General features: G+C 42.7%; 1 protein-coding gene across 2 annotated transcripts; it reads left to right on the top strand.

Moving 5' to 3' along the window:
- Positions 1-23,974: 23,974 nt before the first annotated feature.
- On the top strand, positions 23,975-62,159 carry s100b (S100 calcium binding protein, beta (neural)). Of its 2 annotated transcripts, none has more exons than XM_063051799.1 (4): positions 23,975-24,121; positions 31,201-31,353; positions 45,401-45,570; positions 61,830-62,159. In XM_063051799.1, the coding sequence occupies exons 2-3, from the start codon at positions 31,216-31,218 to the stop codon at positions 45,545-45,547; spliced, it is 285 nt and encodes a 94-aa protein (XP_062907869.1). In that variant the 5' UTR covers positions 23,975-24,121; positions 31,201-31,215; the 3' UTR covers positions 45,548-45,570; positions 61,830-62,159. The 2 variants fall into 2 exon arrangements, with proteins under 2 accessions (XP_062907869.1, XP_062907870.1); XM_063051800.1 differs by having other exon boundaries at positions 24,014-24,121; positions 31,198-31,353.
- Positions 62,160-72,089: the final 9,930 nt, after the last annotated feature.

The raw sequence follows: 72,089 nt of genomic DNA, 5'->3' as shown, positions 1-72,089 counted from the left end.
TGAATGTTAAAAGGCCTGGACAGATTAGATATGGCAAAGTTATTTCCCATGGTAGGGGAGTCTGGGACACGAGGGCACGACTTCAGGACTGAAGGACATCCATTGAGAACAGAGATGCATAGAAATTACTTTAGTCGGAGGGTGGTAAATCTGTGGAATTCGTTGCCACGAGTGGCTGCAGAGGCCAAGTCATTGGGTGTACTTAAGGCAGAGATAGATAGGTTCTTGATTAGCCAGGGCATTCAAAGGGTATGGGGAGAAAGCAGGGGAGTGGGGATGTCCGGAAGAATTGGATCAGCCCAAGATTGAATGGCGGAGCAGACTCGATGGGCCAAATCGCCTACTTCTGCTCCTATATCTTATGGTCTTATGAATAAAGAGTCGATATTTTAGGGCGCGACCCTTCATCAGGACTACCCGATATTGGCCCGAAATGTTGACTCATTATTCGTCTTCATAGACGTTGCCTGACTCGCTGAGTCTGTCAATCTTCCTCAATGCCTTAATCAGCAATTAATGGATTCTTTCAATGGTGAAATTGAGTCGAACATCAGCTCGTGCCCCATCTCGAATTTTTAGGGTGTCGAGGCTGCCCGAGTACACACTCGCATCCTGGTATCTTCTCGGAGACAGCAAAGCGCTGGATCACTCAAACAATCTCCAAACCATAAATGGCAAGCTCGAACAGTCCCAGAAACATATTTGAGGTGAAAAACAGAATGTAAAAGAAGTAAAAAAGCTATTCTTGTGAGCTATCGGGAAGATGTCGACCAAGGGAGCACTGTATGATGGCGCTATCTTAACCGGAAGGTAAATGTTACCATATACATTCATTTTCTTGCAGGCATTAACAGGAAAATAAATACAATATAGAATTTATGAAAAACTATACATAACCAGGTAAAAAAATCAGCACAGGAGAAAGTCATTCAGCTCATTGAATGAATTCTACCATCAAATTGAAGCATAACTGATCCTTTTCTCAATGTTCTCTCCCCATTCTCTCCCCATGTCTCTTCACCTCTCTGCTTCTTGCATATTAAATTTTCTCCGACCTTGTTTCTTGACATTCCTCATCTTAGTCAGTGCCAAACTGTGCTTATTCACTTTCTTCAAAGATGGCTGGGGATCTTTTCCTGTGTCAAGGGTGCTATGTACTGTAAGTGCGAGGAATTTTCTTTACACATTTCTTGCCTGATGGTCTATAAGTGTTCCTGGTTTGAATACTTTGAATCGTGAAGCATTAACATAGTTTACCACATTGCCATGAGCAACATTGCTTTATTTTTTCTCGTATTAATGTTTTCATACACATATCAGAAGATCATTTGGCCCATTGAATCCATGCCTGCTTCCAGAGCAAACCCATCAATCCCACTTCTCCACATATTTCCCTGGAACTTATGGGCATTCTCTCTCAAATGCCCATCATCTGTTTATCCAAATTGTTGCCCCATTACCTGTCCACGTCTTTGTTTCTGCACTGATGTGGAAGCCCAGCAGAGTGACGGGCAGTGTTGAGGCAGAGAGATTTACAAATGTTTCTCCACTGCCCTCCTGTGGCAAGCATTGGGAACTACAGCCATACTGCTGGCGCAGACTCCAGACTTCCTCACCTCATTTCTAGTCATGATAGAGAAAGGGGAAATTTAACAGAGGCTAGATTTTTTTTTCCAGAGGGAAGAAGGGTATAACAATTAGAGCCGAGATGATGTGGATCATTATAGCCGTAGAACATTTCACCATCACAATCTGTCATCTCATGGCTGGACATGTGTGAGTGAGTGTGTGATTATCTATGTGTGCGTGAAAACTTGTGTATGTCTTTGTGTATTTTTGTGTGCGTATCTGAATGTGTGAGAATATACAGTAGGTGTGTTTTTGTGTGAGTGTGTGTATGAGATTGTATATGTTTGTTGTGTGTGTTTCAATACTAAATCTCATAGAACACGGAAGAGTACAGCACAGGAACAGGCCATTCAGCCCATCAAGTCTGAGCTGACTATGATACCAGTCAAATTGGTCTCATCTGTCTGCACATGGTCCACGTCCCCCCGTTACGTGCCTGACTAAATGCCTCTTTAATAGTTCAGTAGTTCCATTTAATATCAGAGATTGTGTAAAATATACAGCCTGAAATTCTTGCTCTTCGCAGACATCCTCAAAAACAGGGTACCCCAAAGAATGAGTGACAGTGAAAACATTAGAACCCCAAAGCCCCCCACTCCCCCCCCACGCACAAGCAGCAGCAGCAAAGCACCATCCCCCCCCCCACTTACTACAGCAGAAACATCAAGGCCCACCACTCGCCAAGCAAGCACCAGCAAAGACCGCAAGAGAGACCCTGTTCTGCAGTACAACAAAAACTATTTGTTCACCTGACAGTTCGACATGTCACAGGACCTCTCTCAATCCCTAATAAAGGGGCAGAAAAGTGTCACACAGCAAAAGGGGAGGCTAACAAAACAAAAAAAACTCATTGATTGCAACATTAAAATCTGCTTTTCTCCCCCAAGTTCTCTGGCTCGAGAATCGACCGCAAACTCCCCCACCATCGAAAGAAAGAGGGAGAGCGCGATCCAGATACATAGACCACCGACAGCCAATCCACTCTTCATGATATTCCATTTTCTCCCGTGACGCTTCAGTCAGTGACACAGGCATAGAATCGGCTCGTCCACAGGGCCACAAAGCCTCAGCACCCCGAAGGCGCTCATCGTCTAGGCCGCGACTTTGGGATATCGAGAAACACCTGGTCGGTGAGCCCCAGGAGAGGGAACTGTCACCCTAAAGAACAGCAGTTTGAGTGCAGCTGCAGGGCAAGGGCACTGACAGATCCCCATCCACCTTGAACAGGGAAAAAGAGACATTAAAGGTAGAAATTAAGTTGTTTATTAGAAATCAAAGGGTATCTGCTTCTACGAGCTTCCCTGGACATCTACCATTCTCTGTGTAAAATACTTGCCTCCTTTTAACTTTCCCTGGCTCACCTTAAATCTAGGCTTTCTAGTATTTGACAATTCCACCCTCAATAAAAGCCTTCATCAACTGTACCTATACCTCTTATAATTTGATAAACTTCCATTGGGTCATCTCTTAGCCTTGGACACTACGGGAAAACAATCCAAATTTGTCCAACTTCTCCTTATCACTAATACCCTCTAAGCCAGGCAACATCTGGTGAACCTCTTCTGCAACCTCTCCAAAGCCTCAAGATCCTTCCCATAATGTGGCAACTAGAAGTGCATGAACTATTCGAAATGCAGCCTAATTAACAATCAATATGTAACCCTCTCACTGGGCTCATATACAAATTTGGCTTGTTGCCGACTCTGCTAACAGCCACATGTGACTCAGCGGTGAGAAGGCCACCTTTCATAAACAATATACGTCTAGGGTCAGTATGATCTGTGGCACAACCAAATGGGAAATTTGGAAAGATCCAATTAACGAACATTAATTGTAGTGAATGCTGTGTAAATATTGCTCACACACAGTTGTCGGTTGCCAAAAAATGACAGATCATACACCAATGTAAAACCGTAAGAGAGTATATTTACCAATTTTTCAACTTTATCAAACAGTTAACAGGAAAAGAAAAGAAAAATAAAAAGGCCCATTACAGTTAAACTGGTCCAACATGCACATAAACGTTGGAGCTCATTTCTAAAGTAGTTGGGTGTATCGCTTTACTCACACACTGAATCCACATTCTGCATAAAAAACATCAGCCACAGTTCGAACTTCCCACGAAGACCATCTCGTATGAACTGGCTAACTCAGGAGTATTGGCAATTCCTCTTTAGAACCATTCATCTGCACAAAGCATTTCTTACAACGGGGTCTCACCTTTGAATAGCATCTTCCCTTGTTCACCGCTCTGCAGCTCCTGCCAAAAGGCCTCAAACCAGTCTACTGCCCTTCCGAAATGTCATTCCACCCAGCCCCCTAGGATATTCCATGGCATCCCACTGGGCTGAAAGCTACAATGTGTACCAAGACAATCCTGACTGGCTGACACAACATCCCTAAGTTGGGCAACATGGCTCATTTTCTTTAGCCAAAGCCAAAACATCCTTACTAGCAGGACACACTGCTTTCGCAGAAAACTGCTAAAATAAAAATACCTCACAGCATAGCAGTAGAAATCTTATCCAGGGCATTACATATAGAACTGCAGCATGACTTACCGACCTTTATACTCAGTGTTCCAGCTAATAAAGGTTATTGTGCCATACACCTTCTTTACTGCCCTGTCCACCTGTGTTGCCACTTTCAGGGAGCAATGGACCTACAGCCCAACCCTCCTCCTGGACCTCCTTGCCAGTGAGCCAAGACTTCACGCTCTCAGAGTGCCGGTGGGCAACAAGACTGCACATTAAAAAAAAATCACACACAGGAATCTTATTCCTGGTAACTGGAGGGTAGATCATTATCCTGGACTCCAAACTACTGCCAGTCACCTGACAGATTGTACTCCTCCCCCACCACTCACCTGCTTATTCTGGATTCTGCCCCCTTCCTTTCCAGCCCCGATGAAGGGTCTCAGCTCCAAACAGCAATTGTTTATTCTCCTGTATAGATGCTGCCGGACTCCAGGTTCAGATTCGGATTTATTTATCACGTGTACATCAAAACAAACAGTGAAATGTGTCGCTTGTGTTAATAACCAACACACACACACACACACACACAAGAATGTGCTGGGGGCAGCCCTGAAGTGTAGCCACACCAACATAGCGTGCCCACTATGGTCAGCAGAACAACCCTGAGCACAACAAACCAAGCCACAAAGCAACAACAGCAAAATAAAGCCTGTTCCTCCTCCTCACCCACCCACCCACCCACACAATCCTCTAAGCCCAGGACAGGCCACCTTTGGCTTCCAGCAACCTCATGGATTTTAAAACGCAAACTAGGTCCTGACGAAGGATCTCGGCCTGAAACGTCGACTGTACCTCTTCCTAGAGATGCTGCGTTCACCAGCAACTTTGATGTGTGTTACCTCATGGATTTATAGACTTTGGGCCTTTGACTTCCCCGGCGCACCTGCAGAGATTCACCGACTCGGAGCTCTGAGTTCCTCCAGCACTTTGGTGTGTGTTGCCTGAGAAGGGAGCGTATCATTTAGGCATGGACGGTCCAACCACCCCCTCTGTTGCAGCTGACACAATGTCACCTTCCAGTAGCAAATATCTCAGTAGAATTTCTCTGCCAGATTCTCCCACCATGTCTTTCAAAGCAGATCCTTTGCCCCAGACAGGTTATGTTGTATTATTTCTGTTTGCCCGTTCACGGTTCGACAACAGAAAGTCTCAAGAGATAAGCTATGGAATGAATTGTGATACTCAAAGCTCTGCTTGATTGGACTGTGACCCTTCGGTTAAAAAATCTGGGTGGCAGACGGAGCCCAGACAGAATGGATGAAAGTCCCTTCTTTCGACTGACAATAAAAGACGATTTATAGAAATGAATCAGACAGTGGAAACAATATTAAACATTGAAGTAAAAGGAAGCAGGGAAGAAGAGAGGCAGGATTTAAGCATCAATTGTGCTTTCACGACATCTACAAATCGTGAATGGTTCCAGTTTTCTCTCAGTCCTCATTAGTCATAGATCAGTCTGCATACCAGCTCTGCGCCAGATGAGCGAGCTGGCAGTGCAGGCAGTTGGCAAGGTTAGAGCCTCTCTTCGTCAGTCCGACACCTACTGCCTGGTAACCCAGCTGGACAGTACCTGCCCACACAGGAACCACAGAGAGTATTCCAGTACCCATCCAAGGAGACAGTGAAAGCACAGGCAGAGGGGCAGGTGGCAGACATTAATCTTCCCGGATGAAGTTATTGAAGTTTAACGTCAAGGTGGAGTTTGTCACATGCACAGGTGCAATGAAAAGCTTACCTGTAGCAGCATCACAGGAACATAGCATCACGTAAGCAGCATTCACCCTAGAACATGAATGAGACATAAATTGTAATCAAATTTCACTGGACACAATTAGAGCAACAAGATAAAGTCTATTTTAGTGCAATGTGGGCAAAGTGCTCATTGTATTGCTTAAGTGCAGTGATTAAAGATAAAGTGAAGTTAACACTTTGGGAAGTTATGCATAGACAGTAGAAAAAGGGTCTTGGGGACTGTTGTAGAACATACAGATGCAGGGTACATGTACAAACGTGTACATTCCTGAATGTGGCAAACAGCTAAACAGGATGGGGAAAATGGGGTATAAGATCATAGGACCATAAGACATAGAAAGAGAATTAGACCATTTGGCCCATCGGGTCAGCTCCGTCATTCCATCATAGCTGATTTATTATCCCTCTTAACCCTATTCTCCTGCCTTCTTCCTATAAACTTTGATGCCCTGACTAATCAAGAATCTATCAACGTCTGCTTTAAATACACTCCATGACTTGGCCTCCACAGCCATTCGTGAATTCCACTGATTCACTGTCCTCTGGCTAAAGAAACCCCTCCTCATCTCCGTTCTAAATGGAGGTCTCTCTAGTCTGAAGTGTGTCCTCTGGTACTAGAGTTACCCACCACAGGAAACATGTGCCCGACATCCACTCTATCCAAGTATTTGATAGATTTCAATGAAATAGAAACATAGAAAACCTACAGCACAATACAGGCTCTTCGGCCCACAAGGCTGTGCTGAACATGTCCTTACATTAGAACTACCTCGGCTTACCCATAACCCTCTATTTTTCTAAGCTCCACGTATCCATCCAGGAGTCTCTTGAAAGACCCTATCGTTTCCGCCTAAGCCACCGCCGCCGGCAGCCCATTCCACGCACTCACCACTCTCTGCATAAAAAACTTACCCCTGACATCTCCTCTGTATCTACTTCCAAGCACCTTAAAAATATGCCCTCTCATGTTAGCCATTTCAACCCCAGGAAAAAGGCTCTGACTATCCACACAATCAATGCCTCTCATTATCTTTTACACCTCTATCAGGTCACCTCTCATCCTCCGTCGGTCCAAGGAGAAAAGGTCAAGTTCACTCAAGCTATTCTCATAAGGCATGCTCCCCAATCCAGGCAACATCCTTGTAAATCTAATCTGCACCCTTTCTATGGTTTCCACAACCTTCCTGTAGTGAGGTGACCAGAAATGAGCACAGTACTCCAAGTGGGGTCTGATCAGGGTCCTATATAGTTGCAACAGTACTTCTCGGCTCTTAAACTTAATCCCACGATTGATGAAGGCCAACGCACCGTATGCCTTCTAAACCACAGAGTCAACCTGCGTAGCAGCTTTGAGTTTCCTATGGACTCGGATCCCAAGATCCCTCTGACCCTCCACACTGCCAAGAGTCTTGCCATTCTGCCATCATATTTGACCTACCAAAGTGAACCACCTCACACCTCATATCTTGGTTGAACTGCATCAGCCACCTCTCAGCCCAGTTTTGCATTCTATCATCCTATCCTATTGTAATCTCTGACAGCCCTCCACACTATCCACAACACCCCCAATCTTTGTGTTATCAGCAAATTTACTAACCTATCCCTCCACTTCCTCATCCAGGTCATTTATAAAAATCACAAAGAGTAGGGGTCCCAGAACAGATCCCTGAGGCACACCACTGGTCACCAGCCTCCATGCAGAATATGACCCATCTACAAACACTCTTTGTCTTCTGTGGGCAAGCCAGTTCTGGATCCACAAAGCAATGTCCCCTTGGATCCCATGCCTCCTTACTTTCTCAATAAACCTTGCATGGGGTACCTTATCAAATGCCTTGCTGAAATCCATATACACTACATCTATGGCTCTACCTTCATCAATGTGTTTAGTCACATCCTCAAAAATTTAATCAGGCTCATAAGGCACAACCTGCCTTTCACAAAGCCATGCTGACTGTTCCTAATCATATTATGCCTCTCCAAATGTTCATAAATACTACCTCTCAGGATCTTCTCCATCAACCTACCAACCACTGAAGTAAGACTCACTGGTCTATAATTTCCTGGGCTATCCATACTCCCTTTCTTGAATAAGGGAAGAACATCCGCAACCCTCCAATCCTCCGGAACCTCTCCCGTCCTCATTGATGATGCAAAGATCATCGCCAGAGGCTCAGCAATCTCCTCCCTCGCTTCCCACAGTAGCCTGGGGTACATCCCGTCCAGTCCAAAAGCTCCAGCACATTCTCTTCCTTAATATCTACATGTTCAAGCTTTTCAGTCTGCTGCAAGTCATCCCTACAGTCGCCAAGATCCTTTTCCATAGTGAATAATGAATCAAAGTATTCATTAAGTACCTCTGCCATCTCCTCCGGTTCCATACACACTTTTACACTGTCACACTTGATTAGTCCTATTCTCTCACGTCTTATCCTCTTGCTTTTCACATACTTGTAGATTGTGTTGGGGTTTTCCTTAATCCTGTCCACCAAGGCCTTCTCATGGCCCCTTCTGGCTCTCCTAATTTTATTTTTAAGTTCCTTCCTGCTAGCCTTATAATCTTCTAGATCTCTATCATTATCTAGTTTTTCTGAACCTTTCGTAAGCTCTTCTTTTCTTCTTGACTAGATTTACAACAGCCTTTGTACACCACAGTTCTTGTACTCTACCATCCCTTCCCTGTCTCATTGGAACGTATCTATGCAGAACCCCACGCAAATATCCCCTGAACATTTGCCACATTTATTCCTTACATTTCCCTGAGAACATTTGTTTCCAATTTATGCTTTCAAGTTCCTGCCTGATAGCTTCATATTTTCCTTTACTCCAATTAAATGATTCCCTAACTTGTCTGTTCCCATCCCTCTCCAATGTAATGGTAAAGGAGATAGAATTGTGATCACTATCTCCAAAATGCTCTCCCACTGAGAGACCTGACACCTGACCAGGTTCATTTCCCAATACCAGATCAAGTACAGCCTCTCCTCTTGTAGGCTTATCTACGTATTGTGTCCTGAACACACCTAACAAACTCCACCCCTTCTAAACCTCTCACTCTAGGGAAATGCCAATCAATATTTGGGAAATTAAAATCTCCCACCACAACAACCTTGTTATTATTACTCCTTTCCAGAATCTGTCTCCCTATCTGCTCCTTGATGTCCCTGTTACTATTGGGTGGTCTATAAAAAAACACCCAGTAGAGTTATTGACCCCTTCCTGTTCCTAACTTCCACTCTCAAAGACTTCGTAGACAACCCCTCCAAGACTTCCTCCTTTTCTGTAGCCGTGACACTATCTCTGATCAACAGTGCTAAGCCCCCACCTCTTTTGCCTCCCTCCCTGTCCTTTCTGAAACACCTGAAGCCTGGCACTTGAAGTAGCCTTTCCTGCCCCTGAGCTATCCGAGTCTCTGTAATGGCCACAACGTCATATGAGCTCCAAGTGCTGATCCACGCTGTAAGCTCATCCGCTTTATTCGTAATATTCCTAGCATTAAAATAGACACATCTCAAACTATTGGTCTGAGCACATCCTTTCTCTATCACCTGCCTATTCTCCCTCTCGCACTGTCTCCAAGCTTTCTCTATTTGTGAGCCAACCTCCCTTCCCTCTGTCACTTCAGTTCGGTTCCCACCCCCCAGCAATTCTAGTTTCAACTCTCCCCAATAGCCTCAGCAAATCTCCCTGCCAGGATATTGGTCCCCCTGTTCAAGTGCAACCCGTCCTTTTTGTACAGGTCACACCTGCCCCAGAAGTGGTCCCAATGATCCAGAAATCTGAATCCCTGCCCCCTGCTCCAACCCCTCAACCACGCATTTATCCTCCACCTCATTCTATTCCTATACTCACTGTCGTGTGGCACAGGCAGTAATCCCGAGATTACTACCTTTGGGGTCCTGCTTCTCAACTTCCTTCCTAACTCCCTGTAGTCTACTCATTCAATCCCCCCTCATTCTTCTAAACTCCAGTCCGTACGGGCCCAGATCCATCAGACACTCACAATACTCCAATTCTGGTCTGACTAATGCCTTATAAAGCTTCAGCATTAAATCCTTGCTCTTATATTCTTATCCCCAATTTTGAATTTTCTCCCCATTTAGAAAATGGGTTGCACTTTTATTCCTTCTGCCAAAGTGCATGAAGACACACTGCCCTACACTATAAGCTATCTGCCTCTTCTTTGCCCATACCCCCCAATCTGTCTAAGTCGTCTGCAGATCCCTGATTTCACAACACTACTTGCCTCTCCAGCTATCTTTGTATTGCCCACAAACTGGGCCACAAAGCCATCAATTCAGTCATGCAGAATATTACAAATTACAATGGGAGATAGAAAAAGCATGTAAAAGGGGCAACGTTATGATAGTAATACTTTATACTTTATTGTCGCCAAACAATTGATACTAGAACGTACAATTATCACAGCGAAATTTGATTCTGTGCTTCCCACGCCCTGGATTACAAATATTAAATATTAAAAATAGTAAAAATGAGTAAATATTAAAAATTTAAATTATAAACCATAAATAGAAAATAGAAAAAAGGAAAGTAAGGTAGTGCAAAAAAAACCGAGAGGCAGGTCCAGATATTTGGAGGGTATGGCCCAGATCCGGGTCAGGATCTGTTCAGCAGTTGGAAAGAAGTTGTTCCCAAATCTGGCTGTATGAGTCTTCAAGCTCCTGAGCCTTCTCCCGGAGGGAAGAGGGATGAAAAGTGTGCTGGCTGGGTGGGTTGTGTCCTTAATTATCCTGGCAGCACTGCTCCGACAGCGTGCGGTGTAAAGTGAGTCCAAGGATGGAAGATTGGTTTGTGTGATGTGCTGCGCCGTGTTCACGATCTTCTGCAGCTTCTTCCAGTCTTGGACCAGTCTTCCGGTCTTGGGGGGATTTCAGTATGCAGGTAAATTGGGAAAATCAGGTTGGTGCGGGATCAAGAACTATGACGAGACAGAGTATAGAGAGGAGGTGGAGTGGCTGGTGGATTAGTGTGAGAAGAACACCCTAAGCTTGAATGTGGAGAAGACAAAGGAAATCATTGTGGTCTTCAGGAAGGTGCAGACAAACCACCCCCCCCTGTGAATACATGGCTCCTTCATAGAGAGAGTTAAGTGCACCAAGTTCCTGGGAGGTCACGTCACCAATGATCTCACCTGGTCTCTTAATATCACCTCCCTGAACAAGAAGGCACAGCAGCGCCTCCATTTCCTAAGAAGTTTGAGGCAAGCGAGGCTCCCACTCCCCCAACCTCCCCGTCTTAACTGTGTTTTACAGGAGCACTCTTGAGGGTGTCCTGATAAGTTGCATCTCCATCTGGTATGGGAGCAGTCAAGGATCGGACCAGAACCCTACAAAGGACAGTGAGAACAGCTGATGGGATCATAGGGGTCTCCCTACCATCCATCAGGGACATTTATCTGGAGCACTGCATATGCAGGGCTCTTAGTATTATTGAAGATCCCACCCATTCATCCAGCATCCTGTTTGACTATGAAGCAAGAGAGTCTGATGCATAAAAATAAGAACGGTCAAGATGAGAAACAGTTTCCTCCCCCAGACCATTAGGCTTCTGAACTCCCAGCCATATCATTAACGAATTGTCACTGCTTAATCTGTTCTGTACCTTACAATATTTATTATTAATGGACCTTAGTTTGTTATTTATATGTGATTCATCTGTAGTGTAGATTTTATCCTTATCTTCATAAGTTATTGTGTGTTATGTGTACTGCTGTGCTTTACCATCTGACTCGAAGAAATGTTGCAATGTTTCTATATACTGTACATTATACAGATTATTTATATATATGTAGTTAAATAACAATAAACTTCATTTGACTTGACTTGACTTGATCCCAAGAGAGGGAACTTGTCTCTTGGCTTTTTAGATAGCTTTTTTTTAGAGCAGCTTGTGGCTGAGCCCGCTAAGGGAAAGACAGTTCTGGATTAGGTATTGTGTAACAAACCAAACGTGATTAGGGAAGTTAAGGTAAAATAACCCGTAGGAAGCAGTGATCGTAATATGATAGAATTCACCCTGCAATAGTGGATGCATTAGTGATAATTTTTCAAAACTCGTTAGATTCTGGACTAGTTCCTGAGGATTGGAGGGTGGGTGAGTGGGCAAACTCATGGCAGATGCAATTTAATGTGGATAAATGTGAAGTTATCCACTTTGGTGGCAAAAATAGGAAAACAGATTATTATCTGAATGGTGGCCGATTAGGAAAAGGGGAGGTGCAACGAGACCTGGGTGTCATTATACACCAGTCATTGAAAGTGGGCATGCAGGTACAGCAGGCGGTGAAAAAGGCGAATGGTATGCTGGCATTTATAGCGAGAGGATTCGAGTACAGGAGCAGGGAGGTACTACTGCAGTTGTACAAGGCCTTGGTGAGACCACACCTGGAGTATTGTGTGCAGTTTTGGTCCCCTAATCTGAGGAAAGACATCTTTGCCATAGAGGGAGTACAAAGAAGGTTCACCAGATTGATTCCTGGGATGGCAGGTCTTTCATATGAAGAAAGACTGGATGAACTGGGCTTGTACTCGTTGGAATTTAGAAGATTGAGGGGGGATCTGATTGAAACGTATAAGATCCTAAAGGGATTGGACAGGCTAGATGCAGGAAGATTGTTCCCGATGTTGGGGAGGTCTAGAACGAGGGGTCACAGTTTGAGGATAGAGGGGAAGCCTTTTAGGACCGAGGTTAGGAAAAACTTCTTCACACAGAGAGTGGTGAATCTGTGGAATTCTCTGCCACAGCAAACTGTTGAGGCCAGTTCATTAGCTATGTTTAAAAGGAAGTTAGATATGGCCCTTGTGGCTACAGGGGTCAGGGGGTATGGAGGGAAGGCTGGGTTCTGAGTTGGATGATCAGCCATGATCATAATAAATGGCGGTGCAGGCTCGAAGGGCCGAATGGCCTACTCCTGCACCTATTTTCTATGTTTCTATGTTTCTAATTGAGAGGGAGAAGATAAAGTCAGATGATATACAGGTATACGGAGGAATTTAAGGTAGGGGGTAATATGGGAGGCAGGGTTTGAGGGTCGGCACAACAATGTGGACCGAAGTGCCTGTACTGTGCTGTACTTTTCTATGTTCTATGTTTTATATCAGTAACACAGTTGAGTAAAGGGAATTACAGAGGCACAAGAGAAAAGCTGGCTGAAGTTGAGTGGAAGGGGACACTAGCAGGGATGATGGCAGAACAACAATGGCTGGAATTTCTAGATAGGGTGGATCAGAATCAGGTTTATTATTAGTGAATATGTTGTGAAATTTGTTGGTAGCAGAACAATGCAAGACTTAACAAATACTGTAAGTCACAAAAATTCTTATCTGGAAGGAGGGAGGAGAAGATGGCGACGTGATGCAGCTCGCTGCAGCCACTCTGGTGGTGATATCTGTTATCTGTCAAGTAGAGTGCCGTGCACAATCCTGATTTGATGGAGACAGACGTAAGAGCACGGAGGAACATCTGGTGAAACTTCTGAAATGCCTGCTTCACTGCTGCTGCTACTGTGTGATCCAGAATCTCCGGAGGGGAAGGCCCTGAGTCCTCGGCTTTGCTTTCCCCTCGGCAGCCGGGGCGGGGTCAAAGTGCTCGGCAGAGGATGGTGCTCGGTGTTGTAGGGCTGGTCGGAGGCTCAAAGTTTTTGGACGGACTCAGAGTCCGCTGCGGTCGGGTGCTTCCAGTGGTGCGGCATCAGCAAGTTTGCGGTGCTTGGAGGTTCATGGCAGGGAGAGTTTCTCCCTTCTACTGTCTGCGTGAGATGACGAGGCTATCTGAACTTTGAGACTTTTGTTTTACTATGCCCATGGTCTGCTCTTTATCAAAGTACAGTATTGCTTTGCACTGTTGTAACTATATGTTATAATTATGTGGTTTCTGTCAGTTTTAGTCTTGGTTTGTCTTGTGTTTCTGTGATATCATTCTGGAGGAACATTTTATCATTTTTAATGCATGCATTTCTAAATGACAATAAACGAGGACTGAGTGTCCTCACAATCTAATCTAAGTTAAATAAGTAAAGAGTGCAAAAGAAGAATAACAAAGTAGCTTTCATGGAGTATTCGGAAATCTGATGGTGGAGGGGAAGAAGCTGTTCTGAAAATGGTGAGTGTGTGTCTTCAAGCTCCTGTACCTCCTCCCTGATCATAGTAATGAGAAGAGGGCATGTCTCAGGTGATGAGGCTCCACCATGATGGATGTGGCCTTCTTGAGGCGCCCCCTTTTGAAGATGTCCTTGATGGTGAGAAGGGTTGTGCAAGTGATGGAGCCAGCTGAGTCTTCAGCCCTCTGCAGCCTCTTGTAAACCTGTGCATTGGAACCTCCATACCAGGTGGTGATGTAACCAGTCAGAATGTTCTCCACTGTACATCTGTGGAAAGTAGTTGGTAACTTAACAAATCTCCTCAAACTCCTGATGAAGTATAATTGCTGGTGTGCCTTCTTTGTGATTGCATAAATATGGTGGGCCCAGGTTAGATCTTTCGGGATGTTGACACCTAGGAACATGAAGCTGTTCACCCTTTCCACCTCTGACCCCTTGAAGAGGACTGGGGTGTGTGTTCCTCGTTTTTCCCATTATTAAGTCCACAATCAATTACCTGATGTTGCTGACATTGAATGGAAGGTTGTTGGTGTGGCACCACTCCATTGTGGTGCCTTTGGCAAAGTCATCAATGATCTTGATGAGGGACTACTTCCGTGCTACATCACTTTATGATGATTCTAGAAGATACAACGCAGGACAGTGCAGCCCTTTGGCCCACAATGTTGTGCCGACAAATGTGACCCGTCCCTCCTCCACATCCCATAACCTTCCATTTTCCTTACATCGATGTGCTTACCGAACAGTCTCTTAAATGTCCCTATTGTCTTATGAAGAAGAGTTGTATAAAAATAGAGGGGTATGTGTGTGTGTGTGTTGGGGCGGGGGGTAGTGTTTGATTGATCTTAGAGTAGGTTAAAAGGTCAGCATAAAATCATGGGTTGAAGGGCCTGTATTCACTGTTCTATGTTCCATTTCTTCTGTGGCCTCCTATCGGTACTAATCCTTCGATCACCAATACCTAATAAAAAACTGGTCGTTTACCTTATTGCTGTATTTGGGGGCTGGTATACAGAAAGCAGCTGTTTCAATAGTAATGACACTTCAAAATAATATTAAATTGACAATAAGCACTGGGACAATCTGAGGTTGTAAAATATGTTAGTTTATTTGTTAAAATTTTATTTTCGTCACCTTGCCTGACTATATTGTTTATGTACAATACCTTAAAGAAAATTAACGCATTGAACACTCATTGCGACACCAAATGCCAACTAGCTCCTCTATGTGGAAGGAAAACAGATGAGGAAGAAGTACAATAGACAGTGATTACTTGTTCTCAATGTTAGTATTTGTTCTGACAGCCCTTAGCTGTCAAGTTAGCGTTAATGTTTATTTTTATCTTGCATGGCTAAGCAGCAAAACTCAGCTTTATGTGGGTGTGAGTGAGTTATTGTTTTCAGTACATCCTCCTACGGTGCCAGGCTTCTGCTCCAGGGAGAATTCTCCTCGTGATACCAAGCTCTAGAAATGAGGGCATCCTGTTAACCAAGGGACAGCCAGCAAGAGTATCAGCCCCAAAGCTGGAGCTTCGATCCAGACAGGACAATGATGACATGCAAGAATGGCACATCTTAAAATCCTTGAAGTCTTTTTGACTTAGGTTGGCCTCCAGCACTTTGCAAAGGATGAGTTTGCACTGCCGGATTGGATCAGGACTGGGTAGTAATCCATTAGTTGGAGATGTAACATTCTGAGAAGAAATTGGATCAAAGAACGCAATATTGATGAACTGGTGTGAGGAAGGTCTGTTCGCTGAGCTTGGAGTTGGATGCATTGTTGGTACAACACAATGCACCGACTGTGCTGTATCTGATCAATTCAGAGTCTGACATAGGGGAACGTTAAAGGGGAATTGTCTCCTAGATTGAATGCTTTCCACTGAGACAGACACACTGGAAGAACGTGGGAAGTATTTTAATCAGCACAATGTCTTACAAATTACAACTTTGCCACCACTTAATCAGTATGTTCCATGTTTGTAAATAAAACATAGTAATTTTGAGGAAAACCACATTACCTTACAGGATGTACAGTTTTCCTGCTGTGTCTATCATTGTCCATCTCAGGCACATGTTTCCAAATAGCCAGCTTGGCAAGCAGCTTTAGTTCATGTGACTTCAATTTATGGTCATTTTCAAAAGTAGGGAAGGCTGAAGAGGGAAAATAATACCAAAGGCTTAGGCAAGTCCTGCTTCAATATTTGCTCTTTATTGAGTTCAAAGACTGTGGGATCAAATCCCAATCCAGGAGCTACACAAACTCTCTAAGGACATTCCTAGTAGGGTACCAAGAAGGTTTAGTATCTTCTGTGATGTTACCTTCCAGACAAATGGTAAATAGAGGTACTGACTCCTATTGTGTGTGCAGACTAATGGACAATACAACATGAAGAAAGGAATTTTCCACCATGTATAGTGATTGAATATTAATTCCACAAAAGATATAGCTAAAACACATTTTACCTAATATTGATTTCATTCTTTCTGTAGAATCTTGCTTTGTGTAAATTGGTTGCTGCATTTCCTTTATTGCCATAGTGACAACAATGATCTTCAACTTTCTCTTCGCACACAAAATTCACCTCCAGAACAAGCTAGGGGAAATGTCTTCACCACATCCAGTCTGCTTCTCCAGAATCGTGTGTATGCCCCTTCCTTTAAAACGCCTCACTATCGGTCAGCACTCATGCTCTTCATCATCTGACCTGTCTCGGACTATCTCCACACAGTCCTTTGAGTTACACTTCGCACCTTCCCCATCTCTCTCTCACCTCTCCCTGTCCCCCTCCACATTTTTGGTTATCAACCTGAAACATTGACTGTTTTCCCCTTCCAGAGATACTGCTTGACCAGTGAAGTTCTTCCTGCATTTCTATTTCCTTATTTTTGTTTCATATTCCAGCAGCTGTAACTTTATTCATTTTCCTTTCAAAGGAAAATGGGTAGGTATGAAAGAGATCATTTACACAGCTAAAGGAAATGGGACTGCTGTACTCAGAGGTGGAATGCTTCTTTTTATTGCATTACAGTTCCTTAAATAGTTTTTTTACTCCTTAATTATTTATGCACCTTTGTACATAATGTATGTTGCAGTATCTGTAAAAGGTTTGCACTTAATCAAAATCCTTTTTGCTTCTAATTAGTAGACATACTTACAAATAAGCTGCATTGTTGTGAAAAAGTACCTCACTCTTTGAAGCATTTTGAGATGTTCTGAAACAATCGTGATATATCTATCTAAAATTGTTAAACTCACATGGAATTGTCTTTGCACTGGGTACTCCATTTACTTCAATTAACCAAAATTTTGCCTGTCTCTATATAAAGAAGTATTTCTGTATTAGTCCTGCATGTAATTTCTGTTCATCATTATACTTAAAATTCAATCCCTTATCTAATCAAACTTCCTTATTTATTCATGCTGCAGTTCCATCTCACAGACACTCTAATACTGCTTCCGGGAGACACAGTAGATAATGGAAAGATTGTGGAAAGCCCATTTCTTCAGATTGATTGTGGAAAATTAACTCAGAATATATTAGAAATATAGCTTAAATTTTTGAATATTCTACCTTAGAAATTAACTCTCATTACATTGAACTCTTAAGTGTGGTGCAATTGAATTTGTTTTTTTTAAATAATATGCATCATCTAAGTCATCTGAAAAGTTCAACCTGAAACTTCCATCTCTCCCACAGATTGCCACCAATAAAATCGGTCACCCGTGGCTGATTACAACAGGATGTGTTACTCAGGGGCGTTCTCAGCCACTCTCAGATTTCCCCCGGGATCAATAAAGTATGACTATAATTAAAACCAAGCTTCAAACCTCACAATCCAAGCACTGGAGTTCATGAAATTTAGGCCTTTTGGCCCAACTAGTCCACACAGTAGCACATGTATTCCACTCATGCCTCTTCTATCAAAATCCATCAGTCCCTTCTCACTTGAGAGCTGGTCCAGGCTCACTTTAAACAGGCATATTCCGTCCTATCAACCACTCCCTCTGGCAGCTAGGCACCTTCTCACTGCACTTTGGGGAACACATTTTCTTTTTGATTCCCAGCTAGATTTCTTGGTGACCTCTAAGCTATGGTTGCCCCATGCATCATATGTTGATTTATTATTGACACATGTACCAAAGGGACAGTGAAAAAACTGTTTTGCAAGCCCTGCACACAGATCATCTCACAGCATTTGCACATCAAGTTTATGCAAGGGAAAAGCAATAACAGGACATGGAATGTAATATTTGTGTTATTGAGGAAGTGCAATGCAAACAAGGTGCAAGTCCATGACAAGGTAGATTGTGAAGTCAATAGTCTTATAACAGTCGGACAGAAGCCTGTCCTTGAGCCTGGGAACAGTATCTCTGTATCCACCTTGCCAAAAAGTGGAGTCATAGTCCCGACCGTTAATTCCCCATTTTCTCCTAATTCCTTTTGATTGTGCCACGGTTCCAACCATTAATTCCCAATTTTCTCCTAATTCCCTTCGATGACGGTACACCTGGTTTTCATCAAGACCTGCAGCATAAGAAGCCCGGCTTTGCACCCACTAGTTGCCAGATCATTGGTTTTGTCAGTGTGGTAATTAACGTTTCCCGGCTGCTTAGGATTGTGTGTCCTAAGTTTTGCTTCAGTACCGAGATTTATCTGTGAAACAGTCTCTCCGTGTCAAGATCAGTTTTCTAATTTCTACTCCAGTTCTGAGGTTTACCAGTGAAACCCAGACTCTCCATGTCAAGATAAATTCTGCCTGTCTCCTGCCTTCCTGCTCTCCCTCCTGTTTGCCATTCAACGCTCACGCCCACCTCTGCATCCTAACTAAATCTCCGTGCCTGTGTCCTGCGCTTGGGTTCACCTCATTTGTTGCAACAAGCGGTGCCCCTGTGGTGAAGTGGTTACCGTGATGCTATTGTAGCACCGGGCATTCCAGAGTTCAGAGTTCAATTCCAGCACTGTTCCGTAAGGAATTTCTGTCTGTCCTCCCTGAGGTTTTCCCTGGATGCTTCAGTTTCCTCCCACAGCCCAAAGACGTACTGGGTAGATTAATTGGTCATTGTAGGTCGTCCCATGGCTAGGTTTGGGTAAAAATGGGGTTGTGGGGTTGTGGAAGGGCCTACACCACACTGTATTGCTAAATAAATAAAAATCCTTGCTCAGTTTAAAGCCCTCTTCAGGTGAAGATCAGGGTGTCATTCATCACAAGTATAACTGCTCAACCATGGCACAGCCAGAGCAAGTCGTTCACAAGGCTTGGGTTCATTAAATTGGGCACACGCCTGGACACAATTTCAGCATATTATTTTTCACAATATAAAAGGAAAACCTTCAAGCCTTTCAAGTCTGTGCTGCCCTCAGAACAATCTCAATTCCCCACTTATTTCCCTGCACCCATTCACTTTCACATACTCAAACTTCTTTCCAATCTTCTTTAACATGCAAAATTTGGGGTAACTTACAGTAGTTACTTAACCACAAGAATCCTCTTGTCAAAAAGCAGCAGCCATGGAAGACCCACATGGTTGCAGGAAGAACCTGCAAACTCCACACAGACAGCAGGCAGGGACAGGGTTAAATGAGGCTGCTGGAACAATGAGGGAGCAGTGCTTACATGCTGTGCCATTGCTTCCCCCATCTAACTGGTATTCTAACTATTTCAGCAGTTTACTAACATGATTTTTTTCTTCAGGAGTGACAACTATGACAACACTGGATGTGATAAGTAGCAAAACAGCCAGGCTGCTCCATGTCACAATGGTGCAAAGTATCTTGCTCAAGATGGTTGATGCCTGGGTCCACTTAGTCTAATTATCATATCACTATTATCTGATACTTCGTCAAAACCTGTGAGAATGTCTTACGGTCATGCCAGTTCCCAAATCTCTTAGGTGGCCTCCAGTGTGAGCAACTAACCTGTTCCCTTTACTAACAATGCTGTTTGTCATCTTATTCCATGTAAGGAATCTGGAGCAGCAGCTGGATGACCTTCAACTCGTAAGGGAGAATGAGGCAGTCATAGATGAGAGCTACAGGGAGGTAGTCACACCTAGGCTGTCGGAAGCAGGTCGTTGGGTGACAGTCAGAGCGGGGAAACGAAGGTGAGCAGACAGGTAGTGCAGAGCACCCCTGTAGCCATTCCCCTGAATAATAAGTTTACCGTCCTGGATACTGTTGGCGGGGACGACCGACCAGGTGTGAGCCACAGTGGCAGGGCCTCCGGCACTGAGTCTGACCCTGTGGTGCAGAAGGGTGGGACGGAGAAGAGGAGAGCTGTCGTCATTGGAGACTCTATAGTTAGGGGAGCAGACAGGAGATTTTGTGGACGTGAGAAGGACACCCGCATGGTTTGTTGCCTCCCGGGTGCCAGGGTCCGGGATGTCTCTGACCGGGTGCACGATATCCTGGTACGAGAGGGAAAGCAACCAGAATTCGTGATACATGTTGGGACCAATGACATAGGCAGGAAGAGGGATGAGGTCCTGAAGTGTGAGTTTTGGGATCTAGGCAGAAGGCTGAAGAACAGGACCTCAAGGGTGGTGTTCTTAGGATTGCTGCCAGTGCTACGTGAAAGTGATGGTAAGAATTGGAGGAGATGGCAGTTGAATGCATGGCTGAGGAGTTGGTGCAGGGAGCAGGGTTTTAGATTTTTGGATCATTGGGATCTCTTCTGGGGAAGGTGGGACCTGTACAGATTGGATGGGTTGCACCTGAACTTGAGGGGGAGCAATATCCTTGTAGGTAAGTTTGCTAGCATGGTTCGGGAGGGTTTAAACTAATTTGCAAGGGGGATGGGACCCAGAGCGATAGAGCAGTGAAAGAAGTGCATGGAGTAAAGCCAGATCTAACATACAGAGAGGCTTTGAGGAAAGAGAAGCAAAATAAAGGGTGTAAAGGTAGAAGGGTGTGTACTTCAATACAAGAAGCATCAGGAACAAAGGTGATGAACTGAGAGCTTGGATACATACATGGAATTATGATGTAGTGGCCATTATAGAGACTTGGCTGGCACCAGAGCAGGAATGGATTCTCAATATTCCTGGATTTCAGTGCTTTAAAAGGGATAGGGATAGGGGAAAAAGGGGAGGAGGGGTGGCATTACTGGTCAGGGATACTATTACAGCTACAGAAAGAGTGGGTAATGTAGCAGGATCTTCTTTTGAGTCAATATAGGTGGAACTCAGGAACAGGAAGGGAGCAGTTACTCTACTGGGAGTATTCTATAGGCCCTCTGGTAGCAGCAGAGATACCAAGGAACAGATTGGGAGGCAGATTTTGGAAAGGTGCAAAAATAACAGGGTTGTTATCATGGGTGACTTTAACTTCCCTAATATTGATTGGCACCTGATTAGTTCCAAGGGTTTAGATGGGGCAGAGTTTGTTAAGTGTGTCCAGGATGGATTCCTGTCACAGTATGTTGACAGGCCGACCAGGGGGAATGCCATACTAGATCTAGTATTAGGTAACGAACTGGGTCAGGTCACAGATCTCTCAGTGGGTGAGCATCTGGGGAACAGTGACCACCGCTCCCTGGCCTTTAGCATATCATGGAAAAGGATAGAATCAGAGAGGACAGGAAAATTTTTAATTGGGGAAGGGCAAATTATGAGGCTATAAGGCTAGAACTTGCGGGTGTGAATTGGGATGATGTTTTTGCAGGGAAATGTACTAAGGACAAGTGGTCGATGTCTAGGGACTTCTGCAGGATGTTAGCGATAATTTTGTCCCGGTGAGGAAGATAAAGAATGGTAGGGTGAAGGAACGATGGGTGACAAGTGAGGTGGAAAATCTAGTCAGGTGGAAGAAGGCAGCATACATGAGGTTTAGGAAGCAAGGATCAGATGGGTCTATTGAGGAATATAGGGTAGCTTAAGAAGGGGCTGAGAAGAGCAAGAATGGGGCATAAGAAGGCCTTGGCGAGTAGGGTAAAGGAAAACCCAAGGCATTCTTCAATTATGTGAAGAACAAAAGGATGACAGGAGTGAAGGTAGGACCAATTAGAGATAAAGGTGGGAAGATGTGCCTGGAGGCTGTGGAAGTGAGCGAGGTCCTCAATGAATACTTCTCCGGTATTCACCAATGAGAGGGAACTTGATGACGGTGAGGACAATATGAGTGAGGTTGATGTTCTGGAGCATGTTGATATCAAGGGGAGGAGGTGTTGGAGTTGTTAAAGTACATTAGGACGGATAAGTCCCCGGGGCCTGACAGAATATTCCCCAGGCTGCTCCACGAGGCAAGGGAAGAGATTGCTGAGCCTCTGGCTAGGATGTTTATGTCCTCGTTGTCTACAGGAATGGTACCAGAGGATTGGAGGGAGGCAAATGTTGTCCCTTTGTTCAAAAAAGGTAGTAGGGATAGTCCGGGTAATTATAGACCAGTGAGCCTTACGTCTGTGGTGGGAAAGCTGTTGGAAAAGATTCTTAGAGATAGGATCTATGGGCATTTAGAGAATCATGGTCTGATCCGGGACAGTCAGCATGGCTTTGTGAAGGGCAGATCATGTCTGACAAGCCTGATAGAGTTCTTTCAGGAGGTGACCAGGCATACAGATGAGGGTAGTCCAGTGGATGTGATCTATATGGATCTTAGTAAGGCATTTGACAAGGTTCCACACGGTAGGCTTATTCAGAAAGTCAGAAGGCATGGGATCCAGGGAAGTTTGGCCAGGTGGATTCAGAATTGGCTTGCCTGCAGAAGACAGAGGGTCATGGTGGAGGGAGTACATTCAGATTGGAGGGTTGTGACTAGTGGTGTCCCACAAGGATCAGTTCTGGGACCTCTACTTTTCATGATTTTTATTAACGACCTGGATGTTGGGGTAGAGGGGTGGGTTGGCAAGTTTGCAGACGACACAAAGTTGGTGGTGTTGTAGTTAGTGTGGAGGTTTGTCGAAGATTGCAGAGAGACATTGATAGGATGCAGAGGTGGGCTGAGAAGTGGCAGATAGAGTTCAACCCGGAGAAGTGTGAGGTGGTACACTTTGAAAGGACGAACTCCAAGTACAAAGTAAATGGCAGGATACTTGGTAGTGTGGAGGAGCAGAGGGATCTGGGGGTACATGTCCATAGATTCCTGAAAGTTGCCTCACAGGCAGATAGGGTAGTTAAGAAAGCTTATGGTGTGTTAGCTTTCATAAGTCGAGGGATAGAGTTTAAGAGTCGCGAGGTAATGATGCAACTCTATAAAACTCTGGTTAGGCCACACTTGGAGTACTGTGTCCATTTCTGGTTGCCTCAATATAGGAAGGATGTGGAAGCATTGGAAAGGGTACAGAGGAGATTTACCAGGATGCTGCCTGGTTTAGAGAGTATGCATTATGATCAGAGATTAAGGGAGATAGGGCTTTACTCTTTGGAGAGAAGGAGGATGAGAGGAGACATGATAGTGGTGTACAAGATATTAAGAGGAATAGATAGAATGGATAGGCAGCGCCTCTTCCCCAGAACACCACTGCTCAATACAAGAGGACATGGCTTTAAGGTAAGGGGTGGGAAGTTCAAGGGGGATGTTAGAGGAAGGTTTTTTACTCAGAGAGTGGTTGGTGCCTGGAATGCACTGCCTGAGTCAGTGGTGGAGGCAGATACACTGGTGAAATTTAAGAGACTACTAGACAGGTATATGGAGGAATTTAAGGGGGTTATATGGGAGGCAGGGTTTGAGGGTTGGCACAACATTGTGGGCTGAAGGGCCTGTACTATTCTATCTTCTATGTTCTATTCCCAAACAGTGTTAAACATACTGCCCTTAGGTTATATTTGAAATCATGATGAAGTCTGATCTCATTCGTATTAATGTCTGCTACACTATCCCTTCTGACTCTGGCTGCTACTCTCTAACACCAGCTAACTCTGTACTGGAACCTTTAAAAGGAAATTGCTGCATCATTTAACTTCATTAACTTGCGACTGGTGTAACTGAGCTGAGGGATGTGTTGAGTCTCCACCACCGATTGGTCAGATTTGTCCGCATCGAAACTGCAGCAACGGTTTTCATCTCCCAGAGAGGATAAAAGCAACGCTGTTAAGCGGCAAAACTCACAGTCAACTCTTGCTGAAAGTTAACTGGAACCTCACCAAGGTAAGGTGATGGTGTGGAGTGAAACTGAGATGTACCAGTATAATATGTGTCAGATTAAGACTGAAGGCTGTTAAATATCATTGCAGACTGAGGAATAGTTTTAAGATTATATTCAACAATGGAAAATGTGAAATTAATAATTCAGAAGGTATTTTTAGATTTGATCTTATTTTATTATTTTTAAGTTACTCAGCCTGATAAAGTGGAGGAGTTAGATATACACTTAAAAAGAAATAAATCATTTAGAGTGCTTTGGGGAAAGAGCAACAGGATGGAGTAAATGAGTTATTCTTTTCACTCTCTATTGAATAACTTCATTCTGTGCTGTCTCTGTTTAAGATGCAATGAGAAAACTTCTGTGCCTGCAATGTGTTGGATTTCTTGCTGTCTCTTTAGATTCCATTATCTTGCCATTTCAATTCTCTTGCTGCGGACAAAATTCAAAAGCAGAAGTGTTTTCACAGTGGCAACACTGCTTCCCTTTCAGTAATAGTCTTGCTGAAGTTCAGATGGGAGCGGAGAAAGTTTCTGACACTGCATCAGTGATCCTCCCGAAGCTCGAGTTTTGAAAATCCATTCATTCAAACAAAAACAGATAGATAAAAATAAAAATCAGCAATGGAGAAAATAAACTATGAACTTAAAAGTCAGGATATGCACAGTTGATCAGTTATTTAACAGAAAGATAAGTATAGTACATTAGCAGAGTTATTTAGTTATATGCTAAACTTCTTAAGCTGTTTTTGTTTTCCTCTGAGTGGCTTGAGTGGGGTAGGATGGGTGGGCAGGGATTGAATGGCAGAATTCAACACAACCTCTAACAGGGTTTGGAGCTAATCCATTCTAGAAAGTAAAACAGCGTTTTGCATTGTGCAGGTTCCAGCACTCCGCTGAGTCTGTCAGTATGAACATATTAGTCTGTGAGAGGGAAACACTCCCTCCAAGTACTAAGTCCAGGAGTTGTGATGTGGGAAACTTAAAAACTATTTTAACTTCAGCCTTGAAAAAGTAATTGGACTTATTCTCCAGAAGAAAATGTTTGCAGACTTATAGGGAAAGAACAGGAGGGTGTTAATATGCAAATAGATCCTGCAGGAAGCCAGCACAGAAATAATGGGCTGAATTGCCTCCTTCTTTATAACTTGTTTTGTTATGCCAACGTTTGACTAGCAACATTATAGAGCATATTGAAGCACGAATTTGATGGATGTAAGATTTCTGCCTTTTGCCAAACTAATCTAAGTTCTACAGAAAATGGAAGGCCTTGTATCTGAAATTCAGATTTTTGTTTTCATTGGCTGACATGGGAGGGGATTTAATTTACATCGAATCATTCTTCTCTTCAAATAAAAGGGAAGATTAACTAATTTGATTGAAATGGTTTAGTGACACTAGTCATGTACTTTCTACTCATTTGTGTTGCTTCCCCAAGGTCTTGGGAGTTGTAGTTTGTGTACATCTTGACTGATGTAAATCCTGGCTTCTGGCCTCTTCCCCCTTCCTTTCCAGTCCTGAAGAAGGACCTCGGCCCAAAACACCCACTCTTCGTTCCTCTCAATAGATGCTGCCTGACCTGCTGAGTTCCTCCACCATTTTGTGTGGGTTATTCTGGATTTCTGCAGAATCTCTTACGTTTAGGAAGTAAAACCCATACTCTCCCCCGCCTACATGCACAGCATGAGAGACTTAATTGCTTTGCCTAAGGTGATGGTCCTGTGCAGGACCAAGGGAGTGTATTTCAGATGAGGCAAAACTTAAGCTTTCTTTACCCTGTCAGCTAGATGTAAATGTTCCTCTGACATGCATTAAAGGGCTCTGCCAACTCCCTCGACCAACACTATAAACTGATTGTTTTGTTTTAAAAGAGATCTTCTGTGAACATTTGACAAATGTATCTCCTAAATTATAAGATAACACTCATTGGTGCATTGCACGTTAGAATATCCTGAGGATACATATAAATAATAATCCAATTTTTCTATGAAGTTATATGACACTTTTGACATCGCCAATTCATTTACCTGTTGCTGTTTAACATCACAAAGCAAGTACACTTGGATTTGATATTCTCTTCCACTCAGTGAGCCTCTCTGGCAGCAGTCAGGACTCACCAGCTCAGAGCTGTTGCAGGAGCCAGAAGGAAAGGAGGAGACAGTTTGAATCAGATTGCTTTATTAAACAAAGTGTGACCCATCAGAAAGTGTCCGTGACATAACAACGTAATAAAACAAAGTTTTTCTTCAGCAATTTTCAGTTTTTAGCCGGTTTGTGTATGAACATTTATAGAGATATAGTGACTCAACGTGTCAGTCATTAAATTGCATTTAAACAGACTTTAGTGTGACAGAATTTGTGAAGGGATTACAGGTTGCTGTGGTGTTTGAGTTATTTAAAATTCACTAAATTTCCTTGTTTCCTTCCAGACAGCTAAGACAAAATCAGCAACACAACAAAAGAGTTCACTGCTGAAACTATTAAGTTATTCTGCCCAATACTAAGTAGACAATCAAACAATCCCTTGTACTGTAGCCATGACAACAGTAGAGAAGCCCATTTTCTTTCTCATTCTGCAAGTCCACATTAAATCCACTTGACATTTATTCCTACTTTCCAAACCTCTGGAAATTTACCAGCTATTACTATTTGTAAATATTTCTGAGGCCAAAGTTATACACTTGGCTGTTCATACAACGCAGAAGTCACAGTACAATTACAGGCAAAGGCACTTACTTAATCCAACTTGTTTGTTATGTCCTGGGGCAAGAAATACATAGCCCAATCACGTCTTCAGAGGTTACAGAGATTTTGCTATATTCTGCTCATAAATGTCTCTTCACACAAAGAGAAGTTTCTTCTGCTAATCGTAAACTAATTTCCTACTGGTCTGCGGTCCTCTATTTAATATTGCTCTGGTTAGCTGCTGCATTTTCTACATTATTAAAATGACTACATTCCCAATTACTTCACCAATTGTAAGACACTATATTGCAAAATATTGTAAAGGTTGTTATGTAAATGCATGTCTTTTTTGATACAATACATCCACTAGAAATTATTTTTACTGTCCTTAACCATCTTTATCATCTTAAAAGCTCCTACATGCTTAGTAACCTATTGGACACCTTCTCCCCAACCCAAATTCCTCTAAACCGTGCTCAAATCAAGAACAATGATAATGAAAAGAAGACTATGAAGAGCAGTCTTGTTTTTAAAGTCCCCTTTTGTGTCTTATCATTCAGAATCCATTGCAGGATTCAAATTCTGGCCAGGCCAGAAAGTTGGAAAGTAAGATCTGTATTTTCATGGGGGGTTTATATATTTATGGACATGCACTAAGCTTCAGAGGAATACAATAATTTCCTAGTTACTAATTGAACTACTTATCTAATAGGCAATAAATACCTCAGCAATGTACAGCACTGGGAGTCCTGTGGGCAGATAATATGAGGATGATTCATAGCTACTTTCTTGAACCACTGCAATCTGTTTAATGAAGACAGTCTTACAGATCCAGGATTTAGACTGGGTAGCAATGAGGGAATGGCATATACCGCATTTCCATAATATAAAACTTAAAGACAAGCCAAAACTGGCCATGTTCCCATGTGGTGATGTTTGTGTCCATCTAGCTGGTAGAGACCATGGGTATAGGAGATGCTGAAGGAAAGGGCGGCGGACCTTCAGAATTTTTTGACCCAGAGAGTTGTGGAGACCAAATCACTGTTAGAATTTATTGTGAAATAGATACTTGGGGGAATGTAAGCAAGGAGGAATTAACACAGAGGAGGAAACAAGGCTTGAGAAAGAGCAGCCATGATCATATTGAGCTGCAGGGCAAGCTTGATGGACTGAGTGACCAACTCCAGCTCCTATCACCTTGTGTTCTTGTGAAACGGGGTCTTCAACATAAATGGCAAACTGTGATTCAGATTGTCCTAAATAATTTGAACAATTTTTGAGGATTTTCATTCATTGGTTCCTTTATTTATTCACTATGCCATTGGATGTTCCCCAAATATTGCTTCACCTCCGATACTTGTGATGTAGACAAGCATTGATTTGATCAGTAGTGGTACTAGATTATTTACACCTCAGTCAATTTTCAATCATCTTTCCTGAGGTGCAACCCTTGACCAGTCCCCTCACTACTATCACTACAGGCAACAAACTACCTTTTTCTTTTTCGGTCTACCAGGGATATTTTGGGTGCTCACAACATGCTAAGAATAATAAATTCAAGTGATGTGGTCCTGATGCAATGTAGTTCCTCCCTAAACGAAAACAAAATTATCATGGGTTCAGTCCATCTTTCTGCATTTACACCCAGTCCTGGCTCAACCTGTCACGAGCAAATGCTGGAAACAAATGCAGGGAGAATTTTGCAGTAAATCTCTGCCTTCCATGTACCCTCACAGCAATGTGAACAGATGGAATGCTGTGAGGAGAACTTATTACAAGGACAACCAGATACAAGTTCAGCTACCTATAAAAGATGCTTTTTTACTCTGCACACATCAGTTTTATACCAGATTCTCTGGTCATCTCTATATCTGCATGCATAACATTCTTACCAGGTTTACAACTGGAGTTAACTGTAACAGGAGTTGTCACCAGGCTGGGTTTAAACCCAGTAGTAGTGAGGTGCCTGGTTATAGTGAATTTCCATATCGTGAAGCAGTGGTCTCCCAAGACAGACTTAGACTAGGTGGACCCAAGTGTAGAGGAGATCAGAGACAAGGGTGGGGTTGAAAAAAAGAATCTTTACTTGAGGACTGGTTTGTGGAGGACACAAGCTAGGCAAACTCAAGACTGAGCAAAGACAAACAAACCAGAGGGAACTTAAATAGACAAACAAGTCAGGGCACAGGTGCACTGATAACTAAAAACAAGACACACATGAAAAAAAAATCAGGGGAGGAGGAGTGTCAAAGTTTGGAGGACTCTGATGCCCCCAGGTGGTCAAACTGGGGCATGCAATTAACATTTCAATCTCCTTTAAGAGAGGGAATAAGAGTACCTCTATTGCAAGGGTGCCCACTTTTTATGCCATAAACCAAATCTGTGGACCCCAGGTTGGGAGTTCCTGCTCCATTGGTTTGGAGCTAACCTGCTGATCTAGTGTCAATGAGCTTCAGTAAAGAATAGTTGGAGGACTCTCAGTGACCATAACATAGACCACTTCAATCCAAGTAGCCTTACACTTGTGACTGTTTTCAACAGCTACCCCACAAAAAAAGTTAAAACATTGAATGACTTGGAGTTTTCCAAGGGAATCAAAACTTTCACTTACCACAGGCAGACTGGTAAAGTAATTTTTCCTGCCCAATGATTCAGTTTGATGATAGCTGGACTTTACATTCTGTATCCTTCCATAACATCTGACCTGCTCTTGGAGCCATTGTACGGACTCCTCTTCACGGCTATATTTCAACTAAATTCTTACAGCTCCTGTCCCCAGGCCCATCAACATCCATTGCACTCTTCCCTGTTGTCATGTCCTGTGATCCTTGCAAAGATAAAACACCAGACTATTTAAGTGGGATTGTCTGCCTGCCTCTGATGGAGCATGATAATGGCCGCAGGGATTGGGTGACATCTGGGGTTCACCAATGCGGAAGTATTTGCTGAAGAATTCCACCTTTCCCTCGGGGTTAATTGGTGCCTGTTCATAATCACCAGTCTGGTTTCAGATGTTGCTCCATTGCTCTAATGCTTCACGGTTCTTGTGCTCCCCTTACACCTGAATGAGTGCCAATTCAGTGTGTTTAAAGGTGATTGGCATGGGGATGTCAAAACAAGTGCCAACTTGCTATCAAACCAACAGAATCCTGATGCAGGGTCAAACCCCAAAACATTGACCATCCCCCTGCCTCCATCGATGCTGCCAGAGCCATGTTTCTCCAGCCATTTGGCTTCCGCTCCAGATCCCAGCACTTGCAGTCTCTCACATCTTGACAGCCAGCCCTACCATTAGGCTCCTGAACCAGTGTGGATAACTGTGCTCACTTCAACTCTGAACTAATTCCATCGCCTACAGACTCATTTTTAAGGACTTCACAACTCATGTTCTCAGTATTATTTTCTTTTTGTTGGCAGAATTTGCCTTTTTTTGAACATTGACTGTTTGTCAGTCTTTCTTATGTGTAGTTTTCATAATTCTATCGCATTTCTTTATTTTCCTGTTTATGCCTGTAAGAAAATGAAACTCAGAACAGTATATGTCGACACTGGCTTTGACTTTGACTTTGTTTCAATAGGCTGCTGTGGCCAAAAGCAGACAAAAGCAAAATCAGGGTATGATCCAACTTTCTGAGTGACATTCTCTTGGAGACTCATTGCCATTTCCTTCTGAGAATTTCATGAATATTGGACATTCTTAGATCATAAGCCTAAAAGTTCATTCTCATATGGAAGGTTCAGATGTGGTATTTTGTAAAGGCAGGCTTCTATACTCTGTGTATGCACTGGCAAGCAGGAAGGTAAAGTCTCTATTATACAAGTGCGATGTAGTTATGTTGGCTTTAGATTAGTTAGAGTCCCCAGCATTTACCTCAGGAGTATTATCAACTGAAACTTATCCCAAACTTTATAAAGAAAACCTGGAACTTTCAGCAGGCTGGATATCATCAGAATGTTGACTTCCATTCTCTCTCTCCACAAATGCTACATGACCCGATGAGTTTTTCCAGACTTCTCTGATGTTACCTTGGACATCTGACCGAAAGTGTAGTGAAAGAGGTAGTTTTTAAGCAGCATCCTAAAGGGAGACAACTTCAGCTGATAGGGCAGGGATTTGTAGTCACAGAGGAGTACAGGGCACAAACAGACCTTTCAGCCCACCATGTCCATGCCAACCCCTTTTCCCATCAACAGTAATCCTATTTGCCTACATTAGGATCTTATTTAAATGCACAGCTGATAATGGGGCAGAAATTAAAACCAGTGGGACCTCAAGTAGAGAGCACAGGGACCACAGAAGGATGTAGGTTTGGAGGGTGTTATAGAGATGAGACCAATGGAGATTTGAAAGAAACGGTATTAATATTAATTTACCCATTCTCTTCTTTTCACTCAAGCAGATTTTCAACCACAAAATGTCTGATCTGGAGAATGCCCTGGTGACAATTATTGAAACTTTTCACAAGTATAGTGGCAAAGATGGAGATAAACTGAAGCTGAAGAAGGCGGATCTGAAGAACCTCATTAACAATGAGCTCAGCAACTTCATTGGGGTGAGTCGAACACAAAATCCTTTATATCGAGCAGGCTTTTGTGGTGGTGGTGCTAGCAAGCTCTTCAGGGGCTGGTAATGTCTCTCAAATACTGGCAATCAGGGCGTAATTTAAAAGCAGAAGTTGTTTCTTAACATCTGATGACCTTACATGCAGATGTAACTTCACACTGTGAGACACGTAAATGTAAAGAGTGTCTAATAGTGTTGAACACAATAATATACTGAGGTGGGATTTGTTACTGTCCTTGCCTTGCGTTATTCAGCATCAGGAGGGCAGAATCCCTTATCACTTTGCTGGATCCCGTGAATCAACACTCAAGACTAGAAGGATCTTGCCCTCTTATTTATTCTCCCTCACACCTGTGTATTCTCATCTTACCTGAAAGCAACTTCCTTGAGACAGGGACAGGGAAGGCCAACGTGTTAAAAGAGAATATGTTAAGTGCTATCATGTGTGCAGCAGCTGAGAGATAATGGAGGGGAGGAAAGTCAAGGCCCAGTGGTTGAAGTCAGGAAACTGGAGTATGGAGGCCTGGCCTGGAATTGGAGGACTGTCCATATGTGTGGGTCAGTGGTGGATGGGTGGGAGGGAGGGAGGGAGGAAGGGAGCTATTTCTTTTGCCGTTGTTGTTTTGTTCTTTGTTCTGCTCTGTCCTGTTGTGCTCGGTGTAGCTCTGCTGAGCGTTGTGGGCATGCTATGTTAGTGCCAGGTGTGCTGGTTGTGAACGCAAATTACACATTTCACTGTATACTTCGAAGTACATGGGATAAGTAAATCTGAATCCGAATCGGAAAGCGGCAAGGAGTACAACATGTGAGTCTGAAAAAGGGTAGAATTGCATGGAGAGTCCTCCAAGTCACTGAAATTGTTTCAACAAATCAGCCATATAGTATTTAGTAAAATCTGACAATCAGCTCTCTGATTTGAAATCCCAGTGGCTCTGCATTAGGTTCATTGCAGCTCTGTTTACCACACTCCCTTCAAACTTGATGAAAATGAAGTAATGATATGTTGGTTATTGATATGAATAACATTCAACAGTCCAGAGAAATGGTCAGTCCACCACTACCGATATCCTTGGCGTGCTGGATTATCAGAATTTACCGTACTGCCTATTTTTGCCTCTGCCTTGCCAATCTTCTGCTAAAATCGCTCTGAGAATCCTGCGAAGTTTTAACATGATAGATCCAGAGAGGATATGGGGTAATCAGGGTCACTGCTTATAAATAATAATAAAAAGGAATTAAAACTAGGTGACATTTATTTACTCATCATCATAAGTCCTTGGTACTCTCTTCCTCGAAGTGTTGTAGCAACATTCTTTGAAGCATTTTTAGTGCAAAGTGACAAGCAAGGACATGAGAAGTTATTGTGATCGGGTAGTCTTCGGGTACGCTGTGATCTCATTAGTTCAAACTTGGACGCTCAAAGTCATTTTATTATCACCACATACAACACTGAGATTCGTATTCTTGCATGCATACGCAATAATCCTATAACCAGGATAGAATCAATGAAAGGCAGTGCCCAACAGGGAGGACAACCAGAGTGCAAAAGACAACAAACTCTGCAAATACGAAGCAAAAAATACTAATAAATAAATAAATAAGCAATAAATAACGGGAACCTGAGATGAAGAGTCCTTGAAAGTGAGTCAGTGGGTTGTGGAGATAGTTCAGTGATGCGGCAAGTGAAGTTAAGTGAAGTTATTCCCTTTCTTTCAAGAGTCTGATGGTTGAGGAGTAGTAGTTGCTCCTTAAACTGATGGTCTGAGTCCACAGGCTCCTCTATCTTCTTCCTGATGGCAGCAGTGAGAAGACAGCATGACCTGGGTGGTGGGGTCCCTGATGACAGTATGGCTTTCCCACGGCAATGCTTTGCAAATACATACTCCCCCCGTAGCGAGAGTTAAGTGCACCGAGTTCTTGGAAGTTCATATCACAGATGACCTCACCTGGTCTCTTAATATCACTTCCCTGAACAAGAAGGCACAGCAGTGCCTCCACTTCCTATGGAGATTGAGTCAGGCTCTGCACCCCACCCCCCACCCCCCACCCCCCCGCCGCACCTTAACTGAATTTTACAGGAGCACCATTGAGAGCATGTTGACAAGCTGCATCTCCATCTGGTATGGGAGCAGTCGAGCATCAGACTGAATGTCCTACAAGGGATGGAGTGTGAGAATGGTTGAGAATATCACTGGGGACATTTATCAGGAACGCTGCATACACAGAGTCCTTAGCATTATCAAGGATCCCACCCACCCACCCATCCATCCAGCATCCTCTTTGACTTTCTACCATCAGGCAGGAGACTCCAATGCAAAAAACAAGAACAGCTAGGATTGATAACAGATTCTTCCCTCAGGTCATTAGGTTTCTGAACTCCCTGCTGCATTGCATTTAAAGTGTCACTAGTTAATCTATTCTGTACCTGACAATATGTAATTTATATACTTTACTTTGTTTATTTGTGTAATTCATCTGTACATTTTATCCTTACTTTCCATAGTAATTCTGTGTTATGTGTATTACTGTGCTTTACACCATGGCTCAGAGAAACATTGTCTCATTTGACGGTATACATGTATATAGTTAAATTACAATAGACTTGACTTGTGTAGATGTGCTCTAAGATGGGGAGGGCTTTACCTATGATGGACAGGCCATATCCGCTACTTTTTGTAGAATTTTCCGTTCAAGGTCATTGGTGTTTCCATACCAGGCTGTGATGCAGCCAGTCAATATACTGTCCACCACACATCTATAGAAGTTTGTCAAAGTTTGTCATATCATACTGAAACTTCACAAACTTCCAAAAAAGTAGATCCACTCCCATGCTATCTTTGTAATTGCACTTAAGTGCTGCACCCAGGCCAGGCCCTCTGAAATGAGAACACTGAGGAAATTAAAGTTGCGTACCCGCTCTGTTTTGTATCTAATATTTCAGTAATATTTGAGTAATCTTGTAAATATATTGTATGGTTAAGCATTCTTGTTTGTTTCAATAATTCATTACGGGTTATATGTATAAATACATGAATTGCATATGGCATCACATGACCGCATGATTCACACGTGCATGCTACATTCCCTGCAATGAAGCCAACTGAAAGCAAATTAAGAAAAGTACTGGATGATGCCAAAATGGTTTCCATGCTGTACGCCATTTCACCATGGCCCAACAGAGGATAAGCAGGTTGGTGCCAACCTCTGTGCCTCTGGTTGGAAAGCATATTGGACCAAGGAAGGACCATGCTGCTCACAGGAAGCATGAAACTGAGCAAAATAATGGTTCAACTACAAAAGTTCCTGTTGGCAAAATATCCCAGAAAGCTTCTGATATGGTAATCAGGTCATTACTTGCAAAATGTGTTTTAAGCTGGTAGAGAGGTCAAGGAGCTTCAGGAAAGTTGCAAGCATTCGGCTTTTGTGAGTATAAAGAACCAGAATCTACTCTGTGTGCATTAAGGTTACTGCATGAATTTCAAGTGGGAGACAAAAAGCTGCTTGTAAAAGTAGATTTAAAGATCAAAGCTCAGCTGGATGAATGGAAGTTTATAATGAAAGGAGTTAATAGAGATACAAAAACTGGGGATTCATCAGATGATGTTGTGGATGGGGCAACCCAAAGGAGAGATTAGATTGTAAAAGGAGCAATAGAGGGATTAATAAAAGAATAATCCTGTGAGTTAAATGCATCTTCCCAAGATCAAGATGCACAAACTAGAAGAAGAAAAAGGAAGAGGAAGGGAAGTGTCCAGAGCTGTCAGAACCACTTCCTGTAATCTCAGAGTCTTCTCCTACAGTCGCCACAGAGGAGGCCCCAGAACCTGAGATTGTTTTCACAGCCACAAGTCCCTCCTGCCAAGCAGAGTACCACCCCCACCACCTCCCCCCTGTCACAAAGGACATTATCACACAAGAGTAAGAAATCTTCCACAACAATTAAATTTTTAAGCCTAAATGGAACAATTTAAAATTTATGATGCGTGGATGTCTGTGTATAGTAGTTGTATTTTATAACATACCGTGTATATAGTTGAGATGCATCCTCCATTGAGTTGGAGTTTGTAGCTTAGCAGGGAGGAGTGTTGTGTATTTAATATTTCAGTAGCATTTGAGTAATCTTATAAATATATTGTTTGATTAAGCATTCCTGTTCACTTCAATAATTCATTATGGCTTACATGTATAAATATGTGATATTGCATACATTATCATGCCACCACATGCTACATACGAGCCCCACTTAAAGTAAACACAAAGTTAGGTCCACAATCCCATACTCCCATGTCTTCTGTTGAATTAGTTTAATGCTTTAAAGTTACAAAACATAATGCTCACAACCTCTGACCCTCAGATAAAGACTGGCTCTTGAACGCGTTTTCTCCTCCTGAAGTTAATAATCAGCTGCTTGGTTTTGCTGACATTGAGTAAGAGGTTAAATGGTTAACGTAACCAAATGGTAATTTAAAAAGCAGACACAAGGAGATCTGCAGATGCTGGAAATTCAAGCAACACACAAAAAATGCTGGTGAACGCAGCAGGCCAGGCAGCATTTTTTTGTTGTGTGTTAGTTAAAAGGCAGTAAATGGTTAAGATTCAAGATTCAAGTTTATTTGTCACATGTACATTGAAGTGTGTTGTTTGTGTTAACAACCAACACACCCAGGGGTGAGCTGGGGTCAGCCCACAAGTTTTGCCACACATTCCAGCACCAACAAAGCATGCCTACAATGCTCAGCAGAACTACAAAAAACACAACAAAACAGAACAGAACATGCAACAAAACAACAACAGCAAAATAAGCCCTGTTCCCATCCAACGCAGATCTATAGATTATCTGGATTCTTCAGCCCCCAGCGGACTGGAACTTGGACTCGGACTTGGAGATGGTGGACCTTCAAATCTGAGCTCACTAGTGCAGGTTGGAGGGGCTGAATGGCCTCCTGCTCCTCATTCATGAGTTTCTCTGTGCTGTTCACAGAAATCAGTGATAAATGCTTGTTGGTTTGAATAGTCCTCAACTTTTCAGAGAGGGAGAGAAGAAGGGAAGGAGAGAGGATAAGAGAGAGTAAAAAGGGGTGGAGGGGAGAGGAGGAAAGAAACAAAATAAATCATAAGAGAAGTGATGGTCTGAGGAAAGAGACCCAGAGGCTATTAAGAAGTACCATTAATACACTCCTGGAGCTTCCTGTACTCCTTTTCATTTTTCTGTCAGCCCTTTATTAATTAATGAAATCTTGGTGCTTTTCCCAGAATCACTCAACAAAGAGAAATGAAAATTGCTCTGGCCTCTGCTGTGAGTGGAACTGCAAAGATGCACTCTATTCTCTGTACCCAGCGAAATGGTGAAAACCATGCTCATAGAATCCATTTATTATTTCTCAAAGAAAAACCACCAAGGAAAATTTCATAACTGTATTTAAGATGTGCCCACTGGCCAAATCAAAGGAGTTCTTCAGCTGTGGATAAGTGACTAATGGGGGGGATGGTTGGAGGGTGGTTTGTAGATTGTGACTGCTACAAAGGCAGGTATTGTGTTGGTGAAGAACCTGCTGCAATCATGAGCCACAACACTGATTGTTCAGGCATGCTGTCCAACACTGACTGCCTTCAGTGAACAAAACAATGTTGTGATCCTGTTTTGCCTTCATTTTTTCTTTCCTCACTGGGTGTCATGCATTGCTCGTGTGACCATTCTTGCAACAGCATTGTCCGGATGTGCCAAAGTCAAAGTTCAAAGTAAAATTTATTAACAAACATGCCGACGTTACCATATACTACAAAGTTGCTGGTGAACGCAGCAGGCCGTCGACTGCACCTCTTCCTATAGATGCTGCTTGGCCTGCTGCGTTCACCAGCAACTTTGATGTATGTTACCATATACTACCTGAGATTCATTTTCATGCATGCATTTACAGGAAAATAAAGAATTACAATACGATTTATGAAAAACTATGCGTAAGCGAAGACTGACAAAGAACAAAAAAAACAAACAAGCAAGCAGCCAAATCAATCACTGAAGGCTGGAGTGAATTAACTGCACGTGCTCCCAGCTTAATGCAGGCAGACATCGAGCAGAGTAATGGGAATCTAAAGCAGGAATCCCACCAGCTTTCCACAGCCTAAATCAGAAGCAAAGTCCTTTACACATAAGACCATATGATAAAGGAGCAGAACTAGGCCATTTGACCCATCGAGTCTGCTCTGCCATTCCATCATGGCTGATTTATTTTTCCTCTCAGCCTCACTCTCCTGCCTTCACCCTTAACCTTTGACATGCTTACTAACAACCTATTAACTTCCGTTTTAAATATACCCAATGATTTGGCCTCCATGGCTGTCTGTGGCAATAAATTCCACAGACACACCCACCACCTAGGTAAAGAAATTCCTCTTCATCTTTGTTCTGAAGGGTCGTCCTTCTATTCTGAGGCTTTGGTCCTAGATCTCCCCCACTATAGGAAACATCCTCTCCACATCCACTCCATCTAGGCCTTTCAATATTTGATAGGTTTTAATGAGATCTAAACTTCTAATTCTTCTAAACTGCAGCATACCCCAAGCCAGAGTATCCAATAGCTATCAGCTAAACCAACGAAGTTGTAAAATTGAAATGAGCTGTTATTCTATGTGTCTTAGACACTTGTCAAATAAATGCTGAAAAAAAATTAAATGTTTTGCTAATAACATCAGCATCATCAACACCAATTTGTCTTTCTATTGTCAGTCCTGCACTGGCAAGCAACTCACAGTCTCCACCCAGCTCGCAGGAGTCATGTGCCACACAATGCAGTTCATTGACTTTAGTTTGGCATTCAATACTGTGATCCCCAAACTTCGCCAGCTTGGTATCAGCTCATCTCTCTGCAATTGGACCTTGGGCTTTCTGACTAACAGACCCCAATCAGTTAAGTTAGACAACCTCTTCCTCCTCCACTCTCACCCTGAACACCGGTGTGCCTCAAGGCTGTGTGCTGAGCCCTCTTCTGTACTCCCTTTTCACCTAAGACTGCAATCCTGTACATGGTCCTAACTCCATAATCAAATTCGCAGACGACACCACGGTGGTTGGCCTGATCAGAGGGGATGATGAGACGGCCTACACTGCCGGGATGAGGTCTAGCACCTGGCCGTGTGGTGTGCCGACAGCAACCTGGCCCTTAACACCCAGAAGACCAAGGAGATCATTGTGGACTTCAGGAATGCTAGGAGCCACACTCACGTCCCCATCTACATCAATGGAGCTGTAGTGGAGTGTGTATCAAGCTTCAAATTCCTAGGTGTCCGCATTTCCGAGGATCTCACCTGGTCCCTGAACTTCTCCATCCTGATCAAAAAGGTGCAACAGCGCCTTTATTTCCTGCGGAAATAAAGCTCACCTCTGTCCCAGGATACTGACGGTCTTTTACCGCTGTACCATTGAGAGCATACTCACCAACTCCATTTCAGTGTGGAATGGCAATTGTTCCATATCGGACCGCAAAGCACTCCAGCGTGTGGTGAAAATTGCCCAGCGGATTATCGGCACCCAATTGCTCACCATTGAGAACATCCACCATAAACGCTGCCTGGGCAGGGTGAAAAGCATTATCAACGATGCATCTCACCCTAACCATGGACTTTTTACTCTCCTCCCATCCGGTAGGCGCTACCGGAGCCTCCGCTCCCACACCAGCAGGCACAGGAAGAGCTTCTTCCCTGAGGTTGTGACCCTGCTGAACCTCACATCACAGCGCTAAGCAGTATTGCATCCGTATTGTACTGTCTCAGTACTTTTATATTTGTATGCTGTAGCACTTACTTTTTATTCGCAGTTATTTTGTAAATAACACTATTCTTTGCATTTCTGGTTAGATGCCAACTGCATTTAATTGGCTTTGTATCTGTACTCAGCACAATGACAATGAAGTTGAATCTAATCTAATCTAATTTCCAACTCATCACCTGCAGCCTATTTAAATCCAACTTCCATCCACGGTCCGTGTTCACCCACCACACCAGCCAGCCTCAACCTATTGCTCCTAGCCTTCAGTTACCTTGCTGCCTATGGTGCTTAGCATCTGTTTTCTCTCATTTTGTGGTCCCTCATGGTTCGTTATTTTGTAGTTGATTATTAAAGTTATTGCTCACTACTCCACTGCTCTGGTTTTGGGTCAAGCCTCCGCAACTTTCCTGACAGGATAGGTGAACCAACAATTGACACATACATACAATCCAGAAGGAGCAGGAAACCATTGACCATCTGCTTGCCATTCCCTTCCAACTCTCCGTCTTGATACAGCAAACCTGTGCGAGTCAATTTCCTCCCTTTGAGCCTCAGTTGCCACCATCCTTTGGGATCACACCTACCTTCCACATGTTCTGCCTCAAACCCATTGTCCATGGACCATTCAACTCACATGAGCCTACACCTGCAGAACTTTGGATGGTGGAATATGGTCCAGTGTACGCAGTTCACTGGCTGGTGGTCTCACATCTTTGTGGAGGGGGTGTGCAGTACCTGGTCAACTAGGAAGGGTACAGCTCAGTTCAGTTTCATATGGGATCCACGGCTTATCGAGGTGGTCTACCAGACCCATGCTGATCATCCTGGGCTATTGGGTGTCAGATGGAGGAGGAGTTTTCCTGTCAGGCCAGCACTGGCAGGCATCTTCCAATCTCCATTCAGCTAACAGGAGTCGCCTGCAACTCATTTCCAACTGATCACCTGCAGCCTATTTAAACCCAGCCCCCAACCACAGCTCTTTGTCACTCACTGAACTAACCATCCTCAACCAGTTGTCCATAGCCTTCAGTTACCTTGTTGCTTGTGGTGTTTAGTGTCTCTCCTCTCTCATTTTGTGGCCCCTCGTCCCTCATGGCTTGTTACTTTCACATTCTGTTATTAAAGATATTCACTGAATTGTCTCTGCTGCCCTGCTTTTGGGCCAAGCCTTCTCTACATTTCCTGCCTTTCACATAATGAAAGTCCAGGAGTTTCAACCAATGGTCATGGACTTGCCAAGCCAGAAGGAGATTCTCATGCAGATTCAGTTTGAAAAACATTTAAACAAATATTCTTATGAAAAGGCTGAGATATTTATCCAGAGAATTCCAGAGTTTAAGGTCCTGTCAGCTTAAGGAAAACAGAACTAAAGGAGTGTAGGGCAACAGGGAATGGGGAGAGTCCCTGGAATAGAGGCAAAATCACAGAGATCTGATCCTTGGTGTTGGGAAACACAAAACAACCATTGATCACAGAGTGTGGGGATTGATGAAAAGAGATTTGATGCTCAGTCTCAGCCAGGGCATGACATTTATTTTGGTGTGTGTTGTACAGTCAGGTCTTGTATTTCTTCTCAAAGCATGTTGGATGTGGAATTCCAAGGTTGTTTTCCCTAATCTTCCTGAATTTAATCCAGAGAGTGTGAGGTAACACATTTGGAGAGGTGCCACAAAGCAAAGGGAAGAAAAACAAGTGGAAGGATAGGGTCAGAGGAGAAAGAATGCTGGTGTAGGCTGGTACAGGCTGGTAGAGACAGATATAGGCTGGTAATAGACTGGTATAGAATGGTACAGGCTGGTACAATCTGGTATAGCGTGGTATAGGCTGGTGCAGACAGGTATAGGCTGATACAGACTGGTTTAGGTTTATACAGACTGGTACAGGCTGGTATAGGCTGGTACAGGCTGGTATAGGGTGCTACAAACTGGTACAGATTGGTAAGGCTGGTATAGGATGGTACAGGCTGGTGAAGATAGCTATAAGTTGGTACAGACTAGTATAGACTGATACAAGCTGATATAGGCTGGTACAAGCTGATACAGACTGGTGTAGGGTGGTGCACTGGTACAGACTGTTATAAGTTGGTACAGACTAGTACAGGCTGGTATAGAGTGGTATAGGCTGGTAGAGACTGGTACAGGCTAGTAGAGACTGCTACAGGCTGGTATAAGCTGAAATAGGCTCAGACTGGCACAGGCCTTTACAGACTGGTACATCAATGGTACATTGCCTCTATTCAAATCAGCAAGAATTATGCTGGGCAGCCTGCAAGTGTCGCCACACTTCCAGTACCAGTGTAGCATGCTCACAACTCCCTAACCCTAACCATATGTCTTTTTTTGTTTTGGAATGTGGGAGGAAACCTGAGCACCTGGGGGAAACCCATGCACTGACAAGGTGAGCGTACAAACTCCTTACCGATAGCAGCACATACAAACCCTCATGTTACAGCTGGCACTGTAAAGCATTGCACTAACTGCAAAGCTATCGTTCTTGAATGCTTAAAGATGACAAGACACTCCAGTAAGATGGCTAACATGAGGGAATGCAAGTTGCTATTGTTTATTGGCCTAGGCATGGACTATAAAGACATGAGATGATGTTGGATCGTATACAACAATACCTACACCACAGCTGAGTGCAGCTTATTGTTCTAGTCATGTGAGAGTCTTGAGAGACTTATTAGGATGTAGTCAGGACTAAAAGTTGTAGCTATAAGGACAGATTGGATAAGTTGGGATTCTTAGAAACAGAGATTTAAGGCGGATAAAATAATAAAGGATCTACTTCGAGTAAAATAAGAAGGACCTGTAGGAGGATAGGCTGAGTGAGCTAGGGCTTGTCCTTTTTGAGTGAAGGAAGACGAGAAGGAAGTGACAAAGGTGTACCAGGTGATAGGAGGCATAGATCAACTGGACATCCAGAGGCTTTTTCCCTCAGGCAAAATGGCTAATAATTTTAAGGTGATTGGAGGAAAGCATAGCGAGGATGTCAGAGGTGTTTGTTTTACACAGTGTGATGGGTGTGTGAAACACCTTGCCGACGGTATTGTAGAGGCAAATACATTAGCGACATTTAAGGAAATTCTTGGATAAACACATAAATGATAGAAAAATAGCGGAATAAGCAGGAAGGAAGATTTAGATTGATCTTAGACTAGGTTAAGAGGTTGGTACAACATCATGGGCCAGAGGGCCTGTACTGTGTTGTACTGTTCTATGTTCTACGTTGAATCATCGAACTTACAAATTGACATGAATGTCAGGTTTTGGTTGAAAATATGGCCTAGTATTTTGATCTGTCTGCAGTGCCTGACAACTGAGATAGTATATGTTAAAGAAACATAGTGGGAAAGCTTTCAGTTTCAAACAGTGAATGGTGGTGCTGGTTTGAAGGGCTGAATGGCCTACTCCTGCACCTATTGTCTATTGTCTAATATGGCTTCCAAAATACTTCAGTCTGAATGTTGTTTCCTTAGCCTCCACATTGGGCAAATCCTTGCAATAACTAAGCTTATCTGATCATTGCTATTAAATGCCATATCTTCACGACCAACATTACTTGTTGCTAATTGTCATTTGACCATCACTCTTGACAGTAATCATATCATCAGATCCCCACCTCCTCTTTCAGCATCATCCAGGACCCTAAAAAGCCTTTACAAACGATGAAGTGATGTCAATTATGTGTTGTCCAGACAAGCCTACAATATCTTTCAACCATATAGTCTGTTTTTTTTTACACAGCTGGCTGAAGCAAAGCAAGAACTTTCAAAGTTGTTAAAATGTGATTTTTTTTTACAAGGAAATCTTTATGAATTTTGTTTCATAAAAACAACAAAAACATGGAGGTAAGTCTGCAGTGTGATGAAATGTCTCATTCTATTGCATTGTGTTTCTGAACAGTTCTCTTTAAATTAACATGTGATTACTTTTTAAAAGCTTGAAGGTAATGTTAAAGTGAAAGCACAGTGCGCGTGTGTGTGTGTGCGTGCGTGCGTGTGTGTGTGCGCGTGTGTTTGTCTGTGTGTTTATGTCAATCTGCTTCTAGTTCTGTATGTGTGTGTCTCTGTACATGGTTATGTGTGACCAAAATTGTCAGTGACCTTCAGCTCTACACTGATAAAGTATGACTATGACTATGCCAATAGGGACTCAGTTGTAATTCTCCTGAATCTAAGTGCAGACATCCCACCTCTTCCGGAAGTTCCGGGAGTCTCCCGCATATTAATAGTGGCTCCCTGATGCCTGCAAATTACATACAATGTCCCGGAAACCAATTTTTTTGAGAGAGAGTGCAAGAGAGAGAGAGAGAGAGAGGGAAAGAGAGAGCGTGTGAGAGAGAGAGAGAGAGCAAGTGAGAGCGAGAGAGAGAGAGAGCAGGAGAAAGAGAGCGCACGAGAGAGAGAGAGAGCAAGTGAGAGCGAGAGAGCGAGTGAGAGAAAGAGAGAGCGCAAGAGAGAGAGAGATCAAGTGAGAGCGAGAGAGAGAGAGCAGGAGAAAGAGAGCGCGCGAAAGAGAGAGAGCAAGTGAGAGCGAGAGAGCGAGTGAGAGAAAGAGAAAGTGCGAGAGAGAAAGTGAGAGTGACCACGAGATAGAGAGTGCGCGCCATGGCAGAGTGTTCCAGAGTGGGGTACGTCACCCCACACTACATAAAGTGTACCCCTGCCTAACAGGGGTCAAAAATAATGACAGTGTTGCTCGCTGCACTATTTGCAACAGTGACTTTTCTATTGCCCATGGTGGGTTAAGACTGTAAAAGACATGTTGAGGTGAGTCTACTCTATTGCAGACATCCCACCTCTCCCGGAAGTCTCCCGCAAATTGATGGTGCTACCTCCCTGAAATGAGTTTTTGCAGGGTGGGATGCCTGTAAGTGCTGCCTTCGACACAATTGACCACAACATTCTCCTAAATCACCTTGAGAACTGGGTTGGCCTCTCTGGTAGTGCCCATAATTTTTTTTTTCATATCTCTTAGAAAATTTGTTGTCTGAGACCATTTCTTAAAAGAAACAATGTACTTTTTGGTGTTGCTCAGGGAAGCTGTCTTGGATCCCTACTCTTCTCCTTATACATGCTCCTCTTAGGAGACATCATTAGAGAGCATAAACCTGGTTCCCACAGTTAAGCAGGTGATACATAGTTGCACGTTTTGGTTGAGATGATGATGACAACAGCCTATCTTCTCTGACTTCTGGTATTGTTGCAATAAACAAATGGATGAACAATAATTTCCTGAAACTAAATGAGGATAAAACTGAAATACTTTTAGTTGTCCCAAAGTAAAAAGAAATAAATTTTTGATAAACTTGGGAATTTTGGCTTCCCATGTAAAATCTGAAGTGACAAGCGTTATCTTCGACTCAGACTTGAATTTTAAATCTCACATAAAGGAAGGGACCAGAGCAGCATCTCCACACTTAAGAAATGTTGCAAAGGTATGTCTGTTTCTGTCACAAAATGATCCTGAAAAACTAATTCAGGCCTTTATATTGAATAGACTAGATTACTGCAAAGCACATTTTCAGAATCAAAATCAGGTTTATTATCACTGGATTGTTTTGTGAAATTTGTTAATTTAGCCTAATTTGTTTACTGGCCTTCCAAAGCAATCAAATGACAGATAAACTTCAACTCATTCAGAATGTCTCTGCTAGACTTGTAATCAAAACCAGGATGAGGGAACATATCACTCCCTTACTAGCTTCTCTGCATTGGCTTGCTGTATCTTTTATCATTGATTTTAAAGTTCACTTGGTTGTTTTTAAAGCTCTCAGTGGTCTGGGACCAAAGTACATCGCAGAACCATTTTTGCTTTATAATCCTACTCGAGCTCTCAGGTCTCCTCCCAGCTGTCTCTTAAACTTAAACAATCCTCCTCAAAAGATAATTGGCAGGTCAACTTTTTTTGATCTACGCTCCTAAATTGTGGAACTTAATATATAATACTATAAGGGATGCAGACTCAGTTAACACTTTTAAACAGCAGCTCAAAACCAATTTATTAACTTTGTTTTTAAACTAACATCTTTTCGTCTCTCACTTGCATGTTTGCACTTTATCCCAGTGTAAAGCATTTGAACTACATCATTTGTATGAAAAGTACCTGTGTGTCTGTATGTCTGTACATGTATATTGTATATACTGAACGTGTGTGTGTATGTGTGTGTGTGTGTGTGTGTGTGTGTGCGCGCACGCACATATACAGGTATATACATATTGGCTTTAGAAACTTGCAGTATTTTGTTTAACATAACAAATTCTTTGTAGGACTTCAAAGACCAGGAGACCCTGGACAAGCTGATGGAAAGCCTAGACACTGATGGTGATGCAGAATGTGACTTCCAGGAGTTTGTTGCATTCATTAGTATGGTAACTGCAGCGTGTCACGAGTTCTTCGTGCAGAAGGATGAGTAGGCAGACCATATAGTCAAAACAATGTAAGTCACCCACTTCTTCATTCTTTCCACTGATAATGACTTGTGAGATTCCAATGGAGCAATAAAGCATTTGGTTTGGAGAGTCAGCAAAAAGCAATCATGAATGAATGTCATCTGTTGAAGTGATCAGCTCCAGCCTGATGGCAGGTCTGTAGAATGTCATGTGCTCCTGGCTTAGCTGACTACGTTTCAGAGCAACACACACAAAATGTCAGGGAGGGTGCATCTATAGAGAGGAATAAATAGTCAATGTTTTGGGCCAAGTCCCTTCATCAGGACAGGAAGGGAAGAGGAAAGAAGGGAAGAGGAAAGAAGGGAAGAAAAGAAAGTTGGGGGAGGAGGAGGAGGAGTACAAGCTGGCCAATGAAGGAGAAGGTAGGTGGGTGGAGGATGGCTGTTAGCTTTCAGCTACCCCAGTGTGCTTGCAAATACAGATGCAAGTACAAGACAAATGTGAAGCACAGCACAGGTCCTCCCTACGTTCTGATTCCCATTATGGCAGATATCACATTTCAGATTCAGATTTATTGATCACAAGTACATCAAAGCATAAAGCATGTCATTTATGCTAACAACCAACATACCCGAGGATGTACTGGGGCAGCCACAAGCGTCACCACAACACAGTACGCCCATAGAGCTCAACACAGATACAAAATACAACATAGCAAGCAACAAAGCAGCAGCATGTTTTAGGGGCCTATATGTTTTTGAGCTGTTGATGATCCAAACAGTTTGCAAGTTGGAAATGAGTTCCCACCCAGCGAGAGGTGCCTGCAGCTCACAGCAGCGGCAAATTCCTCCAGCTGGTCTCCAAAATCCATGAGCTGTTCTTGGGTCATGCTTAGGTAAACTGGGGGATGTGTATAAGGACATTTAAAGATCTTTGCATTGCTTCTAACTAATCTGACTTCTGTGAATTTGATGGAGCAATGAAAAGGGAACAACATTCATCTAACTTCCACTTGTACTTAAGGTTATTGTACTCTGGATGAATAAAGGGAATTTAATTAGTAGTGTAACTCTGTGCTGCTGTAGAAGTGGGGTGTACGCATATCACCGGGAGAAAGAAATATCTTGCAGTTACACCTACGACATTTCAAAAACACAAGATATTTTGCAGATACTAAAAATCCAGAGAAACACATACAAAATGCAGGAGGAACTCAGCAGGACAGGCAACATCCATGATGTTTCAAATGCTTCAGGTGTTTGAGGCCCAGCACAGCCCAGCAAGCCCCCAGGATTCATCCTTTAAGATATCTAATGCCTTTCCCATAGCAATTTGTTCTAGAATTTCACTACTGCCACCCTGAACTCTCAAACTACAACGTCCTTCTCCACAGTGAATTTTAGACCTCACCTTTGGCTCCATGTACCACCTTAATGTTCCATAGCAATAACTCAAAATAAGCAACAGCAGTTTTTAGCTGTCCATCAGCCACCCAGAGGTTCTTCTAGTCCTCTAGAGCCAAAATCCTATTGGGGACAACACAGTTACATAATGGTTAGCGCAAGCACTTTACAGAGCCAGCCGGTGATCTACAGCTGGGTTCAGTTCCCACCGTCCATGCTGACCATCAAGTTTCTTTCTCTGCTAATCCCATTCTTCAGTATTTTAGTCCAGTTTAAGTACTCATCGAAATAGATCTCAAATGTCCTGAGAGTCTCTGGCTCCACCATCTACTCAGGCAGCGCATTACAGATTCCAACAACCCTCAGAGTGGTAAAATTCTTCCTTAACTTCTCCCTGAATCTCATAGCAATGACCTTAAGCTAGACTGACTAGTTCTATTAATTTATGCTCTTGGGAAAAAAAGTCTCAACATCTATGCTATCCATGCCTCACATAATGTTGTACATGTGTATCTAGCACCCCCTCCCGCCCCAGCCTCCCGACCTCCAAGGTTGTTGGAACTGGAGATGCTATTTCCATAAAGTTCTATGGAAGTGAAGAATGAGATGAAAATCTTATGGTTACCACCCTTTTTAATAGTTCATCACAGTACAGTTAGAAGGGGTCAGCAAGAAATCTAACGAGAAGTAAGGAAAGTGACAAAAGACTGGAGCTCATGTTCTCCCCTTGTACTGCAAGCTAGTTTAGGTTGGACAGATAAGGAGCCTCCTCGAACAGGAATTGTCTGTGAACAAGAAGGACATTCTTGCTTTACGTCGCCACGACACTTCAGGCTGACAGACAAATTTTAAAATCTAATCAATAATTTATACAAACATACACTGAAGCGAGGATAAAAAAGTGAAAGTAAAAGAAAAAAATTCAAGTTAAATAGCAGCAGAGACCCTAACTTAACACAGACTATTTGGTTTCGGCTCATAGCTGAAATGCTCAATGCCAGGTGATAAGGTACACACTGTCTGCTGCCTGAGAGAGTGCTGGAGGCAGAGACTCTCAACAAGTATCTGGACAACGGCCTGCATTGCCATGCACTGAAAACCATGCATCAAGTGCTGGTAAATTGTTAAATTGGTACAATTACTGTCACAGGTACCTAGGTGCAATGAAAAAACATTGTTCTGCGTGTTTTCCAAACAGATCAATCCATTATAGTGGTGCACTGAGGTAAAACAATAATGGAATAAGGTGTTGGTGCAGTTGTTGGGTCTGAAGATGTGATCGGCAGTGCAAGCAGACTATAGAGTGCAAAATTGGGAGGTCAAGATTCTATTTTATCATACTAGAGGACCTTCCAATAGTCTTATGAAAGCTGTTCTTGAGCCTGGTAGTACGTGCATTTAGATTTTTATATCTTCTGCCCAACTGAGGCGTGAGAAGAGCGAATGTACGTGTGGAAAAAGGATGTACGGGTGGTTGTGGGGTCTTAAATTATGTTAGCTGTTTTAAAAGGGGTTAGTCTAGAGATTGGTACAGTCATAGTGGGCCGAAGGGCCTGTTTCTGTGCTCATGAATCCATGACCCTATAAAGTCCTGGTGAATTTCCACTGCACTAACTCCACACTTTCTACAGCGTGGTGCTGTAGTATTCTCTACCTTGTCAAATGAAAGAAAACTTCCTGTACACTTTCAGAACCAATTTATCAATCTGTCCCATACCCTTTCTCTGATTCTTTGCTTTGTACACCAAGACCTTTCTGTTTCTTGGGGGATTCCAGGGTCCTATTGTTCATTGTGTGTATCCTAATCGTATTGGACTTCCCAATATGTGCATTGCTGAACAAGTAGCTGATGTGTTCATTGATATCGTTAACCTCTCATTGCAACAGTCTGAGGCACCAACCTGTTTCAAGAGGGCTTTCATTTATATTTGTGCCTAAGAAGCATGTGGCAACCTGCCTCAGTGACTATCGTCCAGTAGCACCTACATTGACAGTGATGAAGTGTTTTCAAATGTCATAGTCATAGTCATACTTTATTGATCCTGGGGGAAACTGGTTAAATTGTTGGTGATTAAATATATCAATGCCTGCCTCAGAAGTGACTTTGATCTGCCCAAATTTGTCAATTGGCACAACACGGCAGATGCCATTTCATTGGCTCTTCACTCAGCGGTGAAATATTTGGACAGCTAAGATGCATGCATCAGGACACTGCTATCAACCACAGTTTGGCATTCAATACTGTCGTCCCCTCATATCTAATCAGTAAGCTTCAGGACCTTGGGCTCAATACCTCCTTGTACAATTTGATTTTTGCTTTCCTCACCTGCAGACCCCAGTTAGCTTGGATTCACAATAAAATCTTCACGACAATCTCCATCAGCAAAGGTCACTTCATATTTACGACTGTGTGGCTAAGCACAGCTTCAATGCCATATTCCGGTTAGCTGATGACACCACTGTCGTAGGATGAATCAAAGGTGGTGAGGAATAGGCATGTAGGAAGGAGATTGAAAATCTGACTCAATGGTGCCATAACAACAACCTCTTAATCAATGTCAGCAAGACCAAGGAGCTGATTATTGACTTCAGGAGGAGAAAAACAGAGGTCCTCATTGGAGGATCACAGGAGGAGAAGGTCAGCAACTGTAAATTTCTCAGTGTTATCATTTCAGAGGATCTGTCCTGGGCCCAGCATATGATGAAAGCATGGCAGCACCTCTACTTCCTTAATAGTTTGCGAAGAATTGGCATGATAGCTAAAATTTGACAAACTTCTATAGATGTGTTGTGGAGAGTGCAGTGACTGGTTGCACCACAGCCTGGTACAGAAACACCAATACTCTTGAATGGAAAATCTACAAAATGTAGTGGATACTGCCCAGGCAATCACAGGCAAAGCTCTCCCCACCATTGAGTACATCTATACAGAGCACTGTCACAGGAAAGCAGCATCTGTTACCAAGGACGGCCATCACCCAGGCCGTGCTTTCTTCTCACTACTGCAATCAGGAAAAGGGAAAGGAGTCTCAGAACCCACACCGCTAGTTTCAGGAACAGCTATACCCATCAACCATCAGGCTCTTGAACTAATGGGAAAAACTTCACTCAACTTCATTCGCCCCCATCACTGAACTGTTCCCAAAACCTATAGACTCACTTTCAAGGACCTTTCATGTCACTCGTTTAATATTAATTGCTTATTTATTTAATATTATTATTTCTTACTTTTTCTTGAGTATTTGTACAGTTTGTTGACTTTTGCACATTGGTTGCTTGTCCATGCTGTAGGGTATGGTCTTTCATTGACTCTATTATGTTATTACTTACTGAGTATGTCCACAAGAAAACACATCTCGGGGTATTATAGTGACATATGTGTACTTTGATAGTAAATTTACTTTGAACTTTGAATTTTTAAAATGATCACCTTATATTTTTCATGATTAAATTCAATCTTGCCAGCGCTGTTCCCATTTGATCAACTCATCAGTGTGAGTCCACAGCTGAAGATGACCCTCCTTACTATCAATAACGTCCAATTTCTGTGTCACCGGTAAATTTACAATTATCTATCCTCAATTTTCATCCTGCTCATTAATATATTCAGCAAGCAGCAAAGGTCCTAGATCCGTTCTCTCTGGGACACAACTGCGCACCAATCCATTCTTTGCCTTCCCAATAAAAGTCTTAAGGCTCATAATTACTCCCTCTGAAATGCTCCCTCTGACACTCCCATCAATTACCAAGATAGAGAATAGGTCCAGCACCGTTTATATTCCATTAGACCATAAGGTATATTCCAGTTGACTATCTATGTACTGGCACAAAAAGTTCTCCTGCATGCACTTCAAAAATCCACCTACCCCTTTAAGCCTGTTGCATTGTGATGATCCCAGTTAACATTGGGGAAGGCAAAATCTCTTACTGCTATTCCCTCATTCTCCGTAATTTGCTTAGCTACCTACTGCTCGATTTCCCCCAGTTGAAGGTGTGTACCACCCCTGCAAAGTTCAAAGTTCAAAGTAAATTCATTATCAAAGTAGATATATGTCACCATATACCACCCTGAGATTCCTTTTCTTGTGGGCATTTGCAACGAATCCATCATAGAATAATAACCATAGAGAATCAATGAAAGACCACACCAACATGGGCATTCAAACTGTGCAAAAGATAACAAGCTCTGCAAATACAAAAATAAATAATAATAATAATAATGAATAAATAAGCAATAAATATCAAGAACCTGAGATAAAGAGTCCTTGAAAGTGAGTGCATAGGTTGTGGGAACATTTCAATGATGGGGCAAGTGAAACTGAGTGAAGTTTCTAGGGTTTCAAAGGTATATTTAATGTCAGAGAAATATATACAATATACATCCTGAAATACTTTTTCTTCACAACCATCCATGAAAACAGAGAAGTGCTCCCAAAGAATGAATGACAGTTAAATGTTAGAACCTCAAAGTAACCCCCAGCTCCCCTCCATCCTGTGTGTAAGTGACAGCGAGCAATGATCCCCACTCCCCCCACCAGCAAAAAAAAGCATTGGAACCCACCGCTGAGCACTCAAGCCTGCAGCAAAGCAACAGCAAAGACAGACTTGCAGTACTCCAAAGACTACTCGTTCACCCAATATTCGATGTACCACAGGCTTTCCCTCTCCCTAATAAGGGAGAAAGAGGTATCTTCATTTCACAGCGAGAGGGGAGACATAACAAACAACTCATTGGTTTACGATGTTAAAAGTCTGTTGCGTCGCTTTTTCTGAGCTCTGTGCCCCAAGATCTCAAGTCTCTGGGCACACTTTACTTTACTTACTTTATACTTTATTGTCGCCAGACAATTGATATAGAACGTACAATTATCACAGCGATATTTGATTCTGCACTTCCCACCCCCTGGATTACAAATCGATAGTAAATATTAAAAATTTAAATTATAAATCATAAATAGAAAATAGAAAAATGGAAAGTAAGGTAATACAAAAAAACCGAGAGGCAGGTCTGGATATTTGGAGGGTACGGCCCAGATCCAGGTCAAGATCCGTTCAGCAGTCTTATCACAGTTGGAAAGAAGCTGTTCCCAAATCTGGCCATACGAGTCTTCAAGCTCCCAGAGGGAAGAGGGATGAAAAATGTGTTGGCTGGGTGGGTCGTGTCCTTGCTTATCCTGGCAGCACTGCTCTGACAGCGTGCAGTGTAAATTGAGTTCAAGGACGGAAGAATGGTTTGTGTGATGTGCTGTGCCATGTTCACGATCTTCTGCAGCTTCTTTTGATCTTGGACAGGACAACTTCCATACCAGGTTGTGATACCCTAGAAGAATGCTTTCTATGGTGCATCTATAAAAATTAGTGAGGGTTTTAGGGGACAGGCCAAATTTCTTTAGCTTTCTCAGGAAGTGAAGGTGCTGGTGGGCCTTCTTGGCAGTGGACTCTGCTTGGTTGGACCAAGTCAGGTCATTTGTGATATTGACCCCGACGAACTTAAAGCTTTTGACCTGGTCCACTTGTGCACCACCGATGTAAACTGGGTCGTGCGGTCCAGTACTCCTTCTGAAGTCGACAACCAATTCCTTCGTCTTGCTGACATTGAGGGATAGGTTATTGTCTTCGCACCATGTCACCAGGTTCTTAATTTCCTCTCTGTACTCAAACTCATCATTACCCGAGATACGGCCTACAATTGTTGTGTCATCAGCAAACTTATATATTGAGTTTGATGGAAACTTGGCTACACAATCATGGGTGTACAGTGAGTACAGCAGGGGGCTGAGTACACAGCCTTGTGGGGCACCGGTGCTCAGAGTGATTGTAGAGGAGAGCTTGTCCCCTATTTTTACAGCCAGAGATCTTCCGACTCCAACAACACACCAATCTGCTGCTGGGGCACCGACCTTCTATCCTCCCATCTCCAGAGCCACATGATCTTGGACCTCCAAAGGCAAGCTAAGCTCTTAGGCCGTATCCTTGGCATGTTAAATAATGGCCAGTCATGAAACCCCGACAGCAGGTCCTATTCCAGCAAAGAACTGAAGTCAGCGTGTAACTCCCGGTCAAAAGAACCCTGAAAGGGAAAAATAGTGATATTAAAGATGGAAATAGCGTTATTTCTGAAGATGCAGACAAAGGAGTCGCCATTTAGCGCCACCATGACTAAGCTCCACCCTCCTCTAGTTATTCCCTTTTCTTTAAGAACCTGATACTAGAGGGGTAATAACTGTTTCTAAACCCAGTGGTGTAAGTCCTGAGGCTCCTGTACCTTCTTCCTTATGGCAGCTGCAAAACGAGAGCCTGATGATGGGAGCTGCTCTCCAGTGACAGTGATCTGTGTAGATGTGCTCAATGGTGGGGAGGGTCTTGCCCATGATGGATTGGACCCTATCCACTAGCTTTTGTAGGATTTTTCATTCAAGGGCATTGGTATTTCCATACCAGGCTGTGATGCAACCAATTAGTATACTCTCCACTACACATCTACAGAAGTTTGTCAAAGTTTTAGTTGTCATGCCAAATGTCTTCAGAAACCACTAAGGAAGTAGAGGTGCTGCCATACTTTCTTTGTAATTGCACTTACATGCTGGGCCCAGGACATGTCCTCCCAAATAATAACCTCAAGAAATTTAAATTTGCTAACCTTCTTCACCTCTGATCCTTTGATGAGGACTGGCTCAACTCCTTCCTATCTAATAAAGAGGAAGGTGACTGAAATCAGCAGTGGAATCATTCAGTTCTCGCACAGCACTAAATAAAAGTCATGATTATCCTAATTAGGACCATGCACTTTTTAACTAAAGGTGACACGTACCCAAAATTATGATTACAGAACATTGTCCAAAAGATAGTTAATATATAATACACCTAGCAACCTCTACTTTCAAATGGAATGTACAACTCCTCTGTTCCCATATTGAAACAGTCTCAATGGTTGAGAAGCGGCTGGAATGCTTGATGTCGGCTGCATCACATTCAGTTACCATTGGCAACTCTCCGTCGTGTTGCGCAAGATGCCATTTTCAATGTTTTTATTTATTTGCAGCATCTCCCCTGTTGAATTTCTAACTTTTTTGTCTTATAATTGGGGGAGTTGGAAAAGTCTGAGGAGAGCATTTTAAACGATTGGCGAAGCTGCCGAGCTCTGTGTATGAAGGCTGGCAGCGCGTGTTTGGCTCAAGCCATAAGACCAAGTTGGTTCTCTCGCAGCTCTAATCGCGGGCAACGTGCTCACAGTCTGCCCTGAGCTCTATATTTAGAGCCCTTCACAAACAGCAAAAATGAGAATGTTTAATCCTATCATTCAGCACTAACTTCACATCTGGAAGGCAGAAGTGAAAGCTTAAGAGTGGCAGCACACAACGTCGCATTAACCCGCTGTCACACCAATCAGTGGTCTATTTATACATCCACATTCACAGAGACGTGTCCTTATGCCACATATTTCTCATTTAGGATAACCCAGGCTTGAAATCAATCAGCCCTCAGACTCCGGGGATATTCCTGCAGCTGGTGCATCAAATAAATTGCTTCTCTCCAGCTTGTCCCATGACCCTGCAAATTGTTACCGAGCAAGATGCAGGGCACGTAGAGGATGTAAGCTCCACAACCCATTCCAGGGCAACTTAAGCTAACCTGTTGGTGGGAGAAGCAATTTGCTTGAAAGACCTCTTCAGGTGGGCAAAGGTTGAAAGAAAGACTGCCAAGGGAACAAAGCTGGGCTCCTCTCCAGTTACCGCCACTGCAATTTCTCTGGTCGTCAGTACATTCAGCTCTCATCCCCCTGGCAATGACTCCCATCCTGGCAACATCTTTGGCTCCACCTAGTGATGCTTTTACCATAGAACCGTAGAACACTACAGAACAGGAAACAGGCCATTCGGCCCTTCTAGTCTGTGCCGAAACTTTATTCCGCTAGTCCCATTGACCTGCACCCAGTCCATAACCCTCCAGACCTCTCCCATCCATGTATCTGTCCAATTTATTCTTAAAACTTAAGAGTGAGCCCACATTTACGTCAGATGGCAGATCATTCCACACTCCCACCACTCTCTGAGTGAAGAAGTTCCCCTTAATGTTCCCCCTAAACCTTTCCCCTTTCACCCTAGAGCCATGTCCTCTCGTATTTATCTCTCCTAATCTTAGTGGAAAGAGCCTACTCGCATTTACTCTGTTTGTACCCCTCATAATTTTGTAAATCTCTATCAAATCCCCCCTCATTCTTCTACGCTCCAAGGAATAAAGTCCTAATCTGTTCAATCTTTCCCTGTAACTCAGCTCCTGAAGACCCAGCAACATCCTGGTAAATCTTCTCTGCACTCTTTCAATCTTACTGATATCCTTCCTATAGTTAGGTGACCAGAACTGCACATAACACTCCAAATTTGACCTCACCAATGTCTTATACAACCTCACCATAACATCCCAACTCCTATACTCAATATTTTGATTTATGAATGCCAGGATGCCGAAAACCTTCTTTAGAAACCCTGTCTACCTGTGACGCCACTTTCAGGGAATTATTTATCTAAACTCCCAGATCCCTTTGTTCCTCCACACTCCTCAGTGCCCTACCATTTACTGTGTATGTCCTACCTTGATTTGTCCTTCCAAAATGCAACACTTCACACATGTCTGCATTACATTCCATCTGCCATTTTCTGGCCCATTTTTTCAGTTGGTCCAGATCCTTCTGCAAGCTTTGAAAGCCTTCCTCGCTGTCCACAACGCCTCCAGTCTTAGTGTCATCAGCAAACTTGCTGACCCAATTTACCACATTATCATCTGGATCATTGATATAGACAACAAACAACAATAGTCCAAGCACAGATTCCTGAGGAACACCACTAGTCACAGGCCTCCAGTCTGAGAAGCAATCATCCACTACCACTCTCTGTCTTCTCCCACACAGCCAATTTCAAATCCAGTTTACAACCTCTCCATGGATACCTAGTGTCTGATCCTTCTGAACTAACCTCCCATGTGGGACCTTGTCAAAGGCCTTACTAAAGTCCATGTAGACAACATCCACAGTCTTTCCTTCATCTACTTTCTTGGTAACCTCCCTGAAAAACTCTACAAGATTCATTAAACACGATCTACCATGCACAAAGCCATGCTGACTATCCTTAATCTGCCGTTGGCTGTCCAAATACTTATATATCCGATCTCTCAGAACACCTTCCAATAATTTACCTTTTACTGATGTCAGACTCACTGGCCTGTAATTACCTGGTTTACTTTTGGTGCCTTTTTTAAACAAAGGAACAACATGAGCTACCCTCCAATCCTCCAGCACCGCACCCGTGGCTAAGGAATTTTTAAATATTTCTGCCTGGGCCCCTGAAATTTCTACACTAGTCTCTCTCAAGGTCCAAGGAAATATCATGTCAGGCCCAGAAGATTTATCTTTCTTTATTCGCTGTAGTGCAGCAAGCAACTCCTCCTCTTTAATCGCTATATGTTCCATGACACTACTGCTTGTTTCCCTTCCTCCCATATATGCTATGCCAGTTTCTTAAATAAATATTGATGCAAAAAAACTGTTTAAGATCTCCCCCCTCTTGTGAGGCTCCACACATAGATGGCCACTCTGATCTTCTAGGGGACCAATTTTGTCCCTTACTATCCTTTTACTCTTAATATACCTGTAGAAACCCTTCGGGTTTACCTTCACATTATCTGCCAAAGCAACCTTGTGTCTTCTTTTTGCCTTCCTGATTTCCTTCTTTAGTATTTTCTTACATTTTCTATACTCTTCAAGTACCTCATTTGTTCTTTGTTACCTATACCTGCTATACACCGCTTTCTTTTTCTTAACCCGATTGCCAATATCCCTTGAAAACCAAGGTTCCCTAAGCCTGTTAACTTTGCCTTTAATCTTGGCAGGAACATGCAAACTCTGCGCTCTCAAAATTTCGCCTTTGAAGGCCTTCCACTTACTGATCACATCCTTGCTAGAAAACAACTTATCACAATCCACTCTTCCTAGATCCTTTCTCATTTCCACAAAATTGGCCCTTCTCCAATTTAGAACCTCAACTCGAGGACCAGACCTATCCATATCCATAATTAACTTGAAACTAATAACATTATGGTCACTGGACCCAAAATATTCACATACACATACTTCTGTCACCTGACCTGTCTGGTTCCCTAATAGGAGATCAGTTATTGCATCCTCTCTCGTAGGTACCTCTATATATTGATTTAGAAAACTATCCTGAACACATTTGACAAACTCCAAGCCACCTAGCCCTTTCACAGTGTGGGAGTCCCAGTCAATATGTGGAAAGTTAAAATCCCCTACTATTACAACTTTCTGTTTCTTACATTGGTCTGCTATCTCTCTACAGATTTGTTCCTCCAATTCTCTCTGACTATTGGGCGGTCTACAATACAACCCTATTAGTGTGGTCACACCTTTCCCGTTCCTCAGCTCCATCCATATGACCTCTGTAGACAAACCCTCTGAGCTATCCTCTCTACGCACAGCTGTGATATTCTCCCTGACCAGTAATGCCACCCCTCCCTCTTTCATCCCTCCCCCTCTATCACGTCTGAAACAACAGAACCCCAGAATATTAAGTTGCCAGTCCTGCCCCTCCTGCAACTAAGTCTCACTAATAGGAATAACGTCGTAATCTCACGTGCCAGTCCACACCCTAAGCTCATCTGCCTTATCTACAATACTCCTTGCATTGAAATAGATGCACCAGAGAACATTTCTATCATGTACAAACCTTTGATTTCTGTCTATACATGCAGTCCTCACATGACCTTTATCCTCCTCCACCTCACTATCTGCTCTAACGCTCTGGTTTCCCTCCCCCTGCAAATCTAGTTTAAACCGCCCGCCCCCCCCCCCCGGAGCAGCACTAGCAAATCTACCTGAAAGGATGTTAGTCCCCCTCCAGTTCAGGTGCCAACCATCCCGTCGGAACGGGTCCCACCTTCCCTGGAACAAAGCCCATTGTCTAGAAACATGAAGCCCTCCCTCCTGCACCTTCTCCTTAGCCACATATTTAGCTGCATTATCTTCCTATTTCTAGCCTCACTAGCACGTGGCACGGGTAGCAATCCTGAGATTGCAACCCTGGAGGTCCTGTCCTTCAACTTTGCACCTAACTCCCTAAATTCTCTTTGCAGGACCTCTTCCTCCTTCCTATCCACGTCATTGGTCCCTACATGGACCACGACATCTGGCTGCTCACCCTCCCTCCTGAGAATACCAAGAACTCGATCTGAGATATCGTGGACCCTGGCATCCGGGAGGCAACAGACCATCCGGGATTCTCCAACTCTCCCACAGAACCTCTTATCTGTCCCACTAACTATCGAATCCCCTATCAATACTGCTCTCCTCTTTTCCCTCCTTCCTTTCTGAGCTGAGGGTCCAGTCTTGGTGCCAGAGAAACAACCACTACAACTTGTCCCTGGTAGGTCATCCCCACCAACAGTATCCAAAACGGTATACTTATTGTTGATGGGAACAGCCACAGGGGTGCTCTGTTCTTTCTGTCTATTCCCCTTCCCTCTCCTGACAGTCACCCAGCTACCTGCCTCCTAACTTTTAGGGGTGACTGTCTCCCTGAAACTCCTGTCTATTTCTGCCTCTGCCTAACAAATGATCCGAAGTTCATCCAGCTCCAGTTCCAGTTCCCTAACTCGGTTTGTCAGGAGCTGCAGCTGGATGCACCTTTTACAGGTTTAGTCATCAGGGACAATTGTGCTATCCCTGACTTCCCACATACTGCATACGGAGCACTCGACTGCCCTAACTACTGCCTCCATTACCCACTCCTAAGTTAATTAAATTAATTAAAGGAACTTACCCGGCCTCACCTCACTGGGAGCAAGCTCGTCCTCAGCCTCTGCTCTCCAAAGCCTCTCGAGCCAAAGCCTCAAAGCTCCACTCCTACCCTGAGCCACTCACACACTGGCCGCTCCTCTTCAGTTACCCCTCCTTTTATTTGTCCCTGCCAATTATCTCAAGCACTCACTCCCTCTAATCAACCAATCAACACTCTGTTTAACCCTTCAGTGGCCCTCCGCGCTCCTTATAAAGCACACTCACCTCAGCTCCTCAGCTGCTTCCCGGCACTCAGCGCTCTCCCGAGCCCCTCGCTCCTCCTCCTGCTGCGACGGTCCAGCGATCGTACCATACTCACTGCTATGTACTCACAGCAGACCACTCCTAAAACTCACTCCCTGCACTTAATAGGCTGATGTTAGGCAGAAACAGTTCCTGGGAATACGCTGATTTTTTCAGAATTCAACATTCAAGATTCTTCAGTACACAAGTGTAAAGGAGAGCAAAATGATTGTTACCCTGGATCTGAAGCAGGATTAAAAATGCAATACGCATAACGAACAATATAAGTATAAATATAAAAGCAATCCTATAAAACACAATGTACAAACAACTGTTGAGTACACCCACACATACAGTACATAAAATTAGCTTCTATACATAGACTGATGGTCTGTACATTAAGTGATGCTGGGTGCAGGAGTATCTGAACATAAGGTGACTCTGACAGGAGATGGTAAAGTGAAGGAGGAGCTCTTCTCGGTAGCTGCAGGACATCTGAAAACAGTAGGACAGTGACTGTGTCAGTGTAGGTATGAGGTGTGGAGTGTAAGCAGATAGTGTCAGTGCCTGGGGGGGGGATGAGGGGTGCAGAGGGGCTGTGGAGAGGAGTGGCCGATGCAGACACAGTGGTGGTGCAGATAGAGCAGAGTGATAGTCAACAGAACATTGACTTACAGAGTGGAGGGAGTGTGCACCAAATGCAAAATGATATCACCCCAACATTGTCAGACAAATTCTATAGCTCGTAAGTCCTGCTAAACAAAGGCAAACTTCTCAATCCTGAACATCCTCTTACACCATTTGCCTCCACAATTGCTGCCAGACCTGCTGAGTTTTGAAACAAGTCAGAATGATCTGCATCATACATCTATAGAGATTTGCAAGTCTTTGGTGACATGCAAAATCTCCTCATGTCTTCTTCATGATTGCATCCGTGTGTGTGTGTGTCACTCCTTTTGTTGTTTCCCTGTTAACGCTGGGCCCGGAATGTTGGTCTGCTCCAGCATTTACAGGGCAACAAGAGGGGATACGCATACTAAAGGTTGGAGGAACTCAGAAGGTCAGGCAGCATCCATGGAGTGGAACAAATGCTCAAATTTCAGGTCGAGAACCTGTATCAGGTTAGGGGAGAGAAGATCGGGGGGTGGCTGGAGGAAGGGTGTAGTACTGGCCAAAGGAAACCTGACTCTGTGATGCCATTGTGAAACTGAACGCTCAAACAGGGGACATAGCCTCATAAGACAGAAACAGATTTCAAAGGCCCAGTGGTTAAATTACTGCAGGATGGTACTATTGCTTTGGTAACATGCATCAACTCCTTCCAAAATTTAATCTGGAATAAAAAGCTAATCTGAAATGCATAAAACCAATAGATTATCATAAAAATCCATCTGGTTCATTATTTTGTTCATTGAAAAGAAAACTTTTAGCTGAAAGTTTGCTGAAAGTCCATCAGCTGATACCTGTCGACAGCTGATTCTTAACACCTCTCTGATATACAGTAATCTCGCAGGCCGTTCTGTTATATTTTAATTGGGGTTGAAAAATAAGTTATGGGCTTGCCAGTGGGGGGAGAAAAGCAGAGGCAGGAAAGAAACTGAGCTTGAAAAATAACACATTCAACAGCAGTTATGACGTCCAACAGGAATCAGAAATCAGATGACATTTTGTAAAAGTCACCCTCTCCAAAGCCTCAGAATCAAAATCAGAATCAGGTTTATTATCGCTGGCATGTGATGTGAAATCTGTTAACTTAGCAGCAGCAGTTCAATGCAATGCATAATATAGCAGAGAGAAAGAAAAAAAATAACAATAATAATTAAAATAAAATATAATAAACAAACAAGTAAATCAATTACATATATTGAATAGATTATTTAAAAATGTGCAAAAACAGAAATACTGTGTATAAAAAAAGTGAGGTAGTGTCCAAAGCTTCAAAGTCCATTTAGGAATCGGATGGCGGAGGGGAAGAAGCTATTCTTGAATCGCTGAGTGTGTGCCTTCAGGCTTCTGTACCTCCTACCTGATAGTAACGATGAGGAAAGGGCATGCCCTGGGTGCTGGAGGTCCTTAATAATGGACGCTGCCTTTCTGAGGCACCACTCCCTAAAGATTCCTGGGTACTTTGTAGCCTAGTGCCCAAGATGGAGCTGACTAGATTTGCAACCTTCTGCAGCTTCTTTCGGTCCTGTGCAGTAGCCCCTCCATACCAGACAGTGATGGGGCCTGTCAGAATGCTCTCCACGGTACAACTATAGAAGTTTATGAGTGTATTTGTTGCCATGCCGAATCGCTTCAAACTCCTAATGAAGTATAACCACTATCTCGCCTTCTTTAGACTACATCAGTATGTTGGAACCAGGTTAGATCCTCAGAGATCTTGACACCCAGGAACTTCTATCATTCTATAACCTGGTGACCAAATTCAAACTCTGGATGTGGCCTAACCAGAGCTTTATAAAGCTGCAACATAATTTCTTGACTCTTGGTTTCAGTGCCTCGGTCAATAAAGGGAAGCATGCCTCATGCCATCAGTACCACCCTATCAACTGTAATGGCCATTTTCAGGGAGCTATGGACTTGGATCCCGAGATCTCTCTGTATATCACATATGTACATATAGACACATACACAAAACACACACACACACTTACTTTACTAGTTTCAGTTAAAGACAAGCAAGGTCCTTTATGTTGACATTGTCGTGCCTTTTAGAAAACAAACCTGTGAGCAAAGTTCTCATCTGTCAACTAGATGAGTTTAACTTGGTCAGTTAAATTGGTGAAGTTAATTTGTTTTGTTTTCACAGGGCACTGTGTCGTGAGACGCTGTTGGCGTAGATGCTGTGGAAGTAACAAGCAGCTCCAGGCAGGCAGGTTGCTTGCAAACTAATCTTCACCACCTTGTAGCTGGGAAAAAGCCCCTTGTCCTGCATAATGCATAGGGCTTCAATAACAGATGCTGAGGGCAACAATAACCCTACAAGAAATGTGTCAACTGATGAATATTATTAAATAATTAGATTTGTTTAACTTGGTAAAGAATTACCAGTCTCTCCTTGAACAGCTGAATGGGTATATAAGGGCACCTGTTGATAGTAATTGATAAATAAAATCTCACGTGTTGGTCAATTGCACAACTGTGTTTGGACTGTTTAATTTGAGCCTTCTCTTCTCAAGTCATTGCTTTCATTTTGTAAGGTCAAAGTCAAGTGTACTATTGTATGCGCAAGTACACGGATGTGCAGGTGCAATGAAATTCTTACTTGCAGCACAGACACATTGCATCATATAAGACCATAAGATATGGGAGCAGCGTTCAGCCATTCAGCCGATTGAGTCTGTTCCTCCATTCTATCATGGTGGATATTGTCTACATGGACTTCAGTAAGGCCTTTGACAAGGTCCCGCATGGGAGGTTAGTTAGGAAAATTCAGTTGCTAGGTATACATGGAGAGGTGGTAAATTGGATTAGACATTGGCTCGATGGAAGAAGCCAGAGAGTGGTAGTAGAGAATTGCTTCTCTGAGTGGAGGCCTGTGACTAGTGGTGTGCCACAGGGATCAGTGCTGGGTCCATTGTTATTTGTCATCTATATCAATGATCCGGGTGATAATGTGGTAAATTGGATCAGCAAGTTTGCTGATGATACAAAGATTGGAGGTGTAGTAGACAGTGAGGAAGGTTTTCAGAGCCTGCAGAGGGACTTGGACCAGCTGGAAAAATGGGCTAAAAAATGGCAGATGGGGTTTAATACTGACAAGTGTGAGGTATTGCACGTTGGAAGGACAAACCAACGTAGAACATACAGGGTTAATGGTAAGGCACTGAGGAGTGCAGTGGAACAGAGGGATCTGGGAATACAGATACAAAATTCCCTAAAAGTGTCGTCACAGGTAGATAGGGTCGTAAAGAGAGCTTTTGGTACATTGGCCTTTATTAATCAAAGTATTGAGTATAAGAGCTGGAATGTTATGATGAGGTTGTATAAGGCATTGGTGAGGCCGAATCTGGAGAATTGTGTTCAGTTTTGGTCACCAAATTACAGGAAGGATATAAATAAGGTTGAAAGAGTGCAGCGAAGGTTTACAAGGATGTTGCCGGGACTTGAGAAACTCAGTTACAGAGAAAGGTTGAATAGGTTAGGACTTTATTCCCTGGAGCGTAGAAGAATGAGGGGAGATTTGATAGAGGTATATAAAATTATGATGGGTATAGATAGAGTGAATGCAAGCAGGCTTTTTCCACTGAGGCAAGGGGAGAAAAAAACTGGAGGACATGGGTTAAGGGTGAGGGAGGAAAAGTTTAAAGGGAACATTAGGGGGGGCTTCTTCACACAGAGAGTGGTGGGAGTATGGAATGAGCTGCCAGACGAAGTGGTAAATGCGGGTTCTTTTTTAACATTTAAGAATAAATTGGACAGATACATGGATGGGAGGTGTATGGAGGGATATGGTCCGTGTGCAGGTCAGTGGGACTAGGCAGAAAATGGTTCGGCACAGCCAAGAAGGGCCAAAGGGCCTGTTTCTGTGCTGTAGTTTCTATGGATCTATGGTTCTATGGTTGATTTATTATCCCTCTCAACCCTATTCTCCTGCCCTCTTTCTCCCCATAACCTTTGACACCCTTACTAATCAAGAATCTATCAACCTCCACTTTAAATATACCAATGACTTGGCTTCCAAGCAGTCGGTGGCAATGAATTCCACAGATTCACCACTCCCTGCCCAATGAAATTCCTCATCTCTTTTCTAAGGGGGCCTCCTGGTATTTTGAGGCTGTGCCCTCTGGAATTAGATTCCCCCACTTTAGGAAATGTCCTTTCCATGTCCACTCTATGTTGGCCTATCAGTCTCTCCCACCTTGTCCTCCCCTTGTCCTGCTATATCCTGGCAATCCTTCCTCTTCCTGCAGCCCTGATGTAGGATCTCGACCCAGGACATCAGTTTACACCTTTTGACTCCACAGAAGCTGCTGACGTATTGAGTTCTTGCAGCATTCTGTTTCATTAGAAGAGGACCGTGTGACCATCTGAAAGATCAGACCATTGAACAAAAGGGAATAGTTACACTCATTGAAGGATTCTGTTATATTGTTATTTCATGCTCATTATTTATTGCTATTTATTTAAATCTGCATTTGGCAGCTTGTTCATAGTTAACGGTTCCTGATGTTTACAGTTTACAGTTACCGTTCTATAGATTTGCTAAGAATGCCCACAGAAAAAGAATTTCAGGGTTGTATGTGGTGGCATGCATGTACTCTGATAATAAAGTTTACTTTGAACTTTGAGTTGGGGACTGAGAGGAATAATTTACAATGGTAATGTCACTTCCAAGGTGCGATGACAACAAAGTACACAGACCGATTACTTTCTCTGGACTAAAAACCAAGACCAGAGCTAGATAATGAAATCTAACAGCATTGGCTTTTGCCTATTTAGGAGTTTCAATCACATGATTAACTCCAGTGGTCGACAGTAAACACCTCAGGAGATTAACTCATTCACTCAGGAGATAGTGATTCCAAACTTTGGTGCAATCAGTTCCTTTCTGCAATTATTCTGAAGTTATGTCCGGAGCGTGACAGCATTCAGCTGAATCTGCCTCCTCTCATGTTTCAACAGATTTTGTCGTGGTTGGTTTGTTCCAGTAACTGAATAGGGTCTGACGTTGATTGAAATCTATTACAAAATGGCAGGGAAAATATATTAAGCCCATTCTGGATGTGTAAATATAACCTCATATTGATATAGATGTGAAGGGACAAGTGTGAAAGATCTTACTGAAAGAAGCATCTTTGTCACAATGACCATCGGAACATTGCGTCAGGAGTGAGTGGAAAATTGCAAGAGCCGATCAATGGAGGGTGCAGGAAGGAAGAAACAGCCAGCAGTTGAACACATAGTCCTTTTCAGAGTAGATGCCTTCCCCAGGAATTATTATCAAGATAAAGAATACAAGTGAGTTTGTTTATCTTTAAGTTGAACAAAAAACGAATCTATTAAACCAGGCCACCGAGATTATTTGTTAGTTGCCGATGTTCCTATTGTATTTAACCACTGGTCCACAATGCAATTTTACAATTTGCACCAGGTAGCCACAGTTTATCAAAAACTTGTTAAATTGTTAGTGTTAAACTCCTTCACAACCTTTATTCGCTGGATTTATTGTTCTCTGAAATATTCCGTTGTTTTACCCTTCCTTCAAGATACTTTGCCAGGTAATTCTTACTAGCAAATACCACAGACATATGACATATATCCAATACAATGATTATGGCATATCCCAATAAATTTGTCATAAACAGTATATTCCAAGTCTGCAAAACACACAAAAAACATTAAAATATACATGACTGAAAACCCTCAAAGGCAGAAACCATTGATTCGTGTATCTGAATAATTCCAATCTTATTTTATTAAAATGGAACCAGATGTTTATTAGAATTTTGGCCTGTGTTTCAGTGAAATATGAAATCTAATAGGTTCATACATGGCATAAAATAACATTGAGACATGATCTTATTAACTCTACTACTATCCCATGAAGGAGGATAATTGAAATATGTCAAAGAAGAGTTTTTGAGAGTAAGCAAAGTGGCAATATTTTTACGGAATCTGGAGAAAAAAACTAGGCAATCACATACAGTTTTCGAGACCTTTTCCAGTGCTTTGAGATGTGCTCCTTTCCATGTTGGACTTCTGTCTATCTTCATCACATTACACTCAAGTATTGCAAATAACCTTAATTCTGAAATAGTGAAAAATTGTTCATAAGTGAAGTGGTAATTGTTCCTATTATCTGTTAATAAGAATAATAGTTCAAGATCTGAAATTGTCAAAATGGAATCAAAAGATCAAAGTTCAAAGTAAATTTATTTTTGAAGTATGTATATATATATATGTCAGCATATACAATTCGAAGATTCATTTTCTTGTGGGCTATCACAGTAAATAGAATTGATGAAAGACCACACCCAACAGGGCAGACACCAACCAATGTGCAAAAAATACTGTGCAAGGACAAAAAGAAAGAGAGAGAAAATAAATATAATAATAATAATAAATAAATAAGCAATACGTATTGAGAACATGAGATGAAGAGTCTTTAAGAGTGAATCCATAGGTTGTGGGTAAGTGAAGTTGAATGAAGTTATCCCCTCTGTTTCAAGAACCTGATGGTTGAGGGGTAATAACAGTTCCTGAAACTGGTGGTGCAGGTCCTGAGACTTCTGTACGTTCTTCCCGATGGCAGCAGCAAGAAGAGAGCATGACCTGGATGGTGGAGGTCCTTGATGCTGGATGCTGCTTTCCTGCTATAGTGCTCCATGTGATGTGCTCAGTGGTGGGGCTGGCTTCACTTGAGATGGACTGGTCATATCCATTACTTTCTGGTACAACGGCATTCCACACTAGGCCGTTATACATTATATGAACCTACTACATGGTGTTAATGAAAAACTTACTGATAAAACTGAGAGGAAAGAAATATACCCATGGTTTCAAACAATGAGCAAGCAGATTGAAGAGTATCATCCATGTGCACTGTTCAAAATTAATTCAGTTGGAATAGGCTATGAGTTTACAAAATATATATGATATTTTCCAGCATGGCTAACAGTAATGGGTTGAGATTGTTAATGCTAATGTAATTATCATAATTGATAACATGCACGTATCTATGGCAATCAATTGACAACACAAAATATAGAGTGCTATTTCCAAGCAATACAAATCACAAGGTGACCTGAGCCAATTGCTTTGGAGCCAATGGAAACTGTGATTTAAATCAATCTGACCCTGTTCGCCATTAGTTTTTTAAAAACCCACCAGTGATATGTGTCTCAGGGGAGCCTTTCTACAGTGAATTCTTCATGCTTTCTGTAAGCGACACTAAGAGACGTATAGCATGGAAAAAGCCCTTCAGCCCACCGAATCCGCGTAGGCCAGAATTAGACAAATTCTCTTTGAATATAATCCCCATGAGCATTTTTGTTCTGAGATTTCAAACTTTTGCTTCATGTAAAATCATGACATGGAAAAATATATATTGCAAGAGAGTTTAGTGAGTGGCCACAAGCTATTTTTTTTATTATTCCCCGTAAAACCCTCCTTGTGGAAAATTCATGCAGCTTATATAGCAGTGGGTCTCTAGAGAGGGTGGTTTAAGCAGGAACCGACCCTCAAGTGATTTCTATTGAATTTATTCACCCTTACAAGCAGTGATCAGTTTTAATGTTTTTGAACATGTCCTGATGAAGGCTCTTGGCCCAAAACATCAACTGTTTACTCTTTTCTGTAGATGCTGCCCGACCTGCCAAGTTCCTCCAGTATTTTGTGCGTGTTGCTTGGATTTCCAGCATCTGCAGACTTTCTTGTGTTTGAAACAAAAACTGCTCTCCACTTGACCAGTAGAGGGGAAACTGATCATGGCATTTATATGACAGGCTCCTCATTGGGTGCACATTAATGGATATATTTGCTCAGTATTGAGTCAGAATAAACGTGGTACAACCATTAAAGAATTCTAACGTTCTTGGCCAAATATTCATGGAACGCAATGGGTCACATCGAGACAGAGAAGATTATTGGATTGCAATCAACACGTCATAACTCTAAGTCATTGACACACAGGTGAGATCAGGACAAGGGAGATCAATGTGTCATAGAGAGATGTGAGATACATGAGATCACTGAGAATAGCCATCAATGCAGGGAAACCATAGACAACGCAGATATTTCAGAAACCATTGAGGTACAAACACTTATTACCACATTCTTGTGCAAGCATATTATAGGGAGGTCCTAGACATCTTGCTGGCCATCAGGCCACTCACAATTAGTCATGGCACAGATTGAGTGGGCAGCTAGAGAGTCTTTCCCAGAACATAAATGGCTAATATGAGGGGGCATAATTCTAAGGTGATTAGAAGAAATTATGGGGCGGGGAGTTGTCAGAGGTTCATGTTTTTACACCAAGAGTGTAGAACACCGTGCAGGGATGGTGGTAGAGGTGGATATATGAGGGGCATTTAAGAAATTCTTAGATGAGCCACATGGGATGATAGAAAATGGAGGGCTATGTAGGCGGGGAGGCTTAGATTAATCTTAGAATAGTTTAAAAGTTCAACACAACATTATGAGCTGAAGGGCTTGTCCTGCTCTATGTTCTATGATATGAGCACATTTAGTCACGGTCGATCACCTGCCGCATATTATCACCGCAACTAAAAACTATGAAACTCATATATTTGATTTTTGAAGATGTTCTCCTACCAGATCCCTTACAAACATATGCTTGTACTGAATAAAGGCCCTTGACATTGAACAGTCCAATGACTACACTACCTCATTAGGATCAAATATTCTGTCTCATCAGCCAAGTTCAGCAAGATTCCTCAGAAATACTGCTCCTACACTTCAAATCCAATATTCAGAGTGATATTGCAATTGGTCTCCATGTCCATCACTGTACCTTTGACTAATGCGTAGTGTATCACTGCCAAAATTTTTTCTTCACAGTTCTAATGTACCAAAGTGTGAGGTGCTCTGTAGAAATTTCTGGTTCCCTGTTACTGGGGAGTGAAACTGTCTGCTAGAGAGTTCGGGATGTTTTTCTAGACATTCTGAACCTGTTCTGGAGGAACTGTACTAAATGAGGCAGTTATCTCATAAAAATAATGCCAACTGCAAACATACATTACATCACCTGCTGGCATGTTACTTCCCTGGAGACCCCATTTAGAAAATTAGCCCAAGATCCTGTATGTGCAGCTCCAACCCTTGATTGAGGAACCAGAAATTACACTGAAGTTAAAAAAAAACAGAAACAGTAGAAAATACTCAGCAGGTGAGGTGAAAAGGGAAACTGAATTCGTGTTTCAAGTGACTAGATGAATGTCCATTGAGTGTTTCCAGCATTTTCTGTCTCTATGTTTCCAAGTATACACTTTTTAAACTTTTTATTACTCTGGGATTTTTCAATGCTAGCAAACACTTTCTCATGTCCTCACATAAGCATTCCCTTTCCACTGATCTTCAGGGCACTAACTGCTGGATGCTCCTCCATTTTAACTAAATTGTTCAGATATAGTTCTCTCTCAGGGATGAGCTCTGACCTCACTGCTTGATGAACAAAATGAATGGTAAGAAAACAGTTCTACCCTATAGCATTTGGAACAGGTGTCTTTCATCTCTAGTTTTCTCTGGGAAACATTGTGAAAATGTGTCATGTGATCATAGCGTTCTTCCCCTTCCTTATACAAGTCTCCTTCGCTGGAGACCATGCCTAGGCCTTTGCTGACTATTTATGTACCTTCTAAGTTCATTAATAAGAGCCTACAAATGTCTCCTTGGCCTCATCAGCCATTCCAGAACCCACAGAACCAGTATTCCAAAGGACTGCCTCAGAAGAGGAAGGAGTAGCCCAGGGCTGGCAATGGCTCAGGACTCCTGGTATGCTCCGTTGCAAGTACATCTCCTTCTGCAAACCCATCAGAGATTCTGATAAAGGTCTTTGTAAAAATCTTACATAGAGGGTGTTGGATGTCAGAGTATCTTCAAAATGTTGAAAATTTCAAAGTAAATTTATTGTCAAAATATATATATGCCATCGTATACAACCCTGGGATTTATTTTCTTGCAGACATTCACAGTAGAACAAAGAAATACAATATAATCAATGAAAAACTACACACAGAGACTGACAAACAACTGATGTGCAAAAGAAAACAAACTGAGCAAAGATTAAAACAAATATTAATAATAATAAATAAATAATACTGAGAATATGAGTTGTAGAGTCTTTGAAAATGAGTCCGTAGGTGGTGCCTCATGAAGACGGCATCCATCATTAAGGACCTTCACCATCCAACACATGCCCCCTTCTCATTTCTACCAACAGGAGGAAATACAGGAACCTGAAGACTCACACTCAACATTTTAGGAACAGTTCCTCTCCATCATCATATTTTGGCACAGTCCATGAACTTTATCTTGTTATTCCTCTTTTATGTTACTTATTTACTTACAATTGTAACTTAGAGTAATTTGCTGCCACAAAACAACAAATTTCACAATGCCTGTCAGTGATAATTCAGCCTAATTCTAATTCTGGCTATCAGGGTTAGTGTTGGAGGCAGATATGTTACAAGCACTTATGAGGCTCTCAGATAGTCACATGTATATGCAGAGAATCGAGAGAAGTGGGCCATGTGCAGGCTGACAGGATTAGTTTAATTCGCCATCACTCACTTAATTAGTTGGTGTTGTGTGTTTAATATTTCAGAAATACTTGAGGAATATTGTAAATATATTGTTTGGTTCAACATACTTTGTTGTTTAAGTAATTCATTTTGGGTTATTTATAAAATTACATGAATAGCATAATAGGTCATTATGCTGCCATGTCATATGTGTGCACCTTGCTTAATGTAAAAATGAAGTTTACACGTATCTTTTGGGCTTCCTTGGCTCCCTTGTTTTTCTTTTCAATAGTTTTATGTTTTAGAATTACAAAACATAAGTTAGGATTAAAATCGTGGATCAATGGACCTGTCTTGTGCTGTACTTTTCTACTTTTTTTGTGTACCTTGACCTGTTCTGACCAGCTGTGCCTCCAAGTGATAAAAGATTTTGCCAAGTTAGAGTTATGCCACCAGGGGTGGCGCTGAGGTGGTGCTTGCTGGTGCTATAGCCCCAGCAGAAATTACAATAGCACCACCAAGAAATAAACTGAAATTTGACATAGAAATTGCAGCTGCTTTGCTTTCTCTGTATAGTTTTGAATACAGCTTCTTTCTCCAGTTGATCTAATGAAACAGCACCCCAATTACCATAGTACCCACACAGCAATAAAGTTATAAACTCTGTGCTGGCCTAAGGTCAGATCCACTCTACACCTCTGTTTATTCATTCATTGTCAATGTCTTGCCATTGCTGATCTAAGATCACTTAAGGTGGTGATGTCACTCACTCACACTCACGCGAGAGATTGATCGTATACATCCAGGCACAGATCCATGGTCTCGCGAGACTAACGGATGCACCCCCCCCCCCACCTCCACACACACACATTGTGCTTTTACAAGCTAGTGTGGGCCTGGCACGTGCATTATTTTGGCCGGCGTGAAAAATGGATCTATTTTTATTGAGAAAATGACCTCATCCAGAGGAATCAGTGGTGTCTCAGCCTGAGCATGTCTTAATTGAAAGTGACATGCAGAAAGAAGTAAGTGGGGATGAGGACGACAGCAGTTCATTGAAGGAGTGTGAGGGCGAAATAGAGGAACAAGAAATGGAGCGGGATTCGGAAGAGGATGTGGATGAAGCTGCTCTTAGTGGTAGTGGGAATACTGTTAGCGATGTTAGCCAGCAGCCTGAGGAAGGACCCCATCGGCCAGCATTGAAAAAGTACCCTTCGCAACAGTTTGGCAATCAGCAAAGGAGCTTTATTCGTGGCTGGTTTGACTGGAATATTCGATCACGAAAGATACTACATTCTGCTTCACATGCAGGCATTTCCTGTGTGGAGGATATGGTTTCCATTCTGAGTCTACCTTCACTGTTACCGGTTACCGCAACTGGCAGAAAGCTACAACAGCTTTCAAAACCCGCCATGTAAGTGCAGCTCATAAGTTTGCTATGGAGACACGGGCCGAATTCAGATTGAGAAAACAAGATGGTTCAAGATTGGGAAATATGCTTGACAAAGGACATGCAAAGATTGTCCAAGAAAATCGTGAGTATATGAGAGCAGTTTTGAGTCTCTACACTGTACTGCGTGTCAAGGCCTTGTACAACAAGGGGGTGAGTTTTTTGAAACTGTGCAGCTGCTTTACAACTTCTTTTCAAACTCTGTTGCCCACGATCTTTTCATGAAGAAACAGAGACAAATGGAATCAACTGCACAGTCTGTGGAGTTGAAGAAATTGTCAGATACACGCTGGGCAAGGCAGTATACAGTTTTGTGGGCTATAAGGAAATCACTCCCTGTCCTTCTAGCTACACTACAGGATATTATGGGTCAACTAAATGCACGGAGGAAAACGGAGGCCAGAGCTGTAAATGG

The sequence above is a fragment of the Mobula hypostoma genome, chromosome 6 (assembly GCF_963921235.1).
Source record: "Mobula hypostoma chromosome 6, sMobHyp1.1, whole genome shotgun sequence".
In the NCBI taxonomy this organism is placed as follows: domain Eukaryota; kingdom Metazoa; phylum Chordata; class Chondrichthyes; order Myliobatiformes; family Myliobatidae; genus Mobula; species Mobula hypostoma.
This window is presented reverse-complemented; position numbering and strand designations above follow the sequence as displayed.

Coding starts and splice junctions, on each gene's coding strand:
- s100b (XM_063051799.1), top strand. CDS start 31,216: ATGTCTGATCTGGAGAATGCCCTGGTGACAATTATTGAAACTTTTCAC. Junction 31,354..45,400: donor AGCTCAGCAACTTCATTGGG/GTGAGTCGAACA, acceptor AATTCTTTGTAG/GACTTCAAAGACCAGGAGAC.